Below are 72089 nucleotides of genomic sequence, written 5' to 3' on the forward strand. Positions count from 1 at the left end.
GGCTTCTAATTGTGTCATCTATCTGAAACAAAGAAAAGGAAAGAAAAAGAAAGAAAAGCAAGAGAGAAAAGGAAACACAAATCAGAACAACAAAGACAAATCATTTATCCATCATCTCTTGCCCACTTCAATACTTTGGTTGCTATGCATTTTTTTCATTTGCCTCCTACTTTCCTCTCTCGGATCTTTATTTCTATTATCTCTACCTGTAACTGCTTCTTGACTATTCAATATGGCTACCTTCTTTGTCTTTTGAGTATATGTGGTTGTAGGCGAAGAAATGTTTTCTTTAAGTTAATGTCTTTTACATGAAAGTAAAGCCTTAAAGTCTTTTTTCGCTCATACATTAAATGTTTGACAGAAGAAGTTTCTTAAAGAACATGCAGTGAGCTTTTTTTTTTTTAATGATCTGCATTTTGACTCCTCACAAAATATGCAAGCAGTAAATGAATGATATTTGCTGAATTTGTTCATATTCTGTTCTGTGCTAAACTGAAAGAAAATAAAAGTAGTAGCTTGGGAAAAAGTTGATTATTGTCTTTGCTGTAGTGCTCATTTATTGTAAGGCATGGAAATACATGGAAACTGGTTATTACTGGAGTAATCTATGAATTACTCCAGTATTTTATTATTTAATTCTCATAATCCTAGTCTCTGTAGAAATGATGCCAAATTATAATAATGTTTAAATGTATTAATCAATAAGATTTTTTTTAAACTCATTGGCAGTGTAATCACCAAATTCTATCAACACGTCCTTGCCGTGGCCTTTGCTGTGAAGGTGATCAATGAAGACTCCCAGATCTTACCTAACATCACTCTTGGGTTCCACATCTATGACAGTTACTACAATCCAAAGATGACCTATCGCACCACTCTGGACCTGCTTTTCAAATCTAAGAGATTTTTTCCTAACTACAAATGCGATAACCAGAAGAATCTCATGGCCATTATTGGAGGATTAGATGCTTCTACTTCTTCTTGTATGGCAGAAAGTATAAATCTCTTCAAGATTCCGCAGGTAATTTGGGGAGAGCAGTAAGAGATAAATTGGTCTCTAATGAAGATTAGAGATTATTCAGGTTCCATATTTTTCCCTTCATTGTCATGAATAATGATTCCCTCTTTTTGTTTTTTTGTTCAGTTGACATATGGATCCTTTGCTCAAGAAGAGCTCCAGGCTACTAAATTATCTTCACTTTATTGCATGGTCCCAAAAGAGGAACATCAATACAGTGGAATTATACAGTTTCTCCTTTATTTTGGATGGACTTGGATTGGAGTTTTCGCTTTTGCTAAGAATAAGGGAGAACATTTCTTGCAGAAACTGAATCCATTGCTTTCCCAAAATGGGATCTGTTTAGCCTTCACACAAAAGATTCCACAGCAATCCCTATTTCAGGAACTATCAGGATTTCTTGATCTAATCTCAACTATTTTTAACACGCTGATAGATCAGAAAGCCAATGTTTTTCTTGTCTATGGTGAGTCCTTCACAATTCTGCGGCTCAGAATTGTTGTGTTTTTATGTGATTATGAAAGTAAAGAGAGTGCGTCATTTAGGAAGGTTTGGATCCTGATGTTCCCAATTGATTTCGCACTGACAGGACTTCAAAGGAGTTGGGATCTCCAGTTGTTCCATGGGGCTCTTTCTTTTACAGTGCATTCAAGAGAAGTTAGAGGCTTCAAAGAATTTCTTCAAGTCATCAAACCTTCAACCCACAAAGATGGATTTCTTCAAGATGTTTGGCAACAATTGTTTGACTGTTCACTTTCAAATGAAGAATTGCCCTCAATGGCCGATGAAACTTGCAGTGGAGAAGAGAATTTGGAGAATCTGCCTGCGCCTCTGTTTGAGTTGCAGATGACTGGCCAAAGCTACAGTATCTACAATGCTCTTTATGCAATAGCACATTCTTTGCATGAGGCAGTGAGATCAAAAGCCCCACACAGAAAAAGTCAAAGGTTTGAATTTCAAGCTCTGAATCCTTGGCAGGTGATGCATCCATGTCACACCTATGCTTTCTTTCATTGTCATCCATGGTATCATATAACTTTTTTGCCACAGCCTCTGGCCACACATCTATACAGAGACTGAATAAACAATGTTATTAATTTAAGAGGTCATTCTATGTTACAGAACAAAAGGAGATGAAAATAAAATATGCCTTTGCAAATTTCAGGGCTTTTAGACTCGGGACTTAGAATTTATGAAGTCTTATTATTTATTATTTCCTTGAAAGGTTGTTGGTTTTGAGACTTATGATAAACTACCAAGAGATGGAATATATTAATCTAGATTACATCAGATCAGATCATATTGGATTGAGATGACAGACAGACAGACAGACAGACAGACAGACAGACAGACAGATGGATGAGGAGGCAAAATACGTATGAGTCTATTAAGGACCTCTTGAGTCTCAGATTCTAAAAGCTGTTTAAAGGAAACTTATCATATCCTATGTTTTCAAATAGCTTTGTGCCAATGAAGAAGGATACATAGAGGATATGATTATGGGTTTGATTCATTGTTTAAATGGTAAATCTAAATCTAAATCATATTCGAAATAGATTATTTTCATTTTGTTTTTATTGATTGACACGATTTCCAATTTTTCCTTAAAATAAGATTAAATTAGTAATAGAGTAAACCTACACATTTCCATGCAATAGAGATTCTCAATTTTCTCAATGTAATTATTTGAGTGTTAGTGTAGGAATTGGAATGAAAATTTAATATGATGGTCTCTTGCTTCTTATATTGTTCTCAACTCCCTCTCTCTTTCATTCTCTTTCAAGCAGCTCCATTCATTTCTTCAAGACATTTCTTTTAACAATTCAGCTGGGGACAGAGTGTTCCTAAATGAGAAAGGGGAAGCAACAGGTGGATTTGACATCACCAACATGATCACATTTCCAAACAGGTCCTTTCAGAGAATTAGAGTTGGAAAGGTAGATCCCAGTGCTCCAAAAGGGAAAGAATTATTGATTGATGAAGATCTGATTGTCTGGCATTCTGCTTTTAATCAGGTATGGACACATTTAATGGATTGTATTATAGTCCATTATGATACCATGAAGATGCCTTTGTCTGTAAAGCCATATTGAACATCATTTCTGTATAAATATATATAATTTATAAACCTAATTTTTGTTTTTGAAAGAAGAAAGGCATATTCTGGAAAAAAAATACTCTCCATTTACAAAACTGACATTACAATGAGGAAACATTTCATATTTGGATTGCAATTATCAATTGAAAAGATGTTGAATCTATTTAAATTGTATATCAAATTTGATAAAATTCACTAACACATTAAGAAGTCAAATGTTGCTTCCTGCCATATTGGAGAAGAATTAGGAACTCTTTTAAAAACCTCCCTTTGCAAAAGCTTTTGTGTTTCTGACCAGGTACTTCCAATTTCTCTGTGTAATGACCATTGCTCCCCCGGATACTGGAAGAAAGGAATGGAAGGAAAAGAATTCTGTTGCTACGACTGTGTTCCATGTCCAGAAGGGAAGATTTCAAATCAAAAGGGTAAGTTAGACATTCCATCAAGTTTCATTAGATAGATTTAAGCAAATTGGAATGCACTACATTGGGATGAATATAATTAATAGTTTTCACAAATTCTTCAGGCTGGAAATATATTTCTGCACTGTGGATTACAGCCCGTTGTTCAGGAGTCAAAGTTTGCCTATAAGATTCTAAGAGGTAGTCTTTCCAAATACAGGCCCAAAATATATATCCATTCAGCCATAGATCGTCTATGATCACATCATCTCTTATCTATTTATTTACTTTCCACATTTTCAATCTCATTTGCTGTTCTTTTCCCTAAGATTGTTTGCAAATTGATAGGAGAGACTGAGCTGTGGTGGGGCAGTGGTTAGAATGTAGAACTGCGGACTAATTCTGCTTACCTGCCAGAGTTACACAGCACTAGAGATTCGAACTTCTGAACTGCCGACCTTTCTGATCCACAAGGTCAGCGTCTTACTCACTGAGCCACTGCATCCACTAAAAGTATGATTGAAGGACCACTAATGTCCACTCTTCAAAGACTCTACTTCAAATTGAAATAAACAATGACAGTTTTTTTTGTTTTTTTTTATAAATGATAGTGTAAAATTTCAACCAAACCCTTTGATAGGCTGAGGTCCATTGTAACCATGAGAGGACTAAGACATTTTCCCTCTTGATCTGCCATTTTCTAGATCTTATCTTCCACTAAAACCTGAAAGCAAGAGAAAGGAGCTTCAGCAAACAAATGAAGATTTGTGAATGGATTAGATATTCCAACCACAAAGGGAAATAGAGTGGGTGTTTTTAGAACCAATTAATACTTTCTATATAGAACACAGAAGCACACAAAAGATCAGGCTGGAGTTCAGGCTAATATCTTGTTTTGATGGTAAATGTAGGTGATTTATTTTGTTCGTTCGACCCAACCTTTTATTTTCTAATAAAAAGACTAATGCTTCTTTATCTTGCTCACATTTTAGAATTTAAAATTTAGAAGTGGTTAAAAAGATTATATTGATTGTACTGTGGTAGCTCAGTAGCTAAGATGCTGAGCATGTTGATCGAAAGTTCGGCAGTTCAGCGGTTCGAATCCCTAGTGCCACGTAATGGGGTGAGCTCCCGTTACTTCTGCCAACCTAGCAGTTCGAAAGTACGTAAAAAATGCAAGTAGAAAAATAGGGACCACCTTTGGTGGGAAGGTAACAGCGTTCCGTGCACCTTTGGCATTAAGTCATGCCAGCCACATGACCATGAAGACGTCTTCGGACATTTCTGGCTCTTTGCCCTTCCCACTTTACTTGTGAATTCTAAAGCATAGAGCAGAGGAAGAACTGCATTTTCATTGACAAATGATCACACTGGTGCTTAATGGAAACAAGTCAAAATGAATCACAACGGTCATCCATTATGATTTTGAAAAGCATGGATTGCATAGATGACAAATTCTTCACTTTTCTTCCAGATACGGATGACTGTTTTGAATGTCCACAAGATCATTATCCAAATAAAGAAAAGAAAGGATGTATCCTGAAACTGCTGGTCTTTCTAACTTTTGAAGAAACCTTAGGAATTGGTTTGGCCTCAGCAGCTCTTTGTTTCTTCTTCTTGACAGCTTGGGTATTTGGAACATTTATTAAGCACAGGGAGACTCCCATTGTCAAAGCCAACAACCGGTCCCTCACCTACACCCTCCTAGTCTCTCTTCTGCTCTGTTTTCTCTCCTCTTTGTTGTTCCTCAGCCAACATGACAAGGTGACCTGCCTTCTCCGACAACCAACTTTTGGCATCACCTTCTCAGTGGCCATTTCTAGCGTCCTGGCCAAAACCATCACCGTGGTTGTGGCTTTCATGGCCACTAAACCAGGATCTCAGATGAGGAAATGGGTGGGGAAAAGATTGGCCTTTTCTATTGTCCTTTCATGCTCCCTATTACAAGTATGTATTTCTATAATTTGGTTGTCAACATCTCCCCCATTCCCTGAGTTGAACATGCACTCAGAGGTCCAAGAAATGATTTTACAGTGCAATGAGGGTTCAGCTTTCCTCTTCTACTGTGTCTTGGGCTACATGGGTATCTTGGCCATCGCCAGCTTTATTGTGGCTTTCCTTGCCCGTAAATTACCTGACAGCTTTAATGAAGCCAAGTTCATCACCTTCAGCATGTTGGCCTTTTGCAGTGTGTGGATCTCCTTCTTTCCAGCCTATCTGAGCACAAAAGGAAAAGCCATGGTAGCTGTGGAGATCTTCTCCATCTTGGCCTCCAGTGCTGCATTACTAGGATGCATATTCTTGCCAAAGTGCTACATCATTGTTTTGCAGCCTAAACTCAACCACAGGGAGCAATTCATGAAGAGAAAATAGTACCCAATGTTGTCTTTCTTCCTAGTAAAAAATGCTGACAACAAAAAATAAAAGGACCATTTGCTATTTACAGAAACCATGTAGTTTTGATTTTGGCCTAAGAAGATATATGGAGGTTTATTTTTATTACGGTTCATCATGCAAGTTAGGTGTTCAGAGTGGATTTTGCAGGTTTTTTTCACACAACAAATCCTTTCCAAGGCCTGGGATTGGCAGATGTGGATTTTTTTTTTCTAGGTTGTAAACTGCTCTAAATAAAGCATTTTGTGCAATCGACTGGTGTTGAATTTGTCAATACTGATGTTGTTTAAGTGAATCTCCAAATGTTTTGGGATAATACCCAAAGTGCCTATTACTATTGGTACTATCCAGGGATGAAATGCTCCCGGTTCGGACCAGCTCGGGCAAGTAGGTAGCGATGGCGGCGGGCTGTTCGGAGAACCGGTACAAAAATCCCTCCCCCGTCCCCTATGCCGAGCTGAGCCTGATCATCAGAGACTTTTTTTCTTTTAAATGCCTCTGACGGGCCAAGCTCTAACAAGCCAAGCTCTGACGATCCCAGCTGAGTTACCTGCCTATCAGGCAACTCAGCTTGGATCGTCAGAGCCATTTAAAAGAAAAAAAGTTTTTTTTTTTTTTTTTTTGGCTCTTTTGGCTCTGACAATCCCAGCTTTTAAAAAACCCTCTGCCGATCAGGCAAGTCAGCTGGGATCGTCAGAGTCTTTTGAAAGCATTTTTTTTACGTGCTTTTTACATGTAAAAAATGGTTTTAAAAGTAAAAAAATATTGGCCATGCCCACCCAGTCACATTACGCTCCCACACCAAGCCACACCGACAGAACCAGTAGTAACAAATTTTAGATTTCACCACTGGTACTATCTTAGCTTTATTTTGGCCTGGTAATTTTTTTTCTTTTTAACAATCCTGTAATCCTTTGCATTGGAAGGAGTTCAGACAATTTAATGGAGATGAGCATTTACTGGCCGGATGCCCTTCCTGACGCCTATAGGGAGATCACAGCAGATATTTGGTCTGTCGTCCCCCAACCTGAGAGAAAAATATCTGCCACTACCTAGGATTGAAATCACAGCCTCCTGATTGTGAGGAGTGAGGTCCACCTTTAGGCCACCATGCTATCTGTTAATATTAAGAAATATTTCATTTACTCATTCGAAAATGAAAAATTCTTACGATGTAAAAAAGATGTGGAGACTATAGAAAGAGGGCAGAGGAGAGCAACAAAGATGATTAGGGGACTGGAGGCTAAAACATATGAAGAACGGTTGCAGGAACTGTGGATGTCTAGTGTAATGAAAAGAAGGACTAGGGGAGACATGGTAACCGTGTTCCAATATCTCAGGGGCTGCCACAAAGAAGAGGGAGTCAACCTATTCTCCAAAACACCTGAGGGTAGGACAAGAAGCAATGGGTGGAAACTAATCAAGGAGAGAAGTAACCTAGAACTAAGGAGAAATTTCTGGACAGTTAGAACAATTAATCAGTGAAAAAATTTGCCTCCAGAAGTTGTGAATGCTCGAACACTGGAAGTTTTTTAAGAAGGGGTTGGATAACCATTTGTCTGAAGTAGTGTAGGGTTTGCTGCTAAAGCATGCGGTTGGACTAGAATACCTCCAAGGTCCATTCTAACTCTGTTATTCTTTTCAAAATAACTGCACATACTGCGGCATTTTCAATTATTTTTCCAAGATTCTATAACTTAACCCCTTCTTCCTTTTCAACATGGCAAAATAGCAAGACTTCATGAATTAAGCTTTCTTGGTTAGGAGATTAATTTATAGTCTACATAAACATCCACGTGCACAATACATTCTCTCTCTCTCTCTCTCTCTCTCTCTCTCTCTCTCTCTCTCTCTCTCTCTCTCTCTCTGTGTGTGTGTGTGTGTGTGTGTGTGTGTGTGTCTATTCTGTCTCTGTCTCTCTGTCTCTGTCTCTATCACTGCATCTCTCTCTCTCACACACACACACACAATTAGGTTTGTCATTTTTTGGGAGGAAACATGTGACATGATCAGAATCTGAATATCCTTTATATATAAAAAAGAATTGTGCTTTTTTGGACTCCTTCCATTCCCTACCATCCACCCAGAGCTGAAGAAGCTTTTGGGATGAGAAGTGAAACATCTTCAAAGAAAAACCAGAAAGTCAAGTTACCTCTTGAAAAAGTGCCTCTGGAAGGATGATGGCCTAGCTATAATAATGACTTCCGAACTTTCTGATATAATATATGACCTTATGGTGAACTGAAACTTTTCGCGTATCCCCTAGTATTTCTTAACTGTCATTTGAATGAAGAACAGAGTTGGAAGGCAGCTTGGAGGTCTTCTAGTCCAACCCTCTGCTTAGGCAGGAAACCCTACACCACTTCAGACAAATGGTTATCCAACATCTTCTGAAAAACTTCCAGTGTTGGAGCATTCACAACTTCTGGAGGCAAGTCGTTCCACGGATTAATTGCTTTAACTGTCAGGAAATTTCTCCTTAGTTCTAAGTTGCTTCTCTCCTTAATTAGTTTCCACCCATTGCTTCTTGTTCTACCCTGAGGTGCTTTGGAGAAAGAATTCAGAAGGACAACATGATGAGGATTTGTAAGATGATTTAAAACAAGTGAAGTAATTATGTTGAAATGGATAACTATATCCTGCTAAAGAGGAAGCTGAAGATTAGGGAGGCCCTGCTGCCTTATTGGAGACAGGAAGAAAGAAGGCAGGGTGAATCTTGCCTAGTTTATTTTTGCCAGGTTATTCTCTAATATATCATATCATGAGCAAAAGTGAATAAATATTAGTAAAAATTAAAGCCTCCAGAAGTAGGAATTAAAACATCCAAGAAAAGAATGTATAACTTTTTACTGAATGTATTTGAAGAACTATAGAAAAGTGAAAAAGAATATCTCCAAAATATCTTCCCAATTCTACTTCTTCAAGTATTTTCAAAGCAATCAGTCAATTATTAGGTGACCCAACAAAAGAGAGAAAGATGTTGGTCAGCTATGCAAAGAAAACAAGGCCAGCTTGCCAATGTTTCAAAGGTAAATTATATATCTTACAAATAGCTGAAATCAGCTGGTTATCCCAGTAGGCCAAAACCATCCAAGGTTCTCAGCAGAACGGAATAGGAATGGAGAAACAACCTATATAATTACTTCTAGAGCCACATGAGAGCACAAAGGGGTGGCTTCATGAGGTTTATTTCCACAGATTCTTTTCCTCCTGTTTTATCTGCCAGAACTTCTCTTTGACTGAAATAGCAAATGTTCTGTGCAGAAGGAAATAGGAATTGAAAAATAGTCCTCATAAATATCATGGGAGCTGCATGGAGGCAGTAAAGGATAAGGCTGACTTTGTGAGATTCATTCCTCCTGTTTTATCTGCCACAACTTCTCTTTGAATGACAGACCCAGACATTTTCTCCATCACAATAGAAAGAAAGATGTTGTTCCTTTTGATGTTCTCCATGCACAGAGTAGCTACTCTAAGATGCCCTGCAAGTGAAGCTTTCCCTGTTCCACATGAGTGGTTCCAGCCTGGTGACCTCCTCATCGGTGGGATGGTGTCTCACATTTTCTACACATTTTATGAAATTGAATTAAAGGACCATCGTTCTCTACAACTTTATCCCTTTCCAATGTAATATTTTTTTCCTTCAGATGGGTCCCCAATTATACTGAACTCCCCAAATATTTCTTATATGATTAAAGGTTTTTATCACCATAATGCAGATTTTGTATCTTCCTTTGTCTTTTGAGTATATCTGGTTGTGGGAGAAGAAATGTTTTCTTTAAGTCAATATCTTTTTTGTGAAAATGCTTTAAAGTCTTAAAGTCTTTTTCATTCATACATTAAATGTTTGCCAAAATAAGTTTTTTTAAAGAACATTCGATGAGCTGAACTTTTTTTTTTTAAAGATCTGCATTATGACTCCTCACAAAATATGCTAGCAGTAAATGCATGATATTTGCTGAATTTGTTTATATTCTGTTTGTGCTAAACTGAAAGAAAATAAAAGTAGTAGTGTGTAAAAAAGCTGACTATTCAATTTGCTGTTGTGCTTATTTATTGTAAGGCATGGAAATACATGGAAACAATATAAATTACTCCAGTATTTTATTATGTGCAATTCCATTGTCCTACTTCTGTCAGAGACAGAAATGTTTGTTATTCATTTAGAAATGATGCCAAACTATAACAATGTTTAAATGTATTAATCAATAAGATTTTTTAAAAACTTATTGGCAGTATAGTCCCCAAATTCTACCAGCATGCCCTCGCCTTGGCCTTTGCTGTGAAGGAGATCAATGAAGACTCCCAGATCTTACCTAATGTCACTCTTGGGTTCCACATCCATGACAGTTACTACAACCCAAGGATGACCTACCGCACCACTCTGGACCTGCTTTTCAAATCTAAGGGATTTTTTCCTAACTACAAATGTGATAGCCAGAAGAATCTCATGGCCATTATTGGAGGATTAGATGCTTCTATTTCTTCCTGTATGGTAGAAAGTATAAATCTCTTCAAAATTCCACAGGTAATTTGGAAAGAGCAGTAGGAGATAAATTGGTCTTCTTTTGTAATGAAAATTAGAGATCATTCTCTAATATTATTCCCTCCATCGTCATGAATAATGACTCTCTTTCTTTATTAAGATGACCTATGGATCCTTTGCCCAAGAAGAGCTCCAGGCTACTAAGTTCTCTTCACTTTATTACTTGGTCCCAAAAGAGGAGCATCAATACAGTGGAATTATACATCTTCTTCTCCATTTTGGATGGACGTGGATTGGAGTCTTTACATTTGATAAGAATAAGGGAGAACATTTCTTGCAGAAACTGAATCCGTTGCTTTCCCAAAATGGGATTTGTTTAGCCTTCACACAAAAGATTCCACAACAAGCCCCATCTGAAATCATATCACAATTTCTTGATCTAATGTTGACTATTTTTAATATACTGATAGATCAGAAAGCCAATGTTTTTCTTGTCTACGGCGAACCATTCACAATTCTGTGGCTCAGAAATGTTGTGTTTTTACGTGATCCTGAAAACAAAGAGAGTGCGTCATTTAGGAAGGTATGGATCTTGATGTTCCCAATTGATTTCACACTGACAGGACTTCAAAGGAGCTGGGATCTCCAGTTGTTCCACGGGGCTCTTTCCTTTACTGTTCATTCAAGAGACATTCAAGGCTTTAAAGAATTTCTTCAAGTCATCAAACCTTCAACCCACAGAGATGGATTTCTTCAAGTTATTTGGGAGCAATTGTTTGACTGTTCACTTTCAAATGAAGAATCACCCTCAATGATCGATGAAACTTGTAGCGGAGAAGAGAATTTGGAGAATCTGCCTGGTGCTCTGTTTGAGTTGCAGATGACTGGCCAAAGCTACAGTATCTACAATGCTGTTTATGCCGTGGCACATTCATTGCATGAGGCAGTGAGATCTAGAGCCCCACACAGAGAAAGTCAAAGGTTTGAATTTCAAGCTCTGCAGCCTTGGCAGGTGATGCCTACATGCTATACATACATTATGCATCTTACTTAAATTTAGTTGAAGTCTTAATTTTAGTTCTGGTTTAAAAAAAATTCTATATTTTGAAAGACATTCTCCATAACAATTAACAATTGTTAATTAACATCTTATTTTTGTATTGGAAAATATTAATCTAGATAAGTTTAGATCAGATCTTGATAAGCAACCTGGAATTAAGGAGAAACTTCCTAACAGCAAAGACAATTAACCAGTGGAACAGCTTGCCACTAGAAATCATGGGTGCTCCATCATTGGAAGTTTCTAAGAAGGGACTGGACAGTCACTTGTCTGCAATGGTATAGGATCTCCTACTTGAACAGAGGGCTGGTTCTAGAAGACCTCCAATCTCCCTTCCAGCTCTATTCTGATGAAAGATCAGACCAAACTAGATTGAGATAGATAGATAGATGATAGATAGATAGATAGATAGATAGATAGATAGATAGATAGATAGATAAATAGATAGATAGATAGATATAGATAGATGAGAGATAGATAGATAGATAGATAGATAGATAGATAGATAGATAGATAGATGATAGATAGATAGATAGATAGATAGATAGATAGATAGATAGATAGATAGATAAAATAAGATTATGGATTGTGTAGGCTTGATTCATTGTTTAAATAGTGAGTCCATATCATATTCAAAATATATTGTTTTCATTTTGCTTTTATTGAATGATTCCCCCCCTATATTTCCTTAAAATCATTTATAGAGAAGATCTATACAGTTCCATGCAATATAGATTATCAATTTTCTCCATGTAGCTGTTTGAGCATTATCGCAGGAATGGGAAGAATGTGTAAATAAAATTTGAATATTATTATTAGCTCCTTCCAATTCCTTCTCTCTTTCATTCTCTTTGAAATAGCTCCATCCATTTCTTCAAGGCATTTCTTTCAACAATTCAGCTGGGGAGAGAGTGTTCCTGAATGAGAAAGGGGAAACAACTGGAGGGTTTGACATCATCAACATGATCACTTTTCCAAACAGATCCTTTCAGAGAGTTAGAATTGGAAGGATAGATCCCAGTGCTCCAAAAGCGAAAAAAGTATTCATTAATGACGATCTGATTGTCTGGCATTCTGCTTTTAACCAGGTATCGACACATTGAATGGATTGTATTGTGATTCATTATGATATCATGAAGGTGTCTGTCTGTAAATCCATATTGAACACAGTCTCTGTATAAATGTATGCAATTTATAAATATAATTTCTGTTTTTGAAAGAAGAAAGGCATTACTCTCCATATATACAAAAGTGACATTACAATGAGAACACATTTCATATTTGTGTTGCAATTATTAATTGAAAAGATGTTGAATCTGTATACCTTTATAAATCAAGTTTAATAAAATTCAATAGCCCTTTGGGAAGTCAAATATTAAGCTGGCTTTCTGTCTAAGGTATTTCACTTCTCATCCAAGAAGCTGAAGAAGAGCTGAAGAAGCTTCCTGGGTGAGAAGAAAAAGCATCATCAAAGAAAAACCAGAAAGCCCAGTTTCCTCTTGAAAAAGCACTTTTGGGTCTTCTATTTATTTGAAATCCAAAGTAGTCCATGTTATTTTTGGTGCCCCTGAGTGAAGGTCACCCAGCTGACTTTCTGTCTAAGGTGTGAGTAGAACTCACAATCTTTTGGTTTCTTGCTGAATGTCATATTCATGAGGTCAAATTGATGCATATATTTATACACATGCATATGTATCGGTACACATAAACATACATAGGATGTTACAACAACTCTGCTTGGGAGACAAAATGCTATACACAAATTGACCTGAAATCTTTCTTTCTTTTCTTCCTTTCTGTCTATCTGTCTTAAAGATATGGAAAAATGCTTCAAATGTCCAGAAGACCAATACCCAAACAAAGGAAAAGATGACTGCATCCACAAAATTATAACATACCTTTCTTACAAGGAACTTCTAAGGTATACTTTGGCCTCCATTTCTATTTCATTGTCTTTGATCACTACTCTTATATTAGGAATATTTCTTAAGCACAGAGATACCCCTCTGGTCAAAGCCAAGAACCGGGACCTCACCTACATTCTCCTTATCTCCCTCCACTTCTGTTTCCTGTGTCCTCCCTGTTCATTGGTCAACCCGGTAAAGTCACTTGCCTTCTCCGACAACCAACCTTTGGCATCATCTTCTCCGTGGCTGTTTCTTGCATCTTGGCCAAAACTCTCACTGTGGTTGTAGCCTTCATGGCTACCAGGCCAGGCTCTAACATGAAGAAGTGGGTGGGAAAAAGAATGGCAACCTCCATTGTCCTTTTCTTCTCTCTCATCCAAGTTGGCCTTTGCTAACATGCTGATATTTTGCAGTGTTTGGGTGCTATTCCAACTTACCTGAGCTCCACGGGAAAAGCCTTGTTGGCTGTGGAGATCTTCTCCATCTTAGCTTCTAGTGCTGGATTACTGGGATGTATCTTTTTCCCTAAATGCTATATCATTCTGTTGAGACCTGAGATGAATACCAAGGATCAGCTAGTAAGAAGAAAGAACTGAAGAATTCAATTCCTTTACTTTTGGATACAATGGTGACTAGTATGTGTAAGATTTTGGGATCAAAAAGTCACTGTAATGCCATTATATTTCCTAATATTATTCAATTTCTTTATCAATATTTATGAGCTGAATATCAAAGTGAAGATAAAAAGAATAAAGAGTTAAAATATTAGATATCTTTCTGGTGCAATGTTTATTAGTATGAGTAAGATTTGGGGATTCAAACATGAATTATCATCAATTCTGTTTGCCTAATATTATTATTTTTTTAAAAAAAAGTTTTTTTATTTTTTTAAACAAAAACAACTTTTGCACAAAATTAGAAGAGTAATGACACATCAAGCGAAGAGAAAGTAATTAGCAAAATCATGGTATGTGCAGAAATGGACAGACTCATAAAGGAACTTCAAGAAAAAGAGGAACATGATTACTATTTAGCATGGAATAAGTGGTACAATTGGTTGGAAGATAGGAAAAGGAAAAAACAGGATTAGGAGGCAGCCAGTGGAACCCAAGACAGCTATAGAAATACACATTATTCAATATAGGCCAATAGTGACTTAAAAAATTCAGACACAATGTAAAAGACCCAATTAGGGAAGAGTCAAATATACAAATGAGAATTATATAACAGATTACAGTTGTGATAACTTCGACATGATTATATTTGACCTCTTTTTTTGTTTACATGTTTTGTATGTTTTGTTATTTATTTATTAGTTAATTAATTAATTAATTTGTATACTGCCCTTCTCCAACAGGACTCAGGGCGGTGAACAGCCATGGTAAAACATAACATATAAAATTTAAAAGCAATTTAAAAACATTAAATAATTTGGCTATCCATTTAAAACAACCCGGATTAAAACCAATTACAAATTAATACCGAAGGGATGGGATCAAGCCAGCCCGGCTAGGTGAAAAATATGTGTTTTCAGGGCCCGACAAAAAGCCCGGATTACTTGTCTTGTTTTGTTTGTATTTTTAAATAAATAAAAATTTAATAAACAAAAAAGGCATGCCACCCCATCAACAAATCATGCCCCTCCAAATTCAATAATCTAGCGTTTTTCAATGTTATCCATTCTTTGATCCACATTAAACTAGCTGCTTGATAATATAATTCAAAGTTGGATAGACCAAAACCACCCCTCATTTTAGTGTCTTGTAACAGCTTAAATTTTATTCTTGCCTTCTTTCCCTGCCAAATGTATTTCAACACCATTTTATTCAAATCCACAAAAAAAAAAAAATCCTTACCCAGCTTTATTGGAATTGTCTGAAAAAGATACAAAATTCTAGGTAAAATATTCATCTTAATAGTTGCAATCCTACCAATCAGAGATAGCTGCAAACTTCCCCATTTCACCAAATCTTGTCCTATCTGTTGCTTAAGCTTATTATAATTATTTTCTTTAAGTGAACTACACCTCATTGTCAATTGTATCCCCAAATATTTTACCTTATTTGTGACCTTGCCTAATATTATTTAGCTTCTTTATCAAGAAGGTTATACAAAGCATTGGAACCTCTCCCCTGAGGCAGTCCAGTTCTATCAAAACCTTGGCATTCTGACTGCAAGGAGTTCTAAGGCATTTTTCACGTGTTTGTGGATTTGCTTTATCAATAACCCCAAGGTAAGTCCTGTCTGGACATTCTCAGATGACCTGGGAAGATCTTTCAGCCTTCCTGTGAATATGGCTGCCTACACTTGCTTTACAAAATGCCTCTTCCAATGTTTCTCCTGGTTTTTCTCCAGTTTTTCCTTTTATTGGCATCAATGCATTCTTAGGGTTGTGCTCATTCAAATCGCTTTGCTTCAGTGCTCCCGATCCTCTGGGTAACAATTACCAAATTTAGACCTTTTCCAGTGTTTTTTGGCCCTTTTTTTTTTTTGCGGCTTTTTTCAGCCCATTTTTGAGGCTTTTTTGGGCCTGTTTTGGAGGCTCTTTTCAGCCCATTTTTCAGCCTTTTTTGGCCCGTTTATGAGGCTTTTTTCCACTGATTTTTGAGGCTTTTGGCCCATTTTCAAGGCTACTTTCTGCCCATTTTCAAGGCTTTCTTCAGCCCATTTTCAAGCCTTTTTCCAGATGAATTTTGGGGCTTTTTTCAAACCATTTTTGAGGCTTTTTTCAGCCTGTTTTCAAAGCTTTTTTTTTTTTTTGCCTTTTTTTAAATAAAAAAATTGGGTTGAAAAAAGCCCCCAAAACAGGCCAAAAAAGGGTCTGTAAAAGGCCCCAAAAGGCCTGAAAATGGTCAAAAAAAGGCCCAAAAATGGGGCGTGCAGAAGCCAAAAAATGGCCGGTGGGTGGGCATGGCTTCCACAATATTTGGTCTATAAGACACACAAACATTTCCCCACCCCCATCCCTATTTTGGGAGACAAAACATGTCAGCATTTTGCCCCAAACAATCTGGGTCCTCATTTTATCGGCCTTGGAAGGATGGGTCAACCTTGAGTCAACCAGGATCAAACCTCTGACTGTGGGCGCAGTTAGCCTGAAATTCTGCATTCTAAGCATTGCATCGCCAAGCAATGATTGAACATGAAGGGCTATCCAAAGGATTTGCTGGAAAGCCATATCCATGTACATAATCATCTATTCCAACCTCTCTTGCAATTAGTATATGTGGTACCTTGCTCAATAGTAGCAACTGTGAGAGGGATCTTGGAGCCCTAGGGGACAACCATTTAAATAGGAGCCAGCCGTGTGCTGCAGCTGCCAAAAAAGCCAACACAGTTCTAGGCTGCATAAACAGAGGGATAGAATCAAGATCACCTGAAGTGTTAATACCACTTTATAAGGCCTTGGTAAGTCCACCCCGGAATACTGTATCCAGGGGTCCTATAAGATTATAGGACTTGAATCTGAGACTCTTGGTTTCTAATCTGAGTCACAGAGTCATGGAGACAAATTTGCAACCTGGCTCCCGGCTGCCTGTGCTCCCCTGGGTCCTAGAGCCCTTCACCACCACCTAAGGTTGTTTGTCGCCTTGTTGCCTCAGCTCTACCAGGGTGGGCTAGCTAAGGCAACTCAGGAAGGAAGAAGCCAACATCCGGAACAACCATAAACTGGATGACCCTTAATCTATGGAGAAACTCAGTTGTGGTTTACTTGAAGAGTGAGTCAGAAATTTTAGAATTTGAAACACTGCTAATTAAGGTAGCAGGTAGACGCAGAGAAACCCACTAAGTTTATCAGCATTCTTTGCAGTGGGAGTTCCTTCTGGGAAAATTTTCAGCCAAATTATCTTTTAATCTTCACTTTCCATGCCACTGATAAAACAGCTATCCTGGGCTAGAGGTTGTCTTTAGAAAGAACTAGGATTTATTCCCATGTAAACATTTTTAAATAGGGCCAAATTGTGGCCCCTTAGACTGTCTTAGTGGAGAGGAAAGCAGGACTTCAACCAGGAGGACCATCTGAAGAAAAAAACCAGATGCCTCTGTGAAATGCATCAGGCCTCCCAAGGCAAGATGGTGGAGTGGCCGTCGGCTTGTGGAAATGATCGGACAGGGCTAAGGCTCAGTAACAGGAGGACATTCATTGTTTGGTGGGATACCTCAATATGTGGCTCCTCACAAGCCATCAGTAGAGTCCCTAGAGCACTCCCAGACTTGCTTCAATTTTATTCGACATCTTTGAAGCTTAGACCATTTTTGAAGTTGTTTGATATATTAATTTTACCTTGGGGACAGTGCGTATGTGTGTATGTGTGAGTGTGTTTGGGATGGATTGAAAGTTAAATTATTTTTAGAATGGAAGAAGTGGGTTTGGACTGGCTGGAATTAGGGAAAATGAGGGACCCGGGGGCAGGGAATGGAGTCCCCTCTGCTGAGTGTGCAAGCAGAAGCAGATGGGGGCTCAGATATGACTCCCGGTTCGGTACGAGTTGGATGCCTTGCCTGTCGGGGAGGAGGGAGGCCGCTGAGGTGGGGAAGGGGATCCCTGGGGGGATGGAGAGCCGGAATATTGTGGTTATGACTGGGAGAGGTAGATATGGCGGGAGCCAAGGGGTAGGCTCCTCTCAGGGAACTAGGACTTGCTGTCTCAAAATGATAACTTGTTCCGGCCCCTCTGGTTTTGGTTCATCGGACTCACCTCGTATACCTGGCGACTTGGGATGTCAGGGCCCTGGCTTCAGGCTGCTTCTGTTTAATGTCAAGTCTGTTGTTAACAAGGCCCCCCTCGTTCGGGACTTAATCCTGGAGGAGGGGGCTGACCTGGCATGTATAACTGAAACCTGGCTGGGCCAGGAGGGGGGGTTCCCCTCTCAGAGATGTGTCCAAATGGGTTTCAGATATTGCATCAGCCACGACTCCAGGGAAGGAGTGGAGGAGCGGCAGCTATAGTCCAGAAGAGCCTTTGTGCTAGCAGGATCCCTGCCCCGGAGATTGTTGGGTGTGAGTCTCTCCTCTTGAGGTTGGACTCAAGGGTCCAGTTGGGCTTGTTGTTGACATACCTGCCTCCCAGCTGCATGACAACAGCCCTGCCTGTGCTGCTAGAGGCAGTAGCCGGGTTGGCGGTGGAGATCCCCAGGCTTATGGTACTGGGGGACTTCAACCTACCATCACTTGGTGAATCCTCCGACGGTGCTCAGGAGTTCATGGCTTCCATGACAACCATGGACCTGACCCAAAAACTTCAGGGTCCGACCCATGAGGGGGGACACATGCTTGACCTGGTATTTCTCTCAGGGCAGTGGAGATATGATCTGGAATTAAGGGGTATAGAGGTCTCACCCTTGTCGTGGTCAGATCATTTCCTGTTGAGGCTGGACTTTAAGACACCACTCCTCCATCGTAGGGAGGCGGAGCCGATTAAATGGTTCCACTCCAGATGCCTAATGGACCCTGAGGAGTTTCAGAAGGAGCTTGGGGAGATACCTGACTCCCTTGTCCACAATCCGGCCGAGTCCCTAGTGGCTGCCTGGCATAAGGCAGCGTCTGGAGCATTGGACTGGATTGCGCCTTTGTGGCCTCTCAATGGCAGCGGATCCAGGAAAGCTCCCTGGTTTACTGAGGAGCTCCAGGAGATGAAGCACCAGAAGAGACATCTAGAGTGATGCTGGAGGACCAGTAAATCCGAATCCGACCAAACACTTTTAAGAGCCTTTGTTAGGACTTACTTACAGGCGGCAAAATGTTCACATTTTTCCGCACTTATTGCATCCGCTGATTCTCACCCAGCTAGCCTATTTAGGGTAACTCGCTCCCTCCTTAAGGTTGGGGGAACAGAGGAGCCCTTGCAGGGTAGAGCTGAGGAATTTGTACAGTTTCTGTCAGATAAAATCGCTCAGATTTGGATGGACCTGGATTGGGCAATACCGACTGAGATGACAGGGGTGGGTCTTAGTCCTATTGTGTGGGAGGAGTTTGAGCCAGTGACTCCTGAGGAAGTGGACAAGGCTGTAGGGGTGATGAGTTCCTCCACTTGTTTGTTGGACCCGTGCCCCTCCTGGCTGGTTTCGGCCAGCAGGGAGATGACACGAGGCTGGCTCCAGGCTTTAGTTAACGCGTCCTTGAGGGAGGTGTCCTTCCTGCAGCCCTTAAAGGAAGCGGTTGTGAGGCCCCTCCTGAAGAAGCCTTCCCTGGACCCAGCAGAATTAAAAAAAACTTTCATCTAGTCTCCAACCTACCCTTTGTGAGAAAGGTCGTAGAGAGGTGGTGGCACTTCAGCTCCTGCAGTCATTGGATGAAACAGAATATCTGGACCCTTTTCAGTCTGGTTTCAGACCTGGCTATAGCATGGAAACTGTGTTGGTCATGCTGAGGGATGATTTCTGGTGAGCCCGAGATGGGGTCATTCCTCTATCTTGGTGCTACTTGACCTCTCAGTGGCTTTCAATACCATTGACCATGGTATCCTTTCTGGGATGACTAAGGGAGCTAGGAGTGGGAGGCACCGTGTTGTGGTGGTTTGCCTCCTATCTCTCTGGTTGATCACAGTTGGTCCTGATAGAAGGACAGAAGTTGACCCCTAGGCTCCTCGTTTGCGGGGTGCCTCAGGGCTCAGTCCTCTCTCCCCTCCTATTTAACATCTATATGAAACCACTGGGTGAAATCATCCAATGACACGGGTTGGGATATCAGCAATATACTGATGATACCCAGCTGTATATCTCCACCCCTCGTCAGTTCAATGAAGCAGTAGATGTGATGTGCCGGTGCCTGAAGGCTGTGAGGATCTGGATGGGAGTCAACAGGCTCAGACTTAACCTAGACAAGACCGAATGGCTCTGGGTATTGCCCCCTAAAGACTATGTCGATTGTCCATCCTTGGTTCTGGGGGGTGAGAAAGTGCCCCCCTCAGAATGGGCTCGCAATTTGGGTGTCCTTCTAGATTCACAGCTGAGACTGGAACAATATTTGACAGCTGTAGCTAGGGGGACCTTTGCACAGGTTCATCTGGTGCACCAATTGCGACCCTACTTGGATCAGGAGGCTCTCCTCACAGTCACTCATGCCCTTGTCACCTCACAGTTGGACTATTGCAACACGCTCTACATGGGGCTACCCTTGAAAAGTGTTCGGAGACTACAGTTGGTCCAGAATGCAGCTGCGGAAGTTATAGTGGGTGCGCCTAGATACACCCACATTACACCAATTCTCCACGAGCTGCACTGGCTCCCTATTGGTCTCCGGGTACAATTCAAGCTGTTGGTCATCACCTTTAAAGCCCGACATGGCTCAGGGCCAGGCTATCTTCGAGACCGCCTTCTACCACATAGCTCCCAGAGACCGGTAAGATCCCACAGAGTCGGTCTCCTCCGGGTCCCGTTAGCTAAACAATGTTGGCTGGCGAATCCATGGGGAAGGGCCTTCTCTGTGGCTGCCCCAGCTCTCTGGAACCAGTTACCTCCTGAGGTCCGGACTGCCCACACCCTATCCTTTTATGAGATTGTTTGCATTGTTTTATTCTTGGTTGTAAGCCGCCCAGAGTCCCTTGGGAGTGGGGCGGCATAGAAATGCGACAAAATAAATAAATAAATAAATAAATAAATAAATAAATAAATAAATAAATAAATAATCCAGTTTTGGTTGCATGATGTAAAAAAGATGTTGATACTCTAGAAAGAATGCAGAGAAGAGCAACAAAGATATTTAGGGGACTGGAGGCTAAAACATATAAAGAACGGTTGCTGACCTGGGCATGTCTAGTTTGATGAAAAGAAGGACTAGGGGTGACATGATAGCAGTGTTCCAATATCTGAGAGGCTGCCACAAAGAAGAGGGAGTCAAGCGATTCTCCAAGGCACCTGAAGGCAGGACAAGAGCAATGGGTGGAAACTAATCAAGGAGAGAAGCAACTTAGAACTAAGGAGAAATTCCCTTATAGTTAGAACAGTTAATTGTTGGAAAACGTGCCTCCAGAAGTTGTGAATGCTCCAACACTGGAAGTTTTTAAGAAGATGTTGGATAACCATTTGTCTGAAGCGGCGTGGGGTTTCCTGCCTAAGCAAGGGGTTGCACTAGAAGACCTCCAAGGTCCCTTCCAACTCTGTTATTCTATAATTCTAATTCTAGAATGAGACGACTCAAAGCAGCCAGGTGCGTATGGCTGGGTGGGCATGGCTGGTTGGTTCACTACAACTAGGTGGGCATTGATGAGTGTAAAGGCCAGATGGGCACACAAACTAACTCTATGCACACATACCCTTCCAAGCTTGAAGGAAGGGAAAAAATACAATTATTAGCAAAAAGGTTGTTTAGGATTCCAAACCCAGCATTCAAAGAATTATTCTCTGAATTATCTGCCTCCGGATTTAGTCAAATAAATTTTCTTCCAACCAACCTATTGTTCAACTATTTCCCAGGAGAAAATAAGTCTGAACATGTCTATTTTGCCTCTGATATTCAAAACTGGGAGGAGGGACCTGAAGTAAGGGAGTTTCTGAAGAGTTAATTTTTCAAATCTCTCCCTTTTTAATCTACTGAATCATCTGAAGTTAGAATGTTAGCAGGCTCAGCTGATACACATCGACTTGCATTTATCTCCTTGTTAAGTGATAACCAATCTATTTTTCTCAAAAATGACAATGGTGCCAATCAGGGGCTGATGAAAATGGCAGTTGAAATGGACAAGACTGTACAGATGCAGAAAGCTGAGATTTTCTCTCAGACGGTGAAACAATCTATGATTTTGGCTTTGATCCTTAACTTAGTGGGAGATATAGCCAGCCTGAAATGTCACCAGAGTGATCTTATCCCCATTCCTCATGAGTGGTACCAGCCAGCTGACCTCCTCATTGGTGGGATGATCTCTCAGTTTACATATGCATTCAGTGAAGATCTATTTGAGGAAATGCCTTCACAGGTCTCAGCTGACTTTTCTGAGTAAGTATGGAGATTCTCAGAAATCCAGGTCATAGTTACCGTATTTCGAAGGTTTAATTTCTTTTCTTTCAAAAGACAACTGGATTGTTTGTTTGTTTTTTTTATTTGAAGAGGAAGAAGATGGAAGACTACCAGTGAAGGCTTTCAAAAAAAGACTGGACAACCATACTGTATGTCTGAAATGATATAGGGTCTCCCAAAGGTGCTTTTTCAAGAGGTACAGTAACTGGACTTTCTCTTCTTTCTTTGAAGATGATTTGCTTCTCAGAGCTGAAGAAACTTCTTTTGATGAGAAGTGAAATGTCTTTAAAGAAAAACCAGAAATTCCAATTGCTTCTTGAAAAAGCATCGTTAGGACAACCATGACCCTGATGACTGAGAATCTCCACAGACAGATATAGGATCTCCTACTCAAGCAGGAGGTTGGACTAGAAGACCTACGAGGTTCCTTCCAACTCTATTATTCTATCTTCTGAGACATTTTGCTTCTTATGCAAGAAGCTTCCTCAGTTATAATGCTATAGGTTATACAACAGTTATAATGTTATAGGTTACACATAATGTTCATTGGTTATCATTATAACTGATGCAGCATCTTTGAGAAGAATCTCAAAGGTGTTTTTTCAAAAAGCAAGTGGACAACTATATCAGCTATGATCTGGATGACTGAGAATCTCCACTGATACCTTGGAAAATGATGACACAAATAAAGAAACAGTCCAGTTGTCTTTTGCAAGAAAAAATGCAACTTTGAAAAAATATGTTTGTGTGTGTGTGTGTTTTGGTCACTACACCTGCAAATATTAGCCAGACTGACAACAAAGGTGGAACTGAGGAACTTTGTCTGTGAGAGATAATGTTTCATAAACTATAATACCTTACTCAGTATTAGCGCTACCGTTAAGTAACCAGTGCATTGGTCCATCCTTATGGATAATTCTTTTTATTTTGAAACATTGGTCTAAGATTCTAGAGAAAGGTAAAGTGCTAGGAAACAACAACAAAAATAGTCAGCCTCTATTTTCTATGATGTGAAAACAGTTACAATATCTAGCTTGCAAAATAAAATAAATAAATAAAGTGTGACTATATTAAAGATATACTTTTATGCTGCTATATTTTATAGCCAGTTGACTTGAGCTGTGGTTTTCCCATTCATTTATAATAATGCAATAAACTTGATGTCAGTTACAATTTTCTATGCATATGGAACTTTCTATTCAACATTTCCTTGTCTTCTCATGAAAATAACAATTGTGTTTTTGCCCTTGCAGCCCCTGTGCTCCATCACTTCTTCATTTTTTTCCTTTAATGGCTTCTGTGCTAAAAATTTAAATTTATTGATCAATTGATTCAATATGTACAGCAACCCCTCTTACCAAATAATTCTAAATGGTGAACAATGTTTATTCTTTTTTAAAAAAAATACAATTACAATTAAAATTTATATTTGTTATAGTGTTGCATTTAATTGATTTCAATCTCTCCAGTTTTTTTATTGCAAATCACATTTTAAAAACTAGGTGGACTTATGTTACTGAGTTTAGAAAAAAACATCAAGTAAAAGAGTGTTTTTGTACACATGAATAGGATGCTGGCTAAGGTTGCTTTGTAGCTTTGTAAATATTGGAAACTTGATTTCTGCACATGTTTGGAAAAGAATGCACTTCTGTTTTCAGTATGGTGACAAAGTTCTACCAGCATGCCCTTGCCGTGGCCTTTGCTGTGAAGGAGATCAATGAGGATCCCCAGATCTTGTCTAATGTTACCCTTGGATTCCATATCTACGACAGCTACTATGATGCAAAGATGACTTATCGGACCACCTTGGACCTGCTCTTCAAATCAAGTAGCTTTCTTCTCAACTACAAATGTGCCAGTCAGAGGAACCTGATAGCCATCATTGGAGGACTTGGTTCTGATACCTCTTTTTACATGGCAGATATCCTTGGTCTCTACAAGATTCCACAGGTAGGGGTTTTGCACTATAAAACATGGAATTACATATTTTTTTCCTCACCTTAAACTCCTGGTGATTCCAAAAGGAGGAAAAGGTAATTGAAAGACTAATTAACTGCATCCAGTTTTGGTCACCACACTATAAAAAAGATGTTGAGACTCTAGAAAAAATGCAGAGGAGAGCAACCAGGATGATTAGGGGACTGGAGACTAAAACATATGATAAACGGTTGCAGGAACTGGGCATGGCTAGTCTAGTGAAGAGAAGGACCAGGGGAGACATGATAGCAGTCTTCCAATATTTGAGGGGCTGCCCCAGAGAGGAAGGGGTCAGGCTATTTTCCAAAGCACCAGAAGGCCAGACAAGGAATAATGGATGGAAACTGACCAAGGAGAGATTCAACCTAGAAATGAGGAGGAACTTTCTGACTGAGAACAATCTACCAATGGAACAGAAGTTTTATTATTATTATTTTACACAAAAATGACAGTATACACAGCAAAAGAGATAACTATGCTGGGTTTCGTATCACAAATCACTAGTCAAACACTTCCCAAGCGTTTAGGACTGTGTGATGTATCGGCGGATTATGTGAGCAGATCCCGGTAAGGTGGCCTTCTGCAACTGACCAATGGTGATCTTGTCAGCGCCAATTGTTTTTAAATGCTTGCTTAGGTCTTTAGGCACAGCACCCAGTGTGCCGAGTACCACTGGGACCACCTGCACTGGTTTATGCCAGAGTCTCTGCAGTTCGATTCTCAAGTCCTGATATCTGGTGACTTTCTCAAGTTGTTTCTCATTGATTCTGCTGTCACCAGTTATGGCAATGTTGATGATCCACACTTTTTTCTCCACAATCGTGATATCCAGGTTATTATGTTCTAAAACTTTATTATTATTATTATTATTATTATTATTATTATTATTATTATTATTATTATTATTATTTAATCTTTGGTGAGATTCACAGCCTTTGAGGCTGGTTAATAGCTCAGCAGCTCGAGTTCTAACCAAGGACCTAGGAACCATTACAGTATCGTCGGAGGATGTAAACTGTTGCGAGTAAGGTGGTTTTTTGTAGAGTCAAAATATTCAAGTCTGGCAAATTTAGAATTTCTAAATAGCCGGGTAGCCCTTTGGGTATTGCTCCAAGGGCTCCAATTACAATCAGGACAACACACAATTTCTTTTTCCACAGTCGCTCAACTTCAATTTGCAAGTCCCGGTACTTTGTGATTTTTATTTTTTTTATTATTATTATTATTATTATTATTATTATTATTATTATTATTATTATTATTATTATTATTATTATATGTTGGCTGATGAAATTACTTGGATAACTAATGAAATGCCTCAGATTATCCTTGTATTATGTGCAACAACTACAGCAGTATTCAATCAGTAGATGGCAGTGTTTATAAATTGGGATCTATGGTATATACTCTATGGTCTTTTTCTTCTGAGGAGAGTTTCCTGTTACAGTTAAAAACTGTTAAGCAGCAAGGCCCAGGGAGACTGTACACTTCATTTTGATCTGTAAGGGTTATATAAAAAGAATTTTTAACAGGTTATAGGCCCAGTCAGGTGTGTTGTGGACCAAGTGCCTGTCAGTCTGAATCCTAAAGTCCCACAAGATCTTGAGTTTCTCATTCTCTAAAACTTTCTCAACCTGATGTTCCCAGTGGTTTTTGCTGTACTCAAGTCCAAACTTCTGGCACAATTTCCAGTGAATGATCTTAGCAACACGGTCATGGCGTTGTAGGTAGTCAGTTTGTGAAATTTTGCTCCACCCACTGATCAGGTGGTCGACTGTCTCATCTTTCTCATTGCAGAGGCGGCATTTGCTGTTGGTGGTAACATGTTGAATTTTTGCCTTCATACAGTTTGTGGCTAGGGCTTGTTCTTGAGCTGCCAAAATAAAGCTTTCTGTTTCTTTTTTCAGTACTCCTGATCTTAACCAGTTCCAAGTTAGTTTCTGGTCAGCTTTGCCTTCAATACTTTTCAAGTATTGGCCATGCAGAGCTTTGCTTTTCCAATTTTCAGCTCGCTGCTCAATTACTTCTTTCTTACATTCTGCTTTTGTTTTAGTTGTCTTTAAAAGGCCTCCTTTATTTACTTCCTTAATCATTGGTTCTTCTCTTTTCTGGATGTAATCATTCAAGCTGCGTTTTACTTCTTCCACAGTCTGCTTTACTTGTAGGAGTCCTCGACCACCCTCTGCTCTTGGTAAATATAATCGGTCAACATCACTTTTAGGGTGCAAGGCATGATTCATTGTCATAAGCTTCCTTGTTTTTCTGTCCAAATTGTCTAACTCCATCTGGGTCCAGTCAATTATTCCTTCAGAGTATCTAATCACAGATATAGCCCAGGTATTTATGGCTTTTATGAAGTTTCCTCCACTCAATTTGGACATTAATATCTTACGAATTCGCCAAATGTACTTGGCTGAAGTTAATTCCTTGACTTTATTATTCATGAAGTCAGAGGCTTCTAAAATCCCCAAGTACTTGTAGCCTTCTTCTGATTTTACTGCCTTTATCATTTCTTCATTCTCTAGTTCTATTCCATCCTCTTCTATGATCTTGCCTGCTTTGGTTGCTATTGTTGCACATTTGTCAATTCCAAACTGCATACCAATGTCTTGGCTGAATTCTTTTGTGTTTTCAATTAATAAATTCAGTTCAGCTTTTTTACCAAACAGTTTCAAATCATCCATGTACATCAAGTGCGAGATTTTCAGTCCTTTCTTTGCAAGTTCGTATCCACAGTTCATCTTCAAAATGATTGTCAGTGGTAGCATTGAGAGTATAAAAAGTAGGGGTGAAAAGGAATAGCCCTGGAAAATGTCTCGTTTAATTTCAACTTCACCCAGTTCTTCTTCATTAGCCATAAGTTTCGTTTTCCAGAGGTTCATTGAAGATTCCAAGAATTTTTGTATGTTGCTGCTGATGCCTAATATTTCCAGGCATTTCTTGATCCAGCTATGGGGAACTGAATCAAATGCTTTCTTATAGTCTATCCAAGCCATGAACAGGTTGGTTCGTCTTTTCTTTGAGTTCTTTAGGATTAGCTTGTTGATCAGCAATTGATCCTTTGTTCCTCTTGAGTTTTTGCAGCATCCTTTCTGTTCTACAGGAAGCAAGTTATTTCTTTCCAGGTATCCATAGATTTGGTTTGCAATGATACCAGTAAGAAGCTTGTATGTTGTTGGCAAACAGGTGATTGGCCTATAGTTTCCAGGGTCCTTTCAAAAGAAAAAGTCTTTATCTTTTTGGATCAAAAATGTCCTCCATTTGTCATCCAATCATCATGTTTTAGGATCTGGTTCATCTGGGTTGCCAATTTTTTTTTGTTTTTTTATATTATTATTATTATTATCATCATCATCATCATCATCATCATCATTATTATCATCATTATTATTATTTTCATGTATTTTATGACAGATACAAGTGTAAAAATAATTATAAATACATGTAAAGGATATGAATAAAAGAAAACATTAGGACAGGGGATGGTAGGCACGCTGGTGCGCTTATGCACGCCCCTTACAGACCTCTTAGGAATGGGGTGAGGTCTACAGTAGACAGTTTAAGGTTAAAGTTTTGGGGATTTAGGGAAGAAACCACAGAGTCAGGTAGTGCATTCCAGGCATTGACCACTCTGTTACTGAAGTCATATTTTCTGCAATTGAGTTTGGATCAGTTTACCTTGAGTTTGGTAGGACATTTAGTAGGACATTGTAGCAGATGATTTTATGTATTATGCTTAGGTCAAACCGAAGATGGTGAAGTTTTAAATTGTCTAAGCTCAAAATTTTGAGTCTGGTGGCATAAGGTATTTTGTTGCAAGTATAGGAGTGGAGGACTCTTCTTGTGAAATATCTCTGGACTCGTTCAATTGTATTAATGTCCAATATGTAGTGCGGGTTCCAGGCAGATGAGCTGTATTCAAGAATTGGTCTGGCAAAAGTTTTGTATGCCCTAGTTTGCAGTTCAATATTACCGGAGAAGAAGCTACACAATATTAAGTTAACAACTTTTAATGCTTTTTTAGCAATGCTGTTACAGTGAGCTCTGGCACTTAGATCATCTGAGATGAGTACTCCAAGGTCTTTAACAGAGTGAGGTTGTCTGTTAGGTCATTTCCATCCAGCTTGTATTTTGTGTTCTGATTTTGCCAATGTGTTAAAAAGAGCATTGGTTGAGATTTGGAGTTGCCAATTGTTTGACCATTCTGACACATAGTCAAGGTCTTATTGTAAAGTAGCAGCACTGTCAATGGTGCTGAATAGTTTTACATCATCCGCAAAGAGAACGCAGCTATTCCAGCTTATGCAGGAAACCGGAAATGCCATAAGATTTTAGTTTTAGAAGTAGCTTGTCGTGTACCACTGAATTGAAGTCTTTACAGAAATCTATATAAATTGCATCTATTGATTTACCCTGGTCGAGTTTTGAAGCCAATATGTTTTTGCAGTGTAATAGTTGCAGATTGCAGGACAATGTTTTTCTAAAGCCAAATTGTTTGTTAGAGAGTAGGTTGTTAGTCTCTAAGTAGATGGTAATGGATTGGTTTATGATTGTTGCCTTCGGAAGCTGTGAGAGCTTCATCACTTGAGACTTTCAAGAAGAGATTGGACTACCATTTATCAGAAATTGTGTACGGTATCCTCCTTGAGCAGGGGTCTGGACTAGATGACCAATGAAGTCCCTTCCAACTCTGACCAAAAAATATTGCTGGAAATGCATTATGCACTAATACTTCAGAAACAGTTCCCAAACTAATCCATGGTTTTCTATGCATTGACAAGTTATTTAAAAAATGGTAGCAAAATCAGACATACAGAGATGAAGCTGTCCGCTGGTTTTAAAAATTATAATTATATTTTTAACTCACCTATATATTATATTTGTAGCTCACCTATGGTGCCCTGGTCCCTGGGAAGATTGATTCCACTCTGGTCCCTTCGTTCTATTCCATGGTCTCCAACGAAGCCCAACAGTACTTGGGGATTCTTAAATTGCTCCAACATTTTGGATGGACCTGGATCGGGATCTTCATTCATGACAATGACAATGGACAGAAGTTCCTGCAGACTCTGGAAGCTTTGCTTTTCCAGAATGGCATCTGCACAGCTTACAGACAAAAAATCCCACAGCGCGTCTCTTTGGATAACTTTGAAGAAATGACTGAAATAACCTCATATATCGATATACCTTTAACTGATCAGAAAACCAAGGTGTTCCTCCTCTATGGAGAATCAGTGACACTCTCCCAGCTGAGGACCATTCTACTCGTACAAGAACTCAGAAATAAATTAAAAGATTCATTTAAGAAAGTATGGGTCATGACGAGTAGAATTGATTTCACATTACCCTTCTTGCAAAGAAGTTGGGACCTGAACTTTTTCCATGGTGCCATTTCCTTTACATTTCACTCAAGAGAACTTCCGGGGTTCAGCAAATTTCTTGAGGGCATAAAACCATCCAAGACCAAAAGTCAGGGCTTCCTGAAGGAGTTTTGGGAGCGAGCATTTGACTGTACTTTTCCAGATCCTGGTATGGAAATAGAGAAGAATGAAATGTGTACTGGCAAAGAGAGATTACAGGACCTCCCTGGGCCTCTCTTTGAGATGGGAACCACTGTACATAGCTACAGTATCTATAATGGTGTTTATGCAGCAGCACATGCTTTGAATGCCATGTTGTCCTCTCAGCTCCATCAGAGATCCTTCAGGAAGGTTCAAACTGCTGAACTTTTTGAGCTGCAACCTTGGCAGGTAATTGTAAAAACAACAGAACACTTTAAAAAAAATATTAAACATTCTTTAAAAAAAAAACAAAAAGAAAGCTTTAACAATTTTTCCTTTTCAACAGTTTCGCATCAGTAAAAAAATTCTTACTCATACATTTTTTCTCCCTTATTCTAATGTATCTTTTGTACATATTCTTCTAATATTAATTTATTTATATATATACATATAAATACCCCTGTACACAATTTCGTTTCTACAGTTTTTGTTTCCTCATATTTGTTATTGTACTTCTAATCAGTGGAGTAATTTAACAACCGGTTCCCTGCCCTAATGATTTCTTCCAACAACCAGTTTGCCAAACTGCTCAGAAAGTTAACAACCGGTTCTCCCAAAGTGGTGAGAACTGGCTGAATCCCACCATTGCTTCTACTCCTATTTCAACCATTATTTAATTTTTCCTTGCCTTTTATCTCTCTCCTCCACCCATTCATACCATTTCTCCCACACTAAGTAATATTCTGTTTCCTCATTTTCTTGTATCTCCTTTGTAAGTTTATCCATTTCCGCACATTCCAAAACTTTTCTGATCAAATTATCTTCGGTTGGTATATTACTGTTTTTCCAATTCTGAGCATAGATTATTCTTGCTGCTGTGATAATATGAATAATTAAATATTATATTTCTTTTTCATATGACCTTAGGAGTATTTCTAGTAAAAATATTCTGGCCTCATCTCCGTACATTGTTTGGTTATTTCTTCTAATTGTGATCTGATTTTACTCCAATATTGTTTTGCTTTATAACAGGACTGCCACATATGGTAATATGTTCCCTTTTGCTGTTTGAATTTCCATCATATTGATGAAGTTTTGGGAAAAATCTTTGCCAATCTTTTGTACATGTTTTCTTTATAGGATACAGATATTGTCAGTTTTTAATTTTTGTTCCATTTATCCAATTCAATGTTATATCCAAAAAAATTTGCCCAAATTATCATATTTTCCTTAACTATCTTTCTCTTCCAGTTTGTACCTTAATAGATAGTTATAATTTTTTTTTATCAATTTATCTTCTGTGCCTTGGAGGATTTTATCTAATTCATGTATTTTTCTTTGGAATCCATATTGTATCAAATCTGTCTTATACCTAGATTTTATTTGCATGTGAGGCCACCAATGTTTGTACCCTGTTCTTTTAATTCCTGCCTTGTTTTCAATTCCCCTTGACTATTTAACAAATCTTTATATCTTTTCATTTTGTCAATGTCTAATGCATTTGGATAAATTTGTGCCTCCATTAAGGATAACCATTCTGGAATTTTATCATAGTGATTCTTTTTTTTATCCCTTGCCATGTTTGTAGTAGTGGCTCTCTGATTAAATGTCGTTGAAAATAATTATGTTGTGATTCGACCAGAAGCATTGCGGTGAGACAGTCGGGGATTAGCGGGCTCTGATGAGCCCCATGAAATCCCGGGCTGACGAACCGCTGCAGAGGGGTCTTTGGACCAGATCTGTCCTGCAGGGACAGAGAAGAAAGAGAGGCACCTTGGAAGACCAAGAGGAACAGGCAAGTTCCTCAGAGGTCGGAGGTTTTTCTCTCTGACTTTGCAGCGGAGTGCTGCGGCCATTACGACCACCAGTAAACTGGGGCAACCAGATTAAGTAATGGGCAGGAGTGTAGAACTGAACAGAATATTGAAGCTGGGTGAATGATATTTAACTCATAGGCAGAAAGAAAGAAAAAAAGACTTTTAAATGAACTGTAAAGTCCTGGAGCTATAATAGCAGATAATAGGTGTGAAGGACTGAAGAAGATTAAGGCGGATATTATAAAGTGATAAAATCCGACTAGAAGTTTGTTTTGGATTTAAGTAATTGGAGAATAAAAAAAAAATCGGAAGAATTAAGAACCCGAAAAGATTATTTTTAATTTGGAAACTTTAAAGAGAGGAAGATTAAAAGAATAAAGAAAAAATTGTAACAGAAGGACTGGTTAATGACTTTAAATTGAAACTAAATTGGAATGCAATGCGCAATTTGGACTATGTATATTTGGACTGAATTTTAAATTAGAAAAGAGAAAGAGAAAAGAGAAAAAAAGGACTATAATGTAAATTCAATTGGAAAAATATCAACTTAAAAAGAATAAAATGGTGCAGGAACTGAAGGAAATGATGATAACAATGTACTTATCATTGAAAACTGAAAATAAGGGAAATGACTAAAATGATGCATGGAAAATTGAAACTTGATGATCAGAAAATTGACTTAGGATATACTGAAGCTGAAAAAAAAAGAATGAGAAGCAAGAAAAAGAGACTGATAATAAAGAAGAAGACAAAGACAAGGAGACTGATTATGGAAAATTAAATGATTATTTGGGTAGCAATAATAAAAAGGAGAACTTTAAAAATTACATGGGGCTTAACAATGGAAAAAATAGAAAAAGGGGAAAGAAACAAAAAAAGAAAAGAGGGTGGACTAGAAAGAATATATAAAAAACTTAAATGATTACACTGGGATTATCAGTGACAAAATAAGAAAAAGGGGAAAGGGATGGAAAATAACGGGAAAGATACAGCAAAATAAAAGAGTTTATGATTTTAAAAAATTATTACATTGGGACTAACAGTGGAAAGATAAGAAAAAGGGAAAAGAGAGTTCAGGATTTTAAAATACAAAAAAGAAGAAGGGGAAAGAAAAAGAAAATAAAATATAAGGAAGGGAAGGGAGAAAGAAATGGAAGAGAAATATGGGGTAAAGGAAATGACTACTAGGGTATTGGATTATGGATTAATTAGATATATTTAACTGGTCCTTATAAAAATGTTATAAAATGGTTGAAGTGTATTATTTGGAATAGTTACTAAAGAAAAAAACTATTTGAGATTGGAATAAGAGAATTTAAGAAAATAATTTGGAATTGTATTATATTATTTGAATTTTAAATTAGGGACATTGGAGTAAGATTGATATTAAATTGATTCTTTAACTAATTAGTGAAACTATGATGTCTGGAGTATAAGAGACAAATGTATAAATAATTGAAGTAATAGAATGGTAAATAATAAACCATTTAAATTAATATGAAGAAATGAACTGTATCTTTAAAGAATTAATGAAGGGTACTGTAACAAATGGAATATTTTTAATTATATATTTGGAACTTAACTAAATAAGAAAAGAAAGTTGAAATGATATTGGATTATGAATTACTTAGATATATTTAATTGGTCTTGATAAAAATGTCAAAATGTACTATTTGGAATAATTAGTAAAGAAAAAACTATGAGATTGGAATAAGAGAATTCAAGAAAATAATTGGGAATTGTATTCTGTTATATGAATTTAAATATAGGGGTATTGAAGTAAGATTGATATTTAATTGATTTTTTTCTTTATTGAATATGTTTAACTGTTGAAATGTATTATCTGGAATAGTTGATAAAAGAATTATTGGTGAGTAGAATAAGATAACTTAAGGAAATAATTGGGGATTGTATTATGTTCCGTGAATTTAAATTTAGGGGTTCAAATTTTAAGGAGGGAAAAGAAAAAAGGAATTATACTAGCATGAAACATTAAGATGAAGGGTAATATTGGTTTTTTAAATTTAGAGAAAATAAAAGATATGAGAAAAATTGAATATATAAAATTGTGTTAAAAATGAATAAAAATCTGTACAAATTTAAAACAGGGCCAATATCCAAGCATTGTATGTTTGTTTGTGTGTTTAAAAAAAAAAAAACTTTACAAAAAAAGAAGAAGAAAAGAAAATAGTTATTTTTTCCCTCCAATAAAAAGGAATGCCACCCTCTCTGTAAATCGTATCCCTCTAATGTTAAAATTCTTTTATTTTGGAGGATTTTATCTAATTCATGTACTTCTCTTTGGAATCCATAGTGTATCAAATCTGTCTTATATCTGATTTTATTTGCATGTAAGGCTACCAATCAATGTCTGTACTTTGTTCTTTTAATTCCTGCCTTGTTTTCAATTCCCCTTGACTATTTAACAAATCTTTATATCTTTTCATTTTGTCAATGTTTAATGCATTTGGGTAAATTTGTGCCTCCATTGTGAAGAACCATTCTGGAATTTTATCATAGTGATTCTTTTCTATCCCTTGCCCTGTTTGTAGTAGTGCCTGTCTGATTAGATGTCACTGAAAATAGTTATGTTGTCTATTTTTTCCCTCCCATAAAAAAGAATGCCACCCTCTCTCTAAATCGTATCCCTCTAATGTGGAAATTCTTTTGTTTCGTAATCCCATCTAGTCTTTGATCCATATAAGTGATGTTGCTTTATAGTAAATTTCCCAATCTGGGAGTCCAAATCCTCCTCTTTCTCTACTATCTTGCAGTGACTGTATTTTGATTCTTGATTTTTTCCCCTGCCAAATATAATGCAAACCAGAACAAAAAGGCACAAGGACAGCTTTTTCCCAAATGCCATCACTCTGCTAAACAACTAATTCCCACAATACTGTCAAATTAACTAGTAAGACTGTATTACTATTCTTTTTCTCTTCATCCTTACTAGTACCTCTTTCTTCCCACTTATGGCTATATCCATGTTGCTTGTATCTTTACAACTTATATTGTTTTTATCGTTTCCTAGTATGATTTGATTACTTATTAGTATCCTATGACTATCACTAAGTGTTGTATCTTATGATTCTTGACGAATATATTTTATTTTTTCTTTTTGTACACTGAGAGCATATGAACCAAAGACAAATTCCTTGTGTGTCCAATCACACTTGGCCAATAAAGAATTCTATTCTATTCTATTCTATTCTATTCTATTCTATTCTATTCTATTCTATTCTATTCTATTCTATTCTATTCTATTCTATTCTATTCCATTCCATTCCATTCCATTCTATTCCAGGTAAGAGATAGAGAAGAATTTAGCCTGAGGCTCATTTGAAGCATATGCACCAAAGACAAATTCCTTGTGTGTCCAATCACACTTGGCCAATAAAGAATTTTATTCTCTTCTCTTCTCTTCTCTTCTCTTCTCTTCTCTTCTCTTCTCTTCTCTTCTCTTCTCTTCTCTTCTCTTCTCTTCTCTTCTCTTCTCTTCTCTTCTCTCCTCTCCTCTCCTCTCCTCTCCTCTCCTCTCCTCTCCTCTCCTCTCCTCTCCTTCTATTCTATTCTATTCTATTCTATTCTATTCTATTCTATTCTATTCTATTCTATTCTATTCTATTCTATTCTATTCTATTCTATTCTATTCTATGTAAGTGATGGAGAAGAAATTAGCCTGAGACTCATTTGAAGTCTGTGAGGTTATAATATTTCTTAATCAGAATTAATGACTGGAATTAGGGAAGTAGAACTATTTCACCATAACTGCAAGCAGAAATGAAATCTAATGGTATTCATACATTTTGTTTTCTTTCTTCTAAATGTTGTAAGCTTTTCTTTTTTTTTTTTCCTCTTGGCTTTCCATTAGCTCCATCCCTACCTTCAAAGGGTTTCTTTCAATAATTCTGCTGGTGAGACAGTGTCCTTCAATGAGCAAAAGGAAATGAGAGGTGGATTTGACATTGTGCACATGGTCATTTTTCCAAACAGGTCCTTTGAGAGGGTAAAAATTGGATGGATCGATCCAAATGGACCCCAAGAAGATAAATTTGTCATCAGTGACAATATGATTTTGTGGCCTAGAGCTTTCAATCAGGTATGTATTCTTGTGGCTTCTTGAGAGACCCCATGTTCTCCAGTTGGATCACTGACATTGATTTCACATCAAATAAGGTCTGGATTTAGCATAGGTAACATTGCCATGTTTGAAGGACCTCAGGCAAGTGTTCCTTCACTTCTCCATATCATTCCACTTGCTTCCTTGCCTGTACTTTCTCTTTTCCCCAGTTCCCAATTTTGGTTTCTCAATGGCTTTTACAAATTACCATATTTTTCAGAGTATAAGATGCACTAGAATATAAGACACATCTTAGTTTTTGGGGAGGAAAATAGGAATTATGCCTATCAGGTATTCTTCTGGCTAGCATCCTTAGTCTGGTCAGCTTCAACACATTAGTTTGCTGGTTTTGAGTGTGCATGCTTGCTTTTTATCCCCTGGTTGGGGATAAAAAAACAGCTTCTAAAGCACAGCAGATCGTTGGAGAGAGAAGGAATGAGAAAAGCAGGCAAAACACGGAAGATCGCTTCGCTCACTAGCACCTCATTAGGGCTGAAAAAAACTTGTAAAACACAGCTGATTATTGGAGGGAGCAGCAATGAGAAAAGCAGGCAAAACACGGAAGATCACTTCACTTGCTAGTGCCTCATTACGGCTGAAAAACAACTTCGAAAAAGCTACATTCGGAATATAAAATACACTCAAATTTTCATTTTTTGGGGGGAGTGCATCTTATACTCCAAAAAATAAATAATAGGACTGTATAATCTTTACTACAGAACCTTGGCAGTCAGACCAAATATGCCATAAGGCTAAACATCAGTCACTCTTACTGTCTTTCTTGGGAAACCTCAACCTTTCTGTTTTTATTAGAATCGGCAGAATTCTCTCTAAATCTGATTTCTACCTCAATTAAAGTACAAATGCAATATGTGATGCTTTGTTTATCTTATAGACTTGGGACCTAGATTCTTGCACATAGTACTGGCAGCCATTTTTTCTGGAAATATTATTTCTGTATACAGATAGCTCTTGTCTTATGACCATATTTGGTACCAGATTTTCCACTGTTAAGCAAAGCAGCTGTTGAGTTGTGTGACTGAATTTATAACATTTTTCTTAAGGTTGTAAAGTGAAACGCTACAGTTTGTGAGGCTAGACTGAAGCTGCCATACCTAAAGATGAAGCAGGCATGGGTAGGCATGAACGTTGTCTAAAAGATTCCTTCAGGAGATAGATAAGAAGTTATTAAGTCTTTATGGAGATTCACGGTCATCCAGAATTTGGTTGTCCCAAAGGTGCTTTTTCAAAACTCAGATGTTTTGCTTCTCATCCAAGAAATGTCTTCAATTCTAACTGAAGATGTCAAGAAGCTTCTTGGATGAGGAGCAAAATGTCTTCAGGGAAAAGCAAAATCCAGTTGTCTTATGAACAAGCACATTTGGGACAAATAACAAAGTCATTAAGGAAATAAAGGAAAAATATCACCTAAACCAGACAAAAGAAGTTTAGCTAGAGCAGATGGGAACACCCCCTCCCCAAATTCTCATAAATATGAACCAATTGCCAAGGATCTGGATTTTGATCACATGATCGCAGGGATTCTGCAAAGGTTGTAAGTGTGAAAAATGGCCGTGAGTCACTTTTTTCAACCCTGCTGTAAACTCTGAATGGTCACTAAATGAACTGCTGTAAGCCAAGGACCACCTGTACATAGAAATAACTGGATGTATCATTCTCATTCCAGTTTTTTTTTTCCTACTTGTATTAGGTCTGTCCCCTTTCAGTGTGTAATGAACAGTGCCATCCTGGAAAACACAAGAAGAAAAAGGAAGAGGAAAAATTTTGTTGCTATGACTGTGTTCCTTGCCCTGAAGGGGAGATTTCAAACAAAACAGGTACATTATCCATTGTTATAACAGTCTCTTGTTTTTTATCTTAAAGCAGTAATATAAGCAGCTGCATCAGTTAACTAACCAGAACTCTGAAACTGATGTCTCTTGAGTACATAGGCAACATGATGTCAAGGAGTTCTGTTACTTTCCCACCAACGTGGTACTTATTTATTTGCTCACATTTGAATGCTTTTGAACTGCTAGGTTGGCAGAGGATGGGCAAGGACAGGAGCTCACCTCATCACATGGCCTCGCTTCTCATCCAAAGTGTTTCACTTTTCATTCAAGAAGCTGAAGAAGAGCTGAAGAAGCTTCTTGGATGAGAAACAAAGTGTCTTCAAAGAAAAAACAGAAAGTCCAGTTGCCCCTTGAAAAAGCACCTTTGGAACTTCTACTTATGTGAAATCCAAAGCAGTCCATGTTATTTTTGGTGGCTCTGAGTGAAGGTCATCCAGCTGACTTTCCATCTCAGGTGGGAGTAGAACTCACAATTTTCACAATGGTTTCTTGTTGAACTCATGAGGTCAAATTGGTACACAGAGAGAGAGAGAGAGAGAGAGACAGACAGTCAGACAGGCACGCACACACACACACACACACACACACAAGAGATGAGGTGGCTCAGTGGCTAAGACACTCAGCTTGCCAATCAAAAGGTTGGCAGTTCAGCAGTTGGAATCCTGAGTGCCGTGTAACAGGGTGAGCTCCCATTACTTGTCCCAGCTTCTGCCAACCTAGCAGTTCAAAAGCATGTAAAAAATGCAAGTAGAAAAATAGGGACCACCTTTGGTGGGATGGTAACAGCATTCCATGCGCCTTTGGCATTTAGTCATGCTGGCCACATGACCACAAAGATGTCTTTGGACAGCACTGGTTCTTCAGCTTTGAAACGGAGATGAGCACTGCCTCCAAGAGAGTCAGGAACGACTAGCATATATGTGCGAGCGGAACTTTTATCTTACTATATATATATACACACACACATACACATATAGATACACACATAGATACATGTACACATAAACATACAGGATGTTACAACAACTCTGCTGGGAGACAAAGTGCTATACACAAATTGACCTGAATTCTTTCTTCCTTTCTTCCTTCCTTTCTTTCTGTCCATCTGTCCATCTGTCTTAAAGATATGGAAAAATGCTTCAAATGTCCAGAAGACCAATACCCAAACAAAGGAAAAGATGACTGCATCCACAAAGTTGTAACATACCTTTCTTACAAGGAACTTCTAGGGTTTTCTTTGGCCTCCGTTTCTATTTCATTGTCTTTGATCACTGCTCTCATATTAGGAATATTTCTTAAGCACAGAGATACCCCTTTGGTCAAAGCCAACAACCGGGACCTCACCTACATTCTCCTTATCTCCCTCCACTTCTGCTTCCTGTGTCCTCTCCTGTTCATTGGTCAACCCGGTAAAGTCACTTGCCTTCTCCGACAACCAACCTTTGGCATCATCTTCTCCGTGGCTGTTTCTTGCATCTTGGCCAAAACCCTCACTGTGGTTGTAGCCTTCATGGCTACCAGGCCAGGCTCCAACATGAAGAAGTGGGTGGGAAAAAGAATGGCAACCTCCATTGTCCTTTTCTTCTCTCTCATCCAAGTTGGCCTTTGTGCCATCTGGCTAGGATATTCCCCTCCATTCCCACAGTTGAACATGCATTCTGTGACCGAGGCCGTCATCAATGAATGTAACGAAGGCTCTACGGTCATGTTCTCCTGTGTCCTAAGCTACATGGGCTTCCTGGCTCTTGCCAGCTTCTTTGTGGCCTTCTGTGCTCGCAGATTACCAGACAGCTTCAATGAAGCCAAATTCATTACATTCAGCATGCTGGTATTTTGCAGCGTTTGGGTGCTATTTGTTCCAACTTACCTGAGCTCCACGGGAAAAGCCTTGTTGGCTGTGGAGATCTTCTCCATTTTAGCTTCTAGTGCAGGATTACTGGGATGTATCTTTTCCCCTAAATGTTACATCATTCTGTTGAGACCTGAGATGAATACCAAGGATCAGCTAGTAAGAAGAAAGAACTGAAGAATTCAATTCCTTTACTTTCTAGTACAATGTTGATTAGTATATGTAAGATTTTGGGATCAAGAATTCATTTAATTATCATTTATATTTCCTAATATTATTCAACTTCTTTATCAAGTTTTATAGTGAAGATAATAAGAATAAAGAGTTACAATATTAGATATTTTTCCTTTCTGGTGCATATTAGTATGGGTAAGATTTGGGGATTCAAACATCAATTACCATCAATTCTGTTTGCCTAATAATATTTAGCTTCTTTATCAAGAAGGTTATACAAAGCATTGAAACCTCTCCTCTGAGGCAGTCTAGTCTTATAAAAAGCTTGACATTCTGACTCCAAGGGGTTCTACAGCATTTTTCACATGTTTGTGGATTTGCTTTATCAATAACACCAAAGTAAGTCCTGTCTGGACATTCTCAGATGACCTGGGAAGATCTTTCAGCCTTCCTGTGAATATGGCTGTCTAAGCTTGCTTTACAAAATGCCTCTTCAAATGTTTCCCCTGGTTTTTCTCCAGTTTTTCCTTTTATTGGCATCAATCCATTCTTAGGGTTGTGCTCATTCTCCAGAAGATATTTCTGGTCAACAAAACTTCACATAATGATGCCCAGATGTCAGATCGCTTTGCTTCAGAGCTCCCCATCCTCTGGGTACCAAATTACCGACAAAGGCAACTATTTTGGCAGAGCAAGGGGTGACAAGACAAAAGTGTTCCAATATCTAAGGAGCTGCTATAAAGAAGCTGGGCATCATTCAGCACCTGGAGGCAGGAGAGGATACAATGAATGGAAACTAATCAAGGAGAGGACCAAAGTAGAACTAAGGAGAGATTTTCTGACAGTTAGAATGATTGATCAATGGAACGATTCGTCTCCAAAAATTGTGTTGCTCCAACACTGGAGGTTTTTAAGGAGAGTTTGGACAAACATTTGTCTAGCAAGGTTTTCTGCTTGAGCAGAGGTTTGACCTTTTTTGGCCCATTTTTGGGGCTTTTATGTCCCATTTTGAGGCTTTTTTTGGCCCTTTTTGGGGGTGAAGGCCCAATAAAGGCCCAAAAATGGGGCATGCAGAGGCCAAAAAATGGCCAGCAGATGGGCGGGGCTTCAGCAATATTCAGTCTTTAAGACACACAGACATTTTCATCCTCTTTAAGGGAGACAAAAAAGTGTGTCTTATAGTCCGAAAAATATGGTAATAGTTGTTATAAGGCCCAAGGTGAAGCCATATCATGAGAAGCAGAAGGCTGAAAGTGGCATAGAAAAACTCCAGAGAAAGTGGCGTACATGCACATAGTGTTACATTATTCTAAGGGTGGTTTGCAGTGTCAGCATTTTGCCCCCAACAATCTGAGTCTTCATTTTATTGGCCTTGGAAGGAGGGAAGAATGGGTCAATCTTGAGTCAACCAGGATCAACCTTCTGAGTGTGGGCATAGTTAGACTGAAATTCTACTTTCTTAGCATTGCGTCACCGAGCAATGATTGAACATAAAGGGCTGCCAAAGGATTTGTTGGAAACCTCTATCCATGTACGTAACCTCCTTTCTAACTCCTCTTGAAAGAAGGGGACAACTCACAGCCGCTAGGTGGATATGGCTGGGTGGTTGCAGTTGGGTCAGAAAAACTAGATGGGCATAGATGGGTGGCATAGCACACTTGCTAACTCAATATTATGTTTAATAAGTTTAGTAATCCTCTCACAATGCTGATGTTTCACAGTGCTTGATTGCCTTGTCTGCCATCTTAGCTGAAACACCAAGAAAAATAAATGGTACGATGAAGTAGGTTTGACTTTTATTTGGGCCTTTCCAAATGTTTCATGAACATTTTTGGTGTTTTATTTTTTTAGAGATTATCCTGGTAACTAAAAGCAGGGGCTTGCTTTAATAGTTCTTGGGACCTCAATTGATATGAAAAAAAGGAATTCATCTTAAATTTTTTCCAGTTCAGAGAACTTACTTCTGCAAACCCTCTATCTGTGGACTCCTGGGGTCTGATGATATTTGAACCCAATCTTAATTTTTCTATTCTTATTTCTATAAACAGTATCTTCTTTCACTCTCAAGTTCTATTTTTTCCATTCTTAATCATATACATTCTCCTTTAATTTTTTAATAATTCATTCTTAATATATTTAAACATGTCCAGGGATACCTTTTTTCCATTTCATCTTTTTTGTTTTACAACAATCTTTCTTCTCTTTCTCTTCCTCTCCCTCCCTTCTTTTATCCTTTCTACCTTCTTCTTCCCTCCTCTTCTATTCCTTCTCTAATTCACCTTCCTTTCTCCCCCTCCTCCTTTCCTCCCCCATCTAATGTTCTCTCCTACTCTTATTCCCCTTTCCTTTCTTCCTCTCCTCTTCCCTCTCTTCTGTTCCTCTCTCTCCTTCTCCCTTCCTTCAATCTCCCTACTCCTTCTTCTGTCTCTCTCTATTGCTGTATTCATTTTTAATTCAGTCCTTTTTTTCCTATGGTGTCCAGGCATCCCCGTTTTTCTCTCCCTTTATTGCATATATTCCTCAAAATTCCCATCATATTTTAAAATTCTTAACATTGTATTTCAACTTATTTCATCTTTACCTTAAAATCTTTCAGCTTAATTAACTTTCCACCTCTTATTTCCATTTCAATAGTTATTTTTCTCTTTTCTTAATATTTCAATTACTTCCAGCTATTTTTACATATAAAGTAAACCATTCTGTATCTGCTGGTCTACTTACATTTTCTTACATCATTTATTTATCATTTCAATTTCATTTCTTACGTTCAATTTCCTTTGTTTTTTCAATCTTTAGCACACATTTCTTTACTTTCATTTCAATTTTATGTCTTAATTGCAATTAAGTATTCCTTTTTACAGTAATCTATATATTTATTTCAATTTATTTCTTACATACAACTTTTACTACTAATGCCATTCCCTTAAATCAACTTATTACTGCTGTGATTTCTTTCTACTACATTTTTTTCTTTCCCCTTTTAACCATTTTCTTTTAAGCTCTCCTGAATTCCACTTCTTAATATTTTCTCCGCTTTCTCCCATTCACTTATTTCTTTCTTCCTCTTCTTTTTTTTTTGTGTTTATCGTATCCTCCTTCCTGCATCTTTTCTCTAATTTTTAACTTTATTACCCTTTTAGTTCTCCCCCTTACTCTTTTCCCATTTCCTTCTCTTTCCTTCTTTTTTGAGAGATATTCCCCCATATCTATTTTTATTTTATCACTGTTGATCTCAGTGTAATCATCTATATTTTTTCCTTCAATTATTTTCTTTCCAACATTATATTCTTGCTTCTCATTTATCTTTTCTCTTTCTTTCCTTTTATATTCTATCCAATCGTCCACTTCTTTGTTTCTCTTAAACACTTCTCGCACCTTTTGCAATATCTCCCTCAATTCCTCATACTCATGCTCCCAATTTTCCATATTTTCAATTTAAGAAGAAATAGTTTTTATTTTAATTTATTATATAGTTCTAATTCAAGTCCATTTGATGTCCTTTTTTCTTTTTTTTTCTTCTTTTCAAATAATATCCAATTCAGATAGTCCTTTAAGCCTTCCCAGTTCAAGATTTTATTTTAAAAAAGAATTCAGAAGGACAACAGGAGGAGGATTTGTAAGGTGACTTAAAACAAGTGAAGTAATTATGTTGAAATGGATGACTCTATTCTGCTAAAGAGGAAGCTGAAGATTAGGGAGGTCCTGCTGCCTTATTGGAGACAGGAAGTAAGAAGGCAGGGTGAATCTTGCCTAGTTTAGCCAGGTTATTCTCTAATATAGCATATCATGAGCCAAAGGGAATAAAGATTAGTAAAAATTAAAGCCTCCAGAAGTAGGAATTAAAACATCCAAAAAAATAATGTATAACTTTTTACTGAATGTATTTGAAGAACTATAGAAAAGTGGGGGGGAGGAAATCTCCAAAATATCTTCCCAATTCTACTTCTTCAAATATTTTCAAAGCAATCAGTCAATTATTAGGTGACCCAATAAACGAGAGAAAGATGTTGGTCAGCTATGCAAAGAAAGAAAAGGCCAGCTTGCCAATGTTTCAAAGGTAAATTATATACCTTACAAATAGCTGAAATCAGTTGGTTATCCCAGTAGGCCAAAACCATCAAAGGTTCTCAGCAGAACGGAATAGGAATGGAGGAACAACCCATAAATTACTTCTAGAGCCACATGGGGACACAAAGGGGTGGCATCATGAGGTTTATTCCCACAGGTTCTCTTCCTCCTGTTTTATCTGCTGGAACTTCTCTTTGACTGAAGTATCAAACACTCTGTGCAGAAGTAAATAAGAATGGAAAAACAGTCCATATAAATATCACTAGAGCCGCATGGAGGCAGTAAAGGATAATGCTGACTTTGTGAGATTCATTCCTCCTGTTTTATCTGCCACAACTTCTCTTTGACTGATAGACCCAGACATTTTCTCCATAACAATAGAATGAAGATGTTCTTCCTTTTGATGTTCTCCATGCACAGAGTAGCTACTCTAAGATGCCCTGCAAGTGAAGCTTTCCCTGTTCCACATGAGTGGTTCCAGCCTGGTGACCTCCTCATCGGTGGGATGGTGTCTCACATTTTTTACCAGGTTTATGAAATTGAATTTAAGGACCATCCTTCTCTACAACTTTATCCCTTTCCAATGTAATATATTTTCCCCCTTCAGATATGTTCCCCAATTTTACTGAACTCCCCAAATATTTCTTATATGATTAAAAGTTTTTATGAGCATAATGCAGATGTTATATTTATTATAATGTAACTTCTTCGTCATTTGAGTGTATCTGGTTGTGGGCGAAGAAATGCTTTCTTTAAGTTAATGTCTTTTACATAAAAATAAAGTCGTAAAGTCCTTTTCACTCATGCATTAAATGTTCTTCAAATGAAGTTTTTTAAAGAACATTCGGTGAAGTGAATTTTTTTAAAAGATCTGCATTATGACTCCTCATAAAATATGCTAGCAGTAAATGAATGATATGTGCTGAATTTGTACATATTCTGTTCTCTCTTTTTTTAGTTTTTAGTTGTTTTTTTTTTTTTTACAAACATATCAAATCAAAGTGTAAACAGTGTGGCACCTGAGGATCATACATTCCAATACTAGTAAAACTAGTAAAATTGATCATAGTTATTACATTATATATTTCTAATAATGATAGACTAACATTCCCCTTTCTCTTATTTCTATCAATTTTTCTAACTTTTAATCAAATCACCTCTAAATGAAAAAAAACATTTTCTTTCTATCCTACCTGGCTTCTAATTGTGTCATCTATCTGAAACAAAGAAAAGGAAAGAAAAAGAAAGAAAAGCAAGAGAGAAAAGGAAACACAAATCAGAACAACAAAGACAAATCATTTATCCATCATCTCTTGCCCACTTCAATACTTTGGTTGCTATGCATTTTTTTCATTTGCCTCCTACTTTCCTCTCTCGGATCTTTATTTCTATTATCTCTACCTGTAACTGCTTCTTGACTATTCAATATGGCTACCTTCTTTGTCTTTTGAGTATATGTGGTTGTAGGCGAAGAAATGTTTTCTTTAAGTTAATGTCTTTTACATGAAAGTAAAGCCTTAAAGTCTTTTTTCGCTCATACATTAAATGTTTGACAGAAGAAGTTTCTTAAAGAACATGCAGTGAGCTTTTTTTTTTTTTTAATGATCTGCATTTTGACTCCTCACAAAATATGCAAGCAGTAAATGAATGATATTTGCTGAATTTGTTCATATTCTGTTCTGTGCTAAACTGAAAGAAAATAAAAGTAGTAGCTTGGGAAAAAGTTGATTATTGTCTTTGCTGTAGTGCTCATTTATTGTAAGGCATGGAAATACATGGAAACTGGTTATTACTGGAGTAATCTATGAATTACTCCAGTATTTTATTATTTAATTCTCATAATCCTAGTCTCTGTAGAAATGATGCCAAATTATAATAATGTTTAAATGTATTAATCAATAAGATTTTTTTTAAACTCATTGGCAGTGTAATCACCAAATTCTATCAACACGTCCTTGCCGTGGCCTTTGCTGTGAAGGTGATCAATGAAGACTCCCAGATCTTACCTAACATCACTCTTGGGTTCCACATCTATGACAGTTACTACAATCCAAAGATGACCTATCGCACCACTCTGGACCTGCTTTTCAAATCTAAGAGATTTTTTCCTAACTACAAATGTGATAACCAGAAGAATCTCATGGCCATTATTGGAGGATTAGATGCTTCTACTTCTTCTTGTATGGCAGAAAGTATAAATCTCTTCAAGATTCCGCAGGTAATTTGGGGAGAGCAGTAAGAGATAAATTGGTCTCTAATGAAGATTAGAGATTATTCAGGTTCCATATTTTTCCCTTCATTGTCATGAATAATGATTCCCTCTTTTTGTTTTTTTGTTCAGTTGACATATGGATCCTTTGCTCAAGAAGAGCTCCAGGCTACTAAATTATCTTCACTTTATTGCATGGTCCCAAAAGAGGAACATCAATACAGTGGAATTATACAGCTTCTCCTTTATTTTGGATGGACTTGGATTGGAGTTTTCGCTTTTGCTAAGAATAAGGGAGAACATTTCTTGCAGAAACTGAATCCATTGCTTTCCCAAAATGGGATCTGTTTAGCCTTCACACAAAAGATTCCACAGCAATCCCTATTTCAGGAACTATCAGGATTTCTTGATCTAATCTCAACTATTTTTAACACGCTGATAGATCAGAAAGCCAATGTTTTTCTTGTCTATGGTGAGTCCTTCACAATTCTGCGGCTCAGAATTGTTGTGTTTTTATGTGATTATGAAAGTAAAGAGAGTGCGTCATTTAGGAAGGTTTGGATCCTGATGTTCCCAATTGATTTCGCACTGACAGGACTTCAAAGGAGTTGGGATCTCCAGTTGTTCCATGGGGCTCTTTCTTTTACAGTGCATTCAAGAGAAGTTAGAGGCTTCAAAGAATTTCTTCAAGTCATCAAACCTTCAACCCACAAAGATGGATTTCTTCAAGATGTTTGGCAACAATTGTTTGACTGTTCACTTTCAAATGAAGAATTGCCCTCAATGGCCGATGAAACTTGCAGTGGAGAAGAGAATTTGGAGAATCTGCCTGCGCCTCTATTTGAGTTGCAGATGACTGGCCAAAGCTACAGTATCTACAATGCTCTTTATGCAATAGCACATTCTTTGCATGAGGCAGTGAGATCAAAAGCCCCACACAGAAAAAGTCAAAGGTTTGAATTTCAAGCTCTGAATCCTTGGCAGGTGATGCATCCATGTCACACCTATGCTTTCTTTCATTGTCATCCATGGTATCATATAACTTTTTTGCCACAGCCTCTGGCCACACATCTATACAGAGACTGAATAAACAATGTTATTAATTTAAGAGGTCATTCTATGTTACAGAACAAAAGGAGATGAAAATAAAATATGCCTTTGCAAATTTCAGGGCTTTTAGACTCGGGACTTAGAATTTATGAAGTCTTATTATTTATTATTTCCTTGAAAGGTTGTTGGTTTTGAGACTTATGATAAACTACCAAGAGATGGAATATATTAATCTAGATTACATCAGATCAGATCATATTGGATTGAGATGACAGACAGACAGACAGACAGACAGACAGACAGACAGACAGACAGACAGACAGATGGATGAGGAGGCAAAATACGTATGAGTCTATTAAGGACCTCTTGAGTCTCAGATTCTAAAAGCTGTTTAAAGGAAACTTATCATATCCTATGTTTTCAAATAGCTTTGTGCCAATGAAGAAGGATACATAGAGGATATGATTATGGGTTTGATTCATTGTTTAAATGGTAAATCTAAATCTAAATCATATTCGAAATAGATTATTTTCATTTTGTTTTTATTGATTGACACGATTTCCAATTTTTCCTTAAAATAAGATTAAATTAGTAATAGAGTAAACCTACACATTTCCATGCAATAGAGATTCTCAATTTTCTCAATGTAATTATTTGAGTGTTAGTGTAGGAATTGGAATGAAAATTTAATATGATGGTCTCTTGCTTCTTATATTGTTCTCAACTCCCTCTCTCTTTCATTCTCTTTCAAGCAGCTCCATTCATTTCTTCAAGACATTTCTTTTAACAATTCAGCTGGGGACAGAGTGTTCCTAAATGAGAAAGGGGAAGCAACAGGTGGATTTGACATCACCAACATGATCACATTTCCAAACAGGTCCTTTCAGAGAATTAGAGTTGGAAAGGTAGATCCCAGTGCTCCAAAAGGGAAAGAATTATTGATTGATGAAGATCTGATTGTCTGGCATTCTGCTTTTAATCAGGTATGGACACATTTAATGGATTGTATTATAGTCCATTATGATACCATGAAGATGCCTTTGTCTGTAAAGCCATATTGAACATCATCTCTGTATAAATATATATAATTTATAAACCTAATTTTTGTTTTTGAAAGAAGAAAGGCATATTCTGGAAAAAAAATACTCTCCATTTACAAAACTGACATTACAATGAGGAAACATTTCATATTTGGATTGCAATTATCAATTGAAAAGATGTTGAATCTATTTAAATTGTATATCAAATTTGATAAAATTCACTAACACATTAAGAAGTCAAATGTTGCTTCCTGCCATATTGGAGAAGAATTAGAAACTCTTTTAAAAACCTCCCTTTGCAAAAGCTTTCGTGTTTATGACCAGATACTTCCAATTTCTCTGTGTAATGACCATTGCTCCCCCGGATACTGGAAGAAAGGAATGGAAGGAAAACAATTCTGTTGCTACGACTGTGTTCCATGTCCAGAAGGGAAGATTTCAAATCAAAAGGGTAAGTTAGACATTCCATCAAGTTTCATTAGATAGATTTAAGCAAATTGGAATGCACTACATTGAGATGCATATAATTAATAGTTTTCATAAATTCTTCAGGCTGGAAATATATTTCTGCACTGTGGATTACAGCCCGTTGTTCAGGAGTCAAAGTTTGCCTATAAGATTCTAAGAGGTAGTCTTTCCAAATACAGGCCCAAAATATATATCCATTCAGCCATAGATCGTCTATGATCACATGATCTCTTATCTATTTATTTACTTTCCACATTTTCAATCTCATTTGCTGTTCTTTTCCCTAAGATTGTTTGCAAATTGATAGGAGAGACTGAGCTGTGGCGGTGCAGTGGTTAGAATGTAGCATTGCAGGCTAATTCTGCCAACCTGCCAGAGTTACGCGGCACAAGGGATTCTAACCGTTGAACTGCTGACCTTTCTGATCGACAAGCTCAGCTTTTTACTCACTGAGCCACCGCGTCCCCTAAAAGTATGATTAAAGGACCACTAATGTCCACTCTTCAAAGACTCTACTTCAAATTGAAATAAACAATGACAGATGTGTTTTTTTTTTGTTGTTGTTGTTTTTACAAATGATAGTATAAAATTGCAACCAAACCCTTTGATACGCTGAGGTCCATTTTAACCAAGAGAGAACTAAGACATTTTCCTTCTTGATCTGCCATTTTCTAGGTCTTATCTTCCACTAAAACCTGAAAGCAAGAGAAAAGAGCTTCAGCAAACAAATGAAGATTTGTGAATGGATTAGATATTCCAACCACAAAGGGATATAGGGTGGATGTTTTTAGAACCAATTAATACTTTCTATATAGAACACAGAAGCACACAAAAGGACAGGCTGGAGTTCAGGCTAATATCTTGTTTTGATGGTAAATGTAGGTGATTTATTTTGTTCGTTCGACCCAACCTTTTATTTTCTAATAAAAAGATTAATGCTTCTTTATCTTGCTCACATTTTAGAATTTAAAATTTAGAAGTGGTTAAAAAGATTATATTGATTGTACTGTGGTAGCTCAGTAGCTAAGATGCTGAGCATGTTGATCGAAAGGTCGACAGTTCAGTGGTTCGAATCCCTAGTGCCACGTAATGGGGTGAGCTCCCGTTACTTCTGCCAACCTAGCAGTTCGAAAGTACGTAAAAAATGCAAGTAGAAAAATAGGGACCACCTTTGGTGGGAAGGTAACAGCGTTCCGTGCACCTTTGGCATTAAGTCATGCCAGCCACATGACCATGAAGACGTCTTCGGACAGTTCTGGCTCTTTGCCCTTCCCACTTTACTTGTGAATTCTAAAGCATAGAGCAGAGGAAGAACTGCATTTTCATTGACAAATGGCCACACTGGTGCTTAATGGAAACAAGTCAAAATGAATCACAACGGTCATCCATTATGATTTTGAAAAGCATGGATGGCATAGATGACAAATTCTTCACTTTTCTTCCAGATACGGATGACTGTTTTGAATGTCCACAAGATCATTATCCAAATAAAGAAAAGAAAGGATGCATCCTGAAACTGCTGGTCTTTCTAACTTTTGAAGAAACCTTAGGAATTAGTTTGGCCTCAGCAGCTCTTGGTTTCTTCTTCTTGACATCTTGGGTGCTTGGAACTTTTATTAAGCACAGGGAGACTCCCATTGTCAAAGCCAACAATCGGTCCCTCACCTACACCCTCCTTGTCTCTCTTCTGCTCTGTTTTCTCTCCTCTTTGTTGTTCCTCAGTCAACCTGACAAGGTGACCTGCCTTCTCCAACAACCGACTTTTGGCATCACCTTCTCAGTGGCCATTTCTAGCGTCCTGGCCAAAACCATCACTGTGGTTGTAGCTTTCATGGCCACTAAACCGGGATCTCAGATGAGGAAATGGGTGGGGAAAAGATTGGCCTTTTCTATTGTCCTTTCATGCTCCCTATTACAAGTATGTATTTCTATAATTTGGTTGTCAACATCTCCCCCATTCCCTGAGTTGAACATGCACTCAGAGGTCCAAGAAATAATTTTACAGTGCAATGAGGGGTCAGCTTTCTTCTTCTACTGTGTCTTGGGCTACATGGGTATCTTGGCCATTGCCAGCTTTATTGTGGCTTTCCTTGCCCGTAAATTACCTGACAGCTTTAATGAAGCCAAGTTCATCACCTTCAGTATGTTGGCCTTTTGCAGTGTGTGGATCTCCTTCTTTCCAGCCTATCTGAGCACAAAAGGAAAAGCCATGGTAGCTGTGGAGATCTTCTCCATCTTGGCCTCCAGTGCTGCATTACTAGGATGCATATTCTTGCCAAAGTGCTACATCATTGTTTTGCGGCCTAAACTCAACCACAGGGAGCAATTCATGAAGAGAAAATAGTACCCAATGTTGTCTTTTTTTCTAGTAAAAAATGCTGACAACAAAAAATAAAAGGACCATTTGCTATTTACAGAAACCATGTAGTTTTGATTTTGGCCTAAGAAGATATATGGAGGTTTATTTTTATTACGGTTCATCATGCAAGTTAGGTGTTCAGAGTGGATTTGGCAGGTTTTTTTCACACAACAAATCCTTTCCAAGGACCTGGGATTGGCAGATGTGGATTTTTTTTTCCTAGGTTGTAAACTGCTCTAAATAAAGCATTTTGTGCAATCGACTGGTGTTGAATTTGTCAATACTGATGTTGTTTAAGTGAATCTCGAGATGTTTTGGGATAATACCCAAAGTGCCTATTACTATTGGTACTATCCAGGGATGAAATGCTCCCGGTTCGGACCAGCTCGGGCAAGTAGGTAGCGATGGCGGCGGGCTGTTCGGAGAACCGGTACAAAAATCCCTCCCCCGTCCCCTATGCCCAGTTGAGCCTGATCATCAGAGGCTTTTTTTCTTTTAAATGCCTCTGACGATCCCAGCTGAGTTACCTGCCTATCAGGCAACTCAGCTTGGATCGTTAGAGCCATTTAAAAGAAAAAAAGTTTTTTTTTTTTTTTTGGCTCTTTTGGCTCTGACAATCCCAGCTTTTAAAAAACCCTCTGCCGATCAGGCAACTCAGCTGGGATCGTCAGTCTTTTGAAAGTATTTTTTTTACATGCTTTTTACATGTAAAAAATGGTTTTAAAAGTAAAAAAATATTGGCCATGCCCACCCAGTCACATTACCCTCCCACACCAAGCCACACCCACAGAACCAGTAGTAACAAATTTTAGATTTCACCACTGGTACTATCTTAGCTTTATTTTGGCCTGGTAATTTTTTTTCTTTTTAACAATCCTGTAATCCTTTGCATTGGAAGGAGTTCAGACAACTTAATGGAGATGAGCATTAACTGGCCGGATGCCCTTCCTGACGCCTATAGGGAGATCACAGCAGATATTTGGTCTGTTGTCCTCCCCTCACCCCGAGAGAAAAATATCTGCCACTACCTAGGATTGAAATCACAGCCTCCTGATTGTGAGGAGTGAGGTCCACCTTTAGGCCACCATGCTATCTGTTAATATTAAGATATATTTCGTTTACTCATTCGAAAATGAAAATTTTTTACGATGTAAAAAAATGTGGAGACTATAGAAAGAGGGCAGAGAAGAGCAACAAAGATGCTTAGGGGACTGGAGGCTAAAACATATGAAGAACGGTTGCAGGAACTGTGGATGTCTAGTGTAATGAAAAGAAGGACTACGGGAGACATGGTAACTGTGTTCCAATATCTCAGGGGCTGCCACAAAGAAAATGGAGTCAACCTATTGTCCAAAACACCTGAGGGTAGGACAAGAAGCAATGGGTGGAAAGTAATCAAGGAGAGAAGTAACCTAGAACTAAGGAGACATTTCTTGACAGTTAGAACAATTAATCAGTGGAAAAACTTGCCTCCAGAAGTTGTGAATGCTCGAACACTGGAAGTTTTCTAAGAAGGGGTTTGATAACCATTTGTCTGAAGTAGTGAAGGGTTTGCTGCTAAAGCATGGGGTTGGACTAGAATACCTCCAAGGTCCCTTCTGACTCTGTTATTCTTTTCAAAATAACTGCACATACTGCTGCATTTTCAATTATTTTTCAATGATTCTATAACTTAACCAATTCTCCTTTTCAACATGGCAAAATAGCAAGACTTCATGAATTAAGTTTTCTTGGATTAATTTATTAGATTAATTTATAGTCTACATAAACATCCACGTGCACAATACATTCTCTCTCTCTCTCTCTCTCTCTCTCTCTCTCTCTCTCTCTCTCTCTCTCTCTCTGCCTCTCTCTCTCTGTGTGTGTCTCTGTCTCTGTCTCTGTCTCTGTCTCTGCATTGCTCTCTCTCGCACACACACAAAATTAGGTTTGTCATTTTTGGGGGGGAAACATGTGACATGATCAGAATCTGAATATCCTTTATATATATAAAAGAATTGTGCTTTTTTGGACTCCTTCCATTCCCTACCATCCACCCAGAGCAGAAGAAGCTTTTGGGATGAGAAGTGAAACATCTTCAAAGAAAACCAGAAAGTCAAGTTACCTCTTGAAAAAGCGCCTCTGGAAGGATGATGGCCTAGCTATAATAATGACTTCCGAACTTTCTGATATAATATATGACCTTATGGTGAACTGAAACTTTTAGAGTATCCCCTAGGATTTCTTAACTGTCATTTGAATGAAGAACAGAGTTGGAAGGCAGCTTGGAAGTCTTCTAGTCCAACCCTCTGCTTAGGCAGGAAACCCTACACCACTTCAGACAAATGGTTATCCAACCCCTACTTAAAAAACTTCCAGTGTTGGAGCATTCAGAACTTCTGGAGGAAAGTTGTTCCACTGATTAATGGTTGTAACTGTCAGCAAATTTCTCCTTAGGTCTAAGTTGCTTCTCTCCTTGATTAGTTTCCACCCATTGCTTCTTGTCCTGCCCTCAGGTGCTTTGGAGAATAGCTTGACTCCCTCTTCTTTACTTTCAATACTTATAATATTAACATTCATAATCTTACTTTCTCTAATTTCTACCTCTTTTCTGTATCCATTCATAAAATAGCTTGACTCCCTATTTATTTATTTATTTATTTATTTATTTATTTATTTATTTATTTATTTATTCAAACTTCTATACCGCCCTTCTCCTTTCGGACTCAGGGCAGTGAATAGCCAAGATAAAAAACATTTATACATAAAGTTAAAAATAGATTTAAAATAATTAAATAAATTTGGCCCGTAGTTTAAAACTTATCAATTTAAAAATCCATATCAAATTTTAAAACCAACCATAAAATCAGGACAGACTGGCTAACTTAAAGAAATAAGTTTTTAGGGCCCAACAAAAAGTCCGGAGGTCGGAGATCACTCGTATCTCTGGGGGTAGATTGTTCCAAAGGATAGGTGCCACCACAGAGAAGGCTCTCCTCCTGGGGTTCACCAGTTGACATTGTCTGGCCGACGGCACCCTGAGGAGGCCCTCTCTGTGGGAGCAAACTGGCCGGTGGGAGGCTATTGATGGCAGAAGGCAGTCCCATAAGTACCCCAGCCCTAAGCCATGGAGCGCTTTAAAGGTGATCACCAACACCTTGAAGCGCACCCGGAAGTCCACCAGAAGCCAATGCAGCTCGCGCAGGAGAGGAGTCACATGGGCGTGCCCCATCACTCCCATAATCCCCCGCGTGGCCACATTCTGCATCAGTTGGCGCCTCCGGGTGTACCCCAAGGGGAGCACCATGTAGAGAGCGTTACAATAGTCCAGACGAGAAGTGACGAGTGATTGAATGACCGTGCATAGGGAGTCCCAATCCAGAAAGGGACGCAACTGGCGTATCAGGCGAACCTGATAGAAAGCCCCCCTGGCCACGGCCGTCATATGCCCTTCTAAAAACAGCCGTGCGAACAGGAGGACACCCAAGTTGCGGGCCCTTTCCGTGGGGGCCAATGATTCGCCCCCAATAAACAGTGATGGCATCAGCTGGCTATACCGGGATGCCGGCAGCCACAGCCACTCGGTCTTGGAAGGGTTGAGTCGAAGCCTGTTTCTCCCCATCCGGACCCGCACGGCCTCCAGCCACTGGGACATCACTTCCAAGGCATCGTTAGGATGGTCTGGGGTGGAGATGTACAGCTGAGTATCATCAGCGTACTGATGGAACTCCACCCCAAAACCACGGATGATCTTACCCAGCGGCTTCACATAAATGTTGAACAGGAGGGGCAAGAGGACCGACCCTTGTGGCACCCCACAAACAAGGTGCCTTGGGGTCGACCGCTGCCCCCCTGTCAACACAGATTGCGACTGGTCGGAGAGATAGGAGGAGAACCACCGCAAAACGGTGCCCCCCACTCCCAGTCCCTCCAGCCGGCGCAACATGATACCATGGTCGATGGTATCAAAAGCCGCTGAGAGATCTAACAGGACCATGATAGAGGAATAACCCCTATCCCGAGCCCTCCAGAGATCATCCACCAACGCGTCCAATGCCGTTTCCGTGCTGTACCCAGGTCTGAAGCCGGACTGGAGCAGATCCAAATAGACAGCTTCATCCAGGTACTGGGGAAGCTGTCGCGCCACCACACTCTCAACAATCTTCACAATAAAATGAAGGTTGGAGACTGGACGATAGTTAGCCAAAACAGCCAGATCCAGGGATGGCTTCTTGAGGAGAGGCCTCACCACCGCCTCTTTCAAGGCGGCCGGCAGGACACCCTCACTCAAAGAAGCGTTGATAGTCCCCTGGAGCCAGCCTTGTGTAACCTCCCGGGAAGCCAGCACCAACCAGGAGGGACACGGGTCCAATAAACATGTGGTCGCGTTCAGCTGTCCCAAGATCCTGTCCATGTCCTCGGGAGCCACAGGATCGAACTCCTCCCAGATAACAGTCTCAAGGCCTGCCTCAGTCATCTCGTCTGAACTAACCCAGTCAGCGGCCAAGTCTTCCCGAATCTGAGTTATTTTATCATACAGATACTGTACAAAATCCTCAGCTCGGCCCTGCAAGGGGTCATCCCACGCTCCCAGATGGAGAAGGGAGCGGGTCACCCTGAACAGGGTGGCTGGGCGGTTATCTGATGGCGTGATAAGAGCGGCAAAATAGCTAGATTTCGCCGCTTTTATTGCCACTAGGTAGGTCTTAATATGAGACCTTACCAGTGTCAAGTCAGATTTGGAACGACTGGCCCTCCAACCGCTCTCTAGGCGTCTTTTCCAGCACTTCATCTCTCTAAGCTCCTCGGAGAACCAAGGAGCTAAGTGAGTTCGTTGCCGGGTCAGAGGCCGCAAAGGCACGACCCAATCCAAAGCCCCAGCAGCTGCGCTATCCCAGGCGGCCACCAGGTCATCAGCCGAGTCATGAGCTAGTGTCTCAGGAAATGGCCCAAGCTCCATCTGGAACCTATCAGGATCCATCAGGCGCCTGGGGCGGAACCACCTGGTCGGCTCCGCCTCCCTGCAATGGGGTGCGGTGGTCAGAAAGTCAAGTCGAAGGAGCGAGTGGTCAGACCATGACAAGGGTTCAATATCTATATCCCCTGTATCAAGGCCACTCAACCACTGACCAGAGATAAAAACTAAGTCCAGAGTGTGTCCCCCTATGTGAGTAGGGCGTGAATTACTTGGGTCAGGTCCATGGCCATCATGGAAGCCATGAACTCCCGAGATATCTCAGATGTTTTACCGATAGATGGCAGGTTGAAATCTCCCATGACCACAAGTCTGGGGGAATCAGCCGCCACCTCGGCTATAACATTGAGGAGTTCGGGCAGGGTTGTTGCCACGTGGCAGGGATCAACAAACCCATCTGTACCCCACGACCCCACTTCACAAAAAGGGACTCACATCCGGCTATCTGAGGTACAGTGGTCTCCCTCGGATCAAGACCTTCTCTGAGAATGACCGCCACCCCCTGCCCCTGCCCTGAGCTCTCGGCTGATGAAATGCACGGAAGACTGATGGGCACATCTCCATGAGGGGAAACCCCCCCCCTCATGGCCCAACCAGGTCTCTGTAGTACCTGCCAGGTCCGCTCCCTCCTCCTGAATAAGATCACAAATGAGGGGGGCTTTATTTACTATGGACCTGGCATTACACAACATCAGCCGGAGACTCGGACCCTGAGACTGTAAGCAACCTGGAGAACGGGAAGAGCTAAGGGGACCGGAGCATGCAATCGCTCGGAGATAGCGAGCGTGTGTCCCCACCACATGATACGGCCCCCTGCTCCCGCCATACCTGCCCCTCCCACTCAGTGTATTAATGGAGAAGCCCTCAATAGAGGGCATTCTAACAGTCCCCTTTCCCCCAGAGTCCGTACCACCTATGGCACCATTAACAGCCGGGCTAGTCCCCATCCCCCGTGGGTTTTCCCCCAAACCCACATAACCTCTTCTTTATGGCAGCCCGTGAGATATTGGAACACTGCTATCATGTCTCCTCTAGTCTTCTTTTCATTAAACTAGACATACCCAGTCCCTGCAATTTGTGGGTGGAAATTTTAACTGGGTTGGAAACACAGCTAGCTATTTTAAATAAAAGAATTCAGAAGGACAACAAGATGAGGATTTATAAGGTGATTTAAAACAAGTGATGTAATTATGTTGAAATGGATGACTATATCCTGCTAAAGAGGAAGTTGAAGATTAGGGAGGCCCTGCTGCCTTATTGGAGACAGGAAGTAAGAAGGCAGGGTGAATCCTGCCTAGTTTATTTTTGCCAGGTTATTCTGTAATATATCATATCATGAGCAAAAGTGAATAAATACTAGTAAAAATTAACGCCTCCAGAAATAGGAATTAAAACATCCAAGAAAAGAATGTATAACTTTTTACTGAATGTATCTGAAGAACTATAGAAAAGTGAAAAAGAATATCTCCAAAATATCTTCCCAATTCTACTTCTTCAAGTATTTTCAAAGCAGTCAGTTAATTATTAGGTGACCCAACAAAAGAGAGAAAGATGTTGGTCAGCTCTGCAAAGAAAACAATGCCAGCTTGCCAATGTTTCAAAGGTAAATTATATGCCTTACAAATAGCTGAGATCAGTCTGTTATCGAAGTAGGCCAAAACTATCAAAGGTTCTCAACAGAAAGGAACAGGAATGGAGAAACAACCCATATAATTACTTCTAGAGCCACATGAGAGCACAAAGGGGTGGCTTCATGAGGTTTATTTCCACAGATTCTCTTCCTCCTGTTTTATCTGCCAGAACTTCTCTTTGACTGAAATAGCAAACGTTCTGTGCAGAAGGAAATAGGAATTGAAAAATAGTCCTCATAAATATCATGGGAGCTGCATGGAGGCAGTAAAGGATAATGCTGACTTTGTGAGATTCATTCCTCCTGTTTTATCTGCCACAACTTCTCTTTGAATGACAGACCCAGACATTTTCTCCATCACAATAGAAAGAAAGATGTTGTTCCTTTTGATGTTCTCCATGCACAGAGTAGCTACTCTAAGATGCCCTGCAAGTGAAGCTTTCCCTGTTCCACATGAGTGGTTCCAGCCTGGTGACATTGTCATCGGTGGGATGGTGTCTCACATTTTTTACACATTTTATGAAATTGAATTAAAGGACCATCGTTCTCTCCAACTTTATCCCTTGCCAATGTAATATTTTTTTCCTTCAGATGTGTCCCCAATTTTACTGAACTCCCCAAATATTTCTTATATGATTAAAGGTTTTTATGACCATAATGCAGATTTTGTATCTTCCTTTGTCTTTTGAGTATATCTGGTTGTGGGAGAAGAAATGTTTTCTTTAAGTTAATATCTTTTTCGTGAAAATGCTTTAAAGTCTTAAAGTCTTTTTCATTCACACATTAAATGTTTGCCAAAATAAGTTTTTTTAAAGAACATTCGATGAGCTGAACTTTTTTTTTAAAGATCTGCATTATGACTCCTCACAAAATATGCTAGTAGTAAATGCATGATATTTGCTGAATTTGTTCATATTCTGTTTGTGCTAAACTGAAAGAAAATAAAAGTAGTAGTGTGTAAAAAAGCTGACTATTCAATTTGCTGTTGTGCTTATTTATTGTAAGGCATGGAAATACATGGAAACAATATAAATTACTCCAGTATTTTATTATGTGCAATTCCATTGTCCTACTTCTGTCAGAGACAGAAATGTTTGTTATTCATTTAGAAATGATGCCAAACTATAACAATGTTTAAATGTATTAATCAATAAGATTTTTTAAAAACTTATTGGCAGTATAGTCCCCAAATTCTACCAGCATGCCCTCGCCTTGGCCTTTGCTGTGAAGGAGATCAATGAAGACTCCCAGATCTTACCTAATGTCACTCTTGGGTTCCACATCCATGACAGTTACTACAACCCAAGGATGACCTACCGCACCACTCTGGACCTGCTTTTCAAATCTAAGGGATTTTTTCCTAACTACAAATGTGATAGCCAGAAGAATCTCATGGCCATTATTGGAGGATTAGATGCTTCTACTTCTTCCTGTATGGCAGAAAGTATAAATCTCTTCAAAATTCCACAGGTAATTTGGAAAGAGCAGTAGGAGATAAATTGGTCTTCTTTTGTAATGAACATTAGAGATCATTCTCTAATATTATTCCCTCCATCGTCATGAATAATGACTCTCTTTCTTTATTAAGCTGACCTATGGATCCTTTGCCCAAGAAGAGCTCCAGGCTACTAAGTTCTCTTCACTTTATTACTTGGTCCCAAAAGAGGAGCATCAATACAGTTGAATTATACATCTTCTTCTCCATTTTGGATGGACCTGGATTGGAGCCTTTACATTTGATAAGAATAAGGGAGAACATTTCTTGCAGAAACTGAATCCGTTGCTTTCCCAAAATGGGATTTGTTTAGCCTTCACACAAAAGATTCCACAACAAGCCCCATCTGAAATCATATCACAATTTCTTGATCTAATGTTGACTATTTTTAATATACTGATAGATCAGAAAGCCAATGTTTTTCTTGTCTACGGCGAACCATTCACAATTCCGTGGCTCAGAAATGTTGTGTTTTTACGTGATCCTGAAAACAAAGAGAGTGCGTCATTTAGGAAGGTATGGATCTTGATGTTCCCAATTGATTTCACACTGACAGGACTTCAAAGGAGCTGGGATCTCCAGTTGTTCCACGGGGCTCTTTCCTTTACTGTTCATTCAAGAGACATTCAAGGCTTTAAAGAATTTCTTCAAGTCATCAAACCTTCAACCCACAGAGATGGATTTCTTCAAGTTATTTGGGAGCAATTGTTTGACTGTTCACTTTCAAATGAAGAATCACCCTCAATGATCGATGAAACTTGTAGCGGAGAAGAGAATTTGGAGAATCTGCCTGGTGCTCTGTTTGAGTTGCAGATGACTGGCCAAAGCTACAGTATCTACAATGCTGTTTATGCCGTGGCACATTCATTGCATGAGGCAGTGAGATTTAGAGCCCCACACAGAGAAAGTCAAAGGTTTGAATTTCAAGCTCTGCAGCCTTGGCAGGTGATGCCTACATGCTATACATACGTTATGCATCTTACTTAAATTTAGTTGAAGTCTTAATTTTAGTTCTGGTTTAAAAAAAATTCTATATTTTGAAAGACATTCTCCATAACAATTAACAATTGTTAATTAACATCTTATTTTTGTATTGGAAAATATTAATCTAGATAAGTTTAGATCAGATCTGGATAAGCAACCTGGAATTAAGGAGAAACTTCCTAACAGCAAAGACAATTAACCAGTGGAACAGCTTGCCACTAGAAATCATGGGTGCTCCATCATTGGAAGTTTCTAAGAAGGGACTGGACAGTCACTTGTCTGCAATGGTATAGGATCTCCTACTTGAACAGAGGGCTGGTTCTAGAAGACCTCCAATATCCCTTCCAGCTCTATTCTGATGAAAGATCAGACCAAACTAGATTGAGATAGATAGATAGATGATAGATAGATAGATAGATAGATAGATAGATAGATAGATAGATAGATAAAATAAGATTATGGATTGTGTAGGCTTGATTCATTGTTTAAATAGTGAGTCCATATCATATTCAAAATATATTGTTTTCATTTTGCTTTTATTGAATGATTTCCCCCTTATATTTCCTTAAAATCATTTATAGAGAAGATCTATACAGTTCCATGCAATATAGATTATCAATTTTCTCCATGTAGCTGTTTGAGCATTATCGCAGGAATGGGAAGAATGTGTAAATAAAATTTGAATATTATTATTAGCTCCTTCCAATTCCTTCTCTCTTTCATTCTCTTTGAAATAGCTCCATCCATTTCTTCAAGGCATTTCTTTCAACAATTCAGCTGGGGAGAGAGTGTTCCTGAATGAGAAAGGGGAAACAACTGGAGGGTTTGACATCATCAACATGATCACTTTTCCAAACAGATCCTTTCAGAGAGTTAGAATTGGAAGGATAGATCCCAGTGCTCCAAAAGCGAAAAAAGTATTCATTAATGACGATCTGATTGTCTGGCATTCTGCTTTTAACCAGGTATCGACACATTGAATGGATTGTATTGTGATTCATTATGATATCATGAAGGTGTCTGTCTGTAAATCCATATTGAACACAGTCTCTGTATAAATGTATGCAATTTATAAATATAATTTCTGTTTTTGAAAGAAGAAAGGCATTACTCTCCATATATACAAAAGTGACATTACAATGAGAACACATTTCATATTTGTGTTGCAATTATTAATTGAAAAGATGTTGAATCTGTATACCTTTATAAATCAAGTTTAATAAAATTCAATAGCCCTTTGGGAAGTCAAATATTAAGCTGGCTTTCTGTCTAAGGTATTTCACTTCTCATCCAAGAAGCTGAAGAAGAGCTGAAGAAGCTTCCTGGGTGAGAAGAAAAAGCATCATCAAAGAAAAACCAGAAAGCCCAGTTCCCTCTTGAAAAAGCACTTTTGGGTCTTCTATTTATTTGAAATCCAAAGTAGTCCATGTTATTTTTGGTGCCCCTGAGTGAAGGTCACCCAGCTGACTTTCTGTCTAAGGTGTGAGTAGAACTCACAATCTTTTGGTTTCTTGCTGAATGTCATATTCATGAGGTCAAATTGATGCATATATTTATACACATGCATATGTATCGGTACACATAAACATACATAGGATGTTACAACAACTCTGCTTGGGAGACAAAATGCTATACACAAATTGACCTGAAATCTTTCTTTCTTTTCTTCCTTTCTGTCTATCTGTCTTAAAGATATGGAAAAATGCTTCAAATGTCCAGAAGACCAATACCCAAACAAAGGAAAAGATGACTGCATCCACAAAATTATAACATACCTTTCTTACAAGGAACTTCTAAGGTATACTTTGGCCTCCATTTCTATTTCATTGTCTTTGATCACTGCTCTTATATTAGGAATATTTCTTAAGCACAGAGATACCCCTCTGGTCAAAGCCAAGAACCGGGACCTCACCTACATTCTCCTTATCTCCCTCCACTTCTGTTTCCTGTGTCCTCTCCTGTTCATTGGTCAACCCGGTAAAGTCACTTGCCTTCTCCGACAACCAACCTTTGGCATCATCTTCTCCGTGGCTGTTTCTTGCATCTTGGCCAAAACTCTCACTGTGGTTGTAGCCTTCATGGCTACCAGGCCAGGCTCTAACATGAAGAAGTGGGTGGGAAAAAGAATGGCAACCTCCATTGTCCTTTTCTTCTCTCTCATCCAAGTTAGCCTTTGCACCATCTGGCTAGGATCTTTCCCTCCATTTCCACAGTTGAACATGCATTCTGTGACCGAGGCCATCATCAATGAATGTAACGAAGGTTCTACGGTCATGTTCTCCTGTGTCCTAGGCTACATGGGCTTCCTGGCTCTTGCCAGCTTCTTTGTGGCCTTCTGTGCTCGCAGATTACCAGACAGCTTCAATGAAGCCAAATTCATTACCTTTAACATGCTGATATTTTGCAGTGTTTGGGTGCTATTCCAACTTACCTGAGCTCCACGGGAAAAGCCTTGTTGGCTGTGGAGATCTTCTCCATCTTAGCTTCTAGTGCTGGATTACTGGGATGTATCTTTTTCCCTAAATGCTATATCATTCTGTTGAGACCTGAGATGAATACCAAGGATCAGCTAGTAAGAAGAAAGAACTGAAGAATTCAATTCCTTTACTTTTGGATACAATGGTGACTAGTATGTGTAAGATTTTGGGATCAAAAAGTCACTGTAATGCCATTATATTTCCTAATATTATTCAATTTCTTTATCAATATTTATGAGCTGAATATCAAAGTGAAGATAAAAAGAATAAAGAGTTAAAATATTAGATATCTTTCTGGTGCAATGTTTATTAGTATGAGTAAGATTTGGGGATTCAAACATGAATTATCATCAATTCTGTTTGCCTAATATTATTATTTTTTTTAAAAAAAGTTTTTTTTTATTTTTTTAAACAAAAACAACTTTTGCACAAAATTAGAAGAGTAATGACACATCAAGCGAAGAGAAAGTAATTAGCAAAATCATGGTATGTGCAGAAATGGACAGACTCATAAAGGAACTTCAAGAAAAAGAGGAACATGATTACTATTTAGCATGGAATAAGTGGTACAATTGGTTGGAAGATAGGAAAAGGAAAAAACAGGATTAGGCGGCAGCCAGTGGAACCCAAGACAGCTATAGAAATACACATTATTCAATATAGGCCAATAGTGACTTAAAAAATTCAGACACAATGTAAAAGACCCAATTAGGGAAGAGTCAAATATACAAATGAGAATTATATAACAGATTACAGTTGTGATAACTTCGACATGATTATATTTGACCTCTTTTTTTGTTTACATATTTTGTATGTTTTGTTATTTATTTATTAGTTAATTAATTAATTAATTTGTATACTGCCCTTCTCCAACAGGACTCAGGGCGGTGAACAGCCATGGTAAAACATAACATATAAAATTTAAAAGCAATTTAAAAACATTAAATAATTTGGCTATCCATTTAAAACAACCCGGATTAAAACCAATTACAAATTAATACCGAAGGGATGGGATCAAGCCAGCCCGGCTAGGTGAAAAATATGTGTTTTCAGGGCCCGACAAAAAGCCCGGATTACTTGTCTTGTTTTGTTTGTATTTTTAAATAAATAAAAATTTAATAAAAAAAAAGGCATGCCACCCCATCAACAAATCATGCCCCTCCAAATTCAATAATCTAGCGTTTTTCAATGTTATCCATTCTTTGATCCACATTAAACTAGCTGCTTGATAATATAATTCAAAGTTGGATAGACCAAAACCACCCCTCATTTTAGTGTCTTGTAACAGCTTAAATTTTATTCTTGCCTTCTTTCCCTGCCAAATGTATTTCAACACCATTTTATTCAAATCCACAAAAAAAAAAAAAATCCTTACCCAGCTTTATTGGAATTGTCTGAAAAAGATACAAAATTCTAGGTAAGATATTCATCTTAATAGTTGCAATCCTACCAATCAGAGATAGCTGCAAACTTCCCCATTTCACCAAATCTTGTCCTATCTGTTGCTTAAGCTTATTATAATTATTTTCTTTAAGTGAACTACACCTCATTGTCAATTGTATCCCCAAATATTTTACCTTATTTGTGACCTTGCCTAATATTATTTAGCTTCTTTATCAAGAAGAATATACAATGCATTGAAACCTCTTCTCTGAGGCAGTCCAGTTCTATCAAAACCTTGGCATTCTGACTGCAAGGAGTTCTAAGGCATTTTTCACGTGTTTGTGGATTTGCTTTATCAATAACCCCAAGGTAAGTCCTGTCTGGACATTCTCAGATGACCTGGGAAGATCTGTGAGCCTTCCTGTGAATATGGCTGCCTACACTTGCTTTACAAAATGCCTCTTCCAATCTTTCTCCTGGTTTTTCTCCAGTTTTTCCTTTTATTGGCATCAATGCATTCTTAGGGTTGTGCTCATTCAAATCGCATTGCTTCAGTGCTCCCGATCCTCTGGGTACCAAATTACCAAATTTAGACCTTTTCCAGTGTTTTTTGGCCCTTTTTTTTTTTTTGAGGCTTTTTTCAGCCCATTTTTGAGAGTTTTTTCAGCCCTTATCCAGCCTTTTTTCAGCCCTTTTTCAACCTTTTTTGCCCCTTTTTTGCGGCTTTTTTCAGCCCATTTTTGAGGCTTTTTTGGGCCTGTTTTGGAGGCTCTTTTCAGCCCATTTTTCAGCCTTTTTTGGCCCGTTTATGAGGCTTTTTTCCACTGATTTTTGAGGCTTTTGGCCCATTTTCAAGGCTACTTTCTGCCCATTTTCAAGGCTTTCTTCAGCCCATTTTCAAGCCTTTTTCCAGATGAATTTTGGGGCTTTTTTCAAACCATTTTTGAGGCTTTTTGGGGCCTGTTTTGGAGGCTCTTTTCAGCCCATTTTTCAGCCTTTTTTGGCCCGTTTATGAGGCTTTTTTCCACTGATTTTTGAGGCTTTTGGCCCATTTTCAAGGCTACTTTCTGCCCATTTTCAAGGCTTTCTTCAGCCCATTTTCAAGCCTTTTTCCAGATGAATTTTGGGGCTTTTTTCAAACCATTTTTGAGGCTTTTTTCAGCCTGTTTTCAAAGCTTTTTTTTTTTTTTGCCTTTTTTTAAATAAAAAAATTGGGTTGAAAAAAGCCCCCAAAACAGGCCAAAAAAGGGTCTGTAAAAGGCCCCAAAAGGCCTGAAAATGGTCAAAAAAAGGCCCAAAAATGGGGCGTGCAGAAGCCAAAAAATGGCCGGTGGGTGGGCATGGCTTCCACAATATTTGGTCTATAAGACACACAAACATTTCCCCACCCCCATCCCTATTTTGGGAGACAAAACAGTGACCTTATAGTCCAAAAAATATGGTAATAGTTGTTATAAGGCCCAAAGTGATGCCATATCGTGAGAAGCAGAAGGCTGAAAGTGGCATAGAAAAACTCCAGAGAAAATGATGTACGTGCACAAAAGCACACTGAAATTATCTGACATGACAGGCAAGAGCAATGAGTCCCATTTAAGAGTTAATCAGAATAAAGAAAATGACACCTGAGTTGATGTCTGTTAGAGAGTCGCTGATATAGCAATAGCAAAGGCTATTATACCTTACATACCACTCCATAGTGTGTTACATTACTCTAAGAGTGGTTTACAATGTCAGCATTTTGCCCCAAACAATCTGGGTCCTCATTTTATCGGCCTTGGAAGGATGGGTCAACCTTGAGTCAACCAGGATCAAACCTCTGACTGTGGGCGCAGTTAGCCTGAAATTCTGCATTCTAAGCATTGCATCGCCAAGCAATGATTGAACATGAAGGGCTATCCAAAGGATTTGCTGGAAAGCCATATCCATGTACATAATCATCTATTCCAACCTCTCTTGCAATTAGTATATGTGGTACCTTGCTCAATAGTAGCAACTGTGAGAGGGATCTTGGAGCCCTAGGGGACAACCATTTAAATAGGAGCCAGCCGTGTGCTGCAGCTGCCAAAAAAGCCAACACAGTTCTAGGCTGCATAAACAGAGGGATAGAATCAAGATCACCTGAAGTGTTAATACCACTTTATAAGGCCTTGGTAAGTCCACCCCGGAATACTGTATCCAGGGGTCCTATAAGATTATAGGACTTGAATCTGAGACTCTTGGTTTCTAATCTGAGTCACAGAGTCATGGAGACAAATTTGCAACCTGGCTCCCGGCTGCCTGTGCTCCCCTGGGTCCTAGAGCCCTTCACCACCACCTAAGGTTGTTTGTCGCCTTGTTGCCTCAGCTCTACCAGGGTGGGCTAGCTAAGGCAACTCAGGAAGGAAGAAGCCAACATCCGGAACAACCATAAACTGGATGACCCTTAATCTATGGAGAAACTCAGTTGTGGTTTACTTGAAGAGTGAGTCAGAAATTTTAGAATTTGAAACACTGCTAATTAAGGTAGCAGGTAGACGCAGAGAAACCCACTAAGTTTATCAGCATTCTTTGCAGTGGGAGTTCCTTCTGGGAAAATTTTCAGCCAAATTATCTTTTAATCTTCACTTTCCATGCCACTGATAAAACAGCTATCCTGGGCTAGAGGTTGTCTTTAGAAAGAACTAGGATTTATTCCCATGTAAACATTTTTAAATAGGGCCAAGTTGTGGCCCCTTAGACTGTCTTAGTGGAGAGGAAAGCAGGACTTCAACCAGGAGGACCATCTGAAGAAAAAAACCAGATGCCTCTGTGAAATGCATCAGGCCTCCCAAGGCAAGATGGTGGAGTGGCCGTCGGCTTGTGGAAATGATCGGACAGGGCTAAGGCTCAGTAACAGGAGGACATTCATTGTTTGGTGGGATACCTCAATATGTGGCTCCTCACAAGCCATCAGTAGAGTCCCTAGAGCACTCCCAGACTTGCTTCAATTTTATTCGACATCTTTGAAGCTTAGACCATTTTTGAAGTTGTTTGATATATTAATTTTACCTTGGGGACAGTGCGTATGTGTGTATGTGTGAGTGTGTTTGGGATGGATTGAAAGTTAAATTATTTTTAGAATGGAAGGAGTGGGTTTGGACTGGCTGGAATTAGGGAAAATGAGGGACCCGGGGGCAGGGAATGGAGTCCCCTCTGCTGAGTGTGCAAGCAGAAGCAGATGGGGGCTCAGATATGACTCCCGGTTCGGTACGAGTTGGATGCCTTGCCTGTCGGGGAGGAGGGAGGCCGCTGAGGTGGGGAAGGGGATCCCTGGGGGGATGGAGAGCCGGAATATTGTGGTTATGACTGGGAGAGGTAGATATGGCGGGAGCCAAGGGGTAGGCTCCTCTCAGGGAACTAGGACTTGCTGTCTCAAAATGATAACTTGTTCCGGCCCCTCTGGTTTTGGTTCATCGGACTCACCTCGTATACCTGGCGACTTGGGATGTCAGGGCCCTGGCTTCAGGCTGCTTCTGTTTAATGTCAGGTCTGTTGTTAACAAGGCCCCCCTCGTTCGGGACTTAATCCTGGAGGAGGGGGCTGACCTGGCATGTATAACTGAAACCTGGCTGGGCCAGGAGGGGGGGTTCCCCTCTCAGAGATGTGTCCAAATGGGTTTCAGATATTGCATCAGCCACGACTCCAGGGAAGGAGTGGAGGAGCGGCAGCTATAGTCCAGAAGAGCCTTTGTGCTAGCAGGATCCCTGCCCCGGAGATTGTTGGGTGTGAGTCTCTCCTCTTGAGGTTGGACTCAAGGGTCCAGTTGGGCTTGTTGTTGACATACCTGCCTCCCAGCTGCATGACAACAGCCCTGCCTGTGCTGCTAGAGGCAGTAGCCGGGTTGGCGGTGGAGATCCCCAGGCTTATGGTACTGGGGGACTTCAACCTACCATCACTTGGTGAATCCTCCGACGGTGCTCAGGAGTTCATGGCTTCCATGACAACCATGGACCTGACCCAAAAACTTCAGGGTCCGACCCATGAGGGGGGACACTTGCTTGACCTGGTATTTCTCTCAGGGCAGTGGAGATATGATCTGGAATTAAGGGGTATAGAGGTCTCACCCTTGTCGTGGTCAGATCATTTCCTGTTGAGGCTGGACTTTAAGACGCCACTCCTCCATCGTAGGGAGGCGGAGCCGATTAAGTGGTTCCACTCCAGATGCCTAATGGACCCTGAGGAGTTTCAGAAGGAGCTTGGGGAGATACCTGACTCCCTTGTCCACAATCCGGCCGAGTCCCTAGTGGCTGCCTGGCATAAGGCGGCGTCTGGAGCATTGGACTGGATTGCGCCTTTGTGGCCTCTCAATGGCAGCGGATCCAGGAAAGCTCCCTGGTTTACTGAGGAGCTCCAGGAGATGAAGCACCAGAAGAGACATCTAGAGTGATGCTGGAGGACCAGTAAATCCGAATCCGACCAAACACTTTTAAGAGCCTTTGTTAGGACTTACTTACAGGCGGCAAAATGTTCACATTTTTCCGCACTTATTGCATCCACTGATTCTCACCCAGCTAGCCTATTTAGGGTAACTCGCTCCCTCCTTAAGGTTGGGGGAACAGAGGAGCCCTTGCAGGGTAGAGCTGAGGAATTTGTACAGTTTCTGTCAGATAAAATCGCTCAGATTTGGATGGACCTGGACTCTGATTGGGCAATACCAACTGAGATGACAGGGGTGGGTCTTAGTCCTATTGTGTGGGAGGAGTTTGAGCCAGTGACTCCTGAGGAAGTGGACAAGGCTGTAGGGGTGATGAGTTCCTCCACTTGTTTGTTGGACCCGTGCCCCTCCTGGCTGGTTTCGGCCAGCAGGGAGATGACACGAGGCTGGCTCCAGGCTTTAGTTAACGCGTCCTTGAGGGAGGTGTCCTTCCTGCAGCCCTTAAAGGAAGCGGTTGTGAGGCCCCTCCTGAAGAAGCCTTCCCTGGACCCAGCAGAATTAAAAAAAACTTTCATCTAGTCTCCAACCTATCCTTTGTGAGAAAGGTCGTAGAGAGGTGGTGGCACTTCAGCTCCTGCAGTCATTGGATGAAACAGAATATCTGGACCCTTTTCAGTCTGGTTTCAGACCTGGCTATAGCATGGAAACTGTGTTGGTCATGCTGAGGGATGATTTCTGGTGAGCCCGAGATGGGGTCATTCCTCTATCTTGGTGCTACTTGACCTCTCAGTGGCTTTCAATACCATTGACCATGGTATCCTTTCTGGGATGACTAAGGGAGCTAGGAGTGGGAGGCACCGTGTTGTGGTGGTTTGCCTCCTATCTCTCTGGTTGATCACAGTTGGTCCTGATAGAAGGACAGAAGTTGACCCCTAGGCTCCTCGTTTGCGGGGTGCCTCAGTGCTCAGTCCTCTCTCCCCTCCTATTTAACATCTATATGAAACCACTGGGTGAAATCATCCAATGACACGGGTTGGGATATCAGCAATATACTGATGATACCCAGCTGTATATCTCCACCCCTCGTCAGTTCAATAAAGCAGTAGATGTGATGTGCCGGTGCCTGAAGGCTGTGAGGATCTGGATGGGAGTCAACAGGCTCAGACTTAACCTAGACAAGACCGAATGGCTCTGGGTATTGCCCCCTAAAGACTATGTCGATTGTCCATCCTTGGTTCTGGGGGGGTGAGAAAGTGCCCCCCTCAGAATGGGCTCGCAATTTGGGTGTCCTTCTAGATTCACAGCTGAGACTGGAACAATATTTGACAGCTGTAGCTAGGGGGACCTTTGCACAGGTTCATCTGGTGCACCAATTGCGACCCTACTTGGATCAGGAGGCTCTCCTCACAGTCACTCATGCCCTTGTCACCTCACAGTTGGACTATTGCAACACGCTCTACATGGGGCTACCCTTGAAAAGTGTTCGGAGACTACAGTTGGTCCAGAATGCAGCTGCGGAAGTTATAGTGGGTGCGCCTAGATACACCCACATTACACCAATTCTCCACGAGCTGCACTGGCTCCCTATTGGTCTCCGGGTACAATTCAAGCTGTTGGTCATCACCTTTAAAGCCCGACATGGCTCAGGGCCAGGCTATCTTCGAGACCGCCTTCTACCACATAGCTCCCAGAGACCGGTAAGATCCCACAGAGTCGGTCTCCTCCGGGTCCCGTTAGCTAAACAATGTTGGCTGGCGAATCCATGGGGAAGGGCCTTCTCTGTGGCTGCCCCAGCTCTCTGGAACCAGTTACCTCCTGAGGTCCGGACTGCCCACACCCTATCCTTTTATGAGATTGTTTGCATTGTTTTATTCTTGGTTGTAAGCCGCCCAGAGTCCCTTTGGAGTGGGGCGGCATAGAAATGCGACAAAATAAATAAATAAATAAATAAATAAATAAATAAATAAATAAATAAATAAATAATCCAGTTTTGGTTGCATGATGTAAAAAAGATGTTGATACTCTAGAAAGAATGCAGAGAAGAGCAACAAAGATATTTAGGGGACTGGAGACTAAAACATATAAAGAACGGTTGCTGACCTGGGCATGTCTAGTTTGATGAAAAGAAGGACTAGGGGTGACATGATAGCAGTGTTCCAATATCTGAGAGGCTGCCACAAAGAAGAGGGAGTCAAGCGATTCTCCAAGGCACCTGAAGGCAGGACAAGAGCAATGGGTGGAAACTAATCAAGGAGAGAAGCAACTTAGAACTAAGGAGAAATTCCCTTATAGTTAGAACAGTTAATTGTTGGAAAACGTGCCTCCAGAAGTTGTGAATGCTCCAACACTGGAAGTTTTTAAGAAGATGTTGGATAACCATTTGTCTGAAGCGGCGTGGGGTTTCCTGCCTAAGCAAGGGGTTGCACTAGAAGACCTCCAAGGTCCCTTCCAACTCTGTTATTCTATAATTCTAATTCTAGAATGAGACGACTCAAAGCAGCCAGGTGCGTATGGCTGGGTGGGCATGGCTGGTTGGTTCACTACAACTAGGTGGGCATTGATGAGTGTAAAGGCCAGATGGGCACACAAACTAACTCTATGCACACATACCCTTCCAAGCTTGAAGGAAGGGAAAAAATACAATTATTAGCAAAAAGGTTGTTTAGGATTCCAAACCCAGCATTCAAAGAATTATTCTCTGAATTATCTGCCTCCGGATTTAGTCAAATAAATTTTCCTCCAACCAACCTATTGTTCAACTATTTCCCAGGAGAAAATAAGTCTGAACATGTCTATTTTGCCTCTGATATTCAAAACTGGGAGGAGGGACCTGAAGTAAGGGAGTTTCTGAAGAGTTAATTTTTCAAATCTCTCCCTTTTTAATCTACTGAATCATCTGAAGTTAGAATGTTAGCAGGCTCAGCTGATACACATCAACTTGCATTTATCTCCTTGTTAAGTGATAACCAATCTATTTTTCTCAAAAATGACAATGGTGCCAATCAGGGGCTGATGAAAATGGCAGTTGAAATGGACAAGACTGTACAGATGCAGAAAGCTGAGATTTTCTCTCAGACGGTGAAACAATCTATGATTTTGGCTCTGATCCTTAACTTAGTGGGAGATATAGCCAGCCTGAAATGTCACCAGAGTGATCTTATCCCCATTCCTCATGAGTGGTACCAGCCAGCTGACCTCCTCATTGGTGGGATGATCTCTCAGTTTACATATGCATTCAGTGAAGATCTATTTGAGGAAATGCCTTCACAGGTCTCAGCTGACTTTTCTGAGTAAGTATGGAGATTCTCAGAAATCCAGGTCATAGTTACCGTATTTTGAAGGTTTAATTTCTTTTCTTTCAAAAGACAACTGGATTGTTTGTTTGTTTTTTTTATTTGAAGAGGAAGAAGATGGAAGACTACCAGTGAAGGCTTTCAAAAAAAGACTGGACAACCATACTGTATGTCTGAAATGATATAGGGTCTCCCAAAGGTGCTTTTTCAAGAGGTACAGTAACTGGACTTTCTCTTCTTTCTTTGAAGATGATTTGCTTCTCAGAGCTGAAGAAGCTTCTTTTGATGAGAAGTGAAATGTCTTTAAAGAAAAACCAGAAATTCCAATTGCTTCTTGAAAAAGCATCGTTAGGACAACCATGACCCTGATGACTGAGAATCTCCACAGACAGATATAGGATCTCCTACTCAAGCAGGAGGTTGGACTAGAAGACCTACGAGGTTCCTTCCAACTCTATTATTCTATCTTCTGAGACATTTTGCTTCTTATGCAAGAAGCTTCATCAGTTATAATGCTATAGGTTATACAACAGTTATAATGTTATAGGTTACACATAATGTTCATTGGTTATCATTATAACTGATGCAGCATCTTTGAGAAGAATCTCAAAGGTGTTTTTTCAAAAAGCAACTGGACAACTATATCAGCTATGATCTGGATGACTGAGAATCTCCA

The 72089-nt window shown here is 39.3% G+C and overlaps 4 protein-coding genes and 1 pseudogene across 4 annotated transcripts in view; all 5 read left to right on the top strand.

Moving 5' to 3' along the window:
- The window catches only part of LOC139324749 (vomeronasal type-2 receptor 26-like), a 10729-nt gene extending 4839 nt beyond the window's left edge, over nt 1-5890 (top strand). The window contains exons 2-6 of the mRNA XM_070954491.1: nt 730-1021; nt 1145-1996; nt 2806-3033; nt 3415-3541; nt 4992-5890. Coding sequence (XP_070810592.1) covers nt 730-1021; nt 1145-1996; nt 2806-3033; nt 3415-3541; nt 4992-5890 — 2398 coding nt within the window. The remainder of the gene's footprint in view (nt 1-729; nt 1022-1144; nt 1997-2805; nt 3034-3414; nt 3542-4991) is intronic.
- Nucleotides 5891-21915: 16025 nt separating this feature from the next.
- LOC139324810 (vomeronasal type-2 receptor 26-like) lies at nt 21916-39613 on the top strand. The gene is made up of 6 exons (XM_070954561.1): nt 21916-22298; nt 23978-24269; nt 29183-30046; nt 35486-35713; nt 37446-37572; nt 38712-39613. Exons 1-6 carry the CDS (start codon nt 21916-21918, stop codon nt 39611-39613), a joined length of 2796 nt encoding a protein of 931 aa, XP_070810662.1.
- Nucleotides 39614-44144: 4531 nt separating this feature from the next.
- On the top strand, nt 44145-50789 carry LOC139324991 (vomeronasal type-2 receptor 26-like). Its single transcript, XM_070954777.1, has 6 exons — nt 44145-44263; nt 45605-45896; nt 46020-46871; nt 47693-47920; nt 48302-48428; nt 49891-50789. Exons 1-6 carry the CDS (start codon nt 44184-44186, stop codon nt 50787-50789), a joined length of 2478 nt encoding a protein of 825 aa, XP_070810878.1. The 5' UTR covers nt 44145-44183.
- A 10772-nt stretch (nt 50790-61561) lies between these two features.
- LOC139324811 (vomeronasal type-2 receptor 26-like) lies at nt 61562-62457 on the top strand (annotated as a pseudogene).
- Nucleotides 62458-71138: 8681 nt separating this feature from the next.
- The window catches only part of LOC139324812 (vomeronasal type-2 receptor 26-like), a 17609-nt gene continuing 16658 nt past the window's right edge, over nt 71139-72089 (top strand). The window contains exon 1 of the mRNA XM_070954562.1: nt 71139-71410. Coding sequence (XP_070810663.1) covers nt 71139-71410 — 272 coding nt within the window. The remainder of the gene's footprint in view (nt 71411-72089) is intronic.

Source organism: Pituophis catenifer, unplaced genomic scaffold (assembly GCF_029215685.1).
Source record: "Pituophis catenifer annectens isolate HBS135680 unplaced genomic scaffold, rPitCat1.0.hap2 SCAF_15, whole genome shotgun sequence".
NCBI lineage: Eukaryota > Metazoa > Chordata > Lepidosauria > Squamata > Colubridae > Pituophis > Pituophis catenifer.

Coding starts and splice junctions, on each gene's coding strand:
- LOC139324810 (XM_070954561.1), top strand. CDS start 21,916: ATGTTAGCAGGCTCAGCTGATACACATCGACTTGCATTTATCTCCTTG. Junction 24,270..29,182: donor GTCTCTACAAGATTCCACAG/GTAGGGGTTTTG, acceptor TTATATTTGTAG/CTCACCTATGGTGCCCTGGT. Junction 30,047..35,485: donor TTGAGCTGCAACCTTGGCAG/GTAATTGTAAAA, acceptor GCTTTCCATTAG/CTCCATCCCTACCTTCAAAG.
- LOC139324991 (XM_070954777.1), top strand. CDS start 44,184: ATGGTGTCTCACATTTTTTACCAGGTTTATGAAATTGAATTTAAGGAC. Junction 45,897..46,019: donor ATCTCTTCAAGATTCCGCAG/GTAATTTGGGGA, acceptor TTTTTTGTTCAG/TTGACATATGGATCCTTTGC. Junction 47,921..48,301: donor GGCATTCTGCTTTTAATCAG/GTATGGACACAT, acceptor GTTTATGACCAG/ATACTTCCAATTTCTCTGTG.